The sequence below is a fragment of the Ixodes scapularis genome, unplaced genomic scaffold (genome assembly GCF_016920785.2).
Source record: "Ixodes scapularis isolate PalLabHiFi unplaced genomic scaffold, ASM1692078v2 PGA_scaffold4__175_contigs__length_147842914, whole genome shotgun sequence".
Classification (NCBI taxonomy): Eukaryota; Metazoa; Arthropoda; class Arachnida; order Ixodida; family Ixodidae; genus Ixodes; species Ixodes scapularis.
The window spans coordinates 133210929-133283017 of NW_024609879.1; the positions used below are offsets into that span (position 1 = coordinate 133210929).

Below are 72089 nucleotides of genomic sequence, written 5' to 3' on the forward strand. Positions count from 1 at the left end.
GACACAAAGCGACGGAGAGGCCGTTCGCTTGCGTCAACCGAAAACAACAGACGCGGTTCAAACAACGACGCCATGTTTCCGTTTTTTTTTGTTTTTTTTTTTTGTTAATATTTTTTTTTTATGCTCCAAAAAAAAAAAATCGTAATTAGATCATTTTTCCGGAACATGTAGCGCTGGATGTGACGCCTCGCCGCCTCGGCGGTCCATGCCAGCGAACACCGACGTCGCCTCCTCACTTCCGCCATCCCAAACGACTACACGCCCGCGTGCTCCTCCTAATGTGACAGTGCGCTAGAAGCTACACGTGCCTGCCTGTTCGGGGACCAGTCGCGTTTACGGCCGTCTTTTGTCACGTGACCACGGTGTCGCCCATTACCCACGCGCATAGAGCGGGTCGAGACTCAAGAGGCAGGCGGCCGAGTGGACCGGCGACTGCCACCGCACTGTCAGCTTTGAGGGGTGAGAGGGGGAGGCTCTTTTGGGAACGAGCGAGTCAGGGTTGATGACCGTTCTGTTTATGTTCCGTCACCCCTCCCTCGCCTATCCTTTCTCCTCCCCCACCCAGTGAAATGTAGGGGGCAGGGGAAGGGGAAGTTCGTCGTGAGATTGACTTTCATAAAGTGTCGACCGCGAACGCGCCATCTGCGCGTAGGTGACGCGGTTTTCGGCGCGGCAAGTTGTTCGTGTTTCAAAGCATGCCGCCGCCACCGCCGCGCTATCGCGTCGCGCCCAACTGCTGCGTACGAAAGTGTGGGTGGCAAAAACAAAGAACTAAATATATATATATAACTTTTTTTTTTTTTTTTAGTGCGGTTGTTTTTGTGAATGCAGGTGTATCGCGCAGGGTGACGACGTCTGGGCGATGTTTGGCACCCTATTGTTTTTTCCCGCGCATCAAGTTTCAGCTAATTTGCACCGCACAGTTCTGCGCCTTCGAAATATGAATTTTTTTGTTCTTTCCCATACTTTCTTTGTCTTAGCATTTTTGTCCGTAATTGTCTGTGCATTTCCCCGATAAACGCAGTTGAGAAGTTGATGTCACGTGACACCCGACGTAACGCAGAAGTTCCCGCGTACGTAGAAGTGACATGGTGTTTCGATGCAGACATGACGACAGAATGATCTACGGAAACAGCTCGAGCATGTTCCAATTGCATACGTACGAACGCTTGGAACACGTCTGGACTCTTAATTAAAGTGAATGGACGGATGCCAACGGCTGTACCCTTTCTATCGGGCGGTAGCTTGCGCCACCTAGCCTAGAAAGAAGCACGCGTCAGATTGTGCCCGCAGACTGTCTTTTGTATGATATGTTTGCAGTGTCATCGTGCTTTCAAGAAATTATAAGAACTTAGCGTCGAAGACGGGACGTCAATTTACGCGCAAGAATGGCGGGGAAATTAAACGATGCTCTTCACTGCTGTTTACTGTTTTCTAAATAGATTTAATTAATCGCTCCTTACATACGGGCATTCCTAGCATTTATAGAACCTTAGAAAAGAGGTTCGCGGTATGTGTGTTTTTTTTTTTAAGTAACTCCAGTTTTTTTTTATTATATATATATATATATATATATATATATATATATATATGATTTATGAAACGGATAAAAAAAGTCTAATTAACCTGTTAATTTTTCTGAAGTTACAGAAACGTTCATGCGCAGATTTAGCAACCCCATTTCTCCGATAGTGTGATCATATCTGCAAGGCCCGAGTTTTCAGTTGCCACGCGCTGCAGGCCTGTTTCTGACACAGACGAGCCAATGTCCTAATGCAAACCTCGCTTGCAAAACTCTCACGCGAAACACGAAAAAGAAAGCAACGAAGTGTTCAGGTTTTGCCGAGCTGCAGCACATATGCTTCGAAAATTAAAGATCCCTGTCGCTACACGCGTGCAACGGCCGCCGTGTCACAACTGTTGGGGGAGGTTCACCGTTGAAATAATTGTTGGGTTCGCACTCACAGCTGTTGGGTTCGTCTCACAACTGCTAGTCTCATCGTGTATACTCCGTTCCACCGTACGACGCAACGCATAAGAACGCTACTATAGCCATCGAAGCCAATCCAAAGCCGTGTAAGCGTCACGTGATCATCTGAAGGCGGCGCAGCGCCTGCGCGCGAGGCACGTCACGTGCTATCTTCCGCAACGCTGAACTGACTTGGGATAGCTCGCATGCAGCCTCCGCTGCCATCCATCGTCACGCGATCCGTCATCGTCGAGAGCATTGTACGAAACCCATAAAAATCGTAGCTTTTTCTTTTCTTTTTTGCTTTTGACCAATTAGGCTATCGTAATGCAATTTACGACCATAGCTATATGACCGATAGCGTACCTTTGTGTCTGTGTCTGTGTGTGCGTGTGTGTGTGTGTATGTGTGTGTATGTGTCTAGAATCGTGTAGTACCTTCGATAAAACAATCGCAAAGGAAAGATAAGCAAGTGAAACAAAACGAAAACAAATTTACGACACTACTGTAGTCTTTCATTCTCGAACTTTAAGTGTTATATACTTCGGTGCTCTCGCTTCAGCAACTGCTGGTGCTTCGAAGTAATTATATCGTGTGTTTTAGCGCCACAGGGCGGGGGGGGGGGGGGGGGGGGGAGGGGGGGGGGGGGGTTCTTTGTGAAACTTTATGTTCCGTGGCCAACTCTCCTCGAACACCGAGAGTGAATGAAAGCTCGTGTGATGCTTCTAAAGCACTTTCGAAGGGTAGCGAAGCATCGTCTATATAGTGAAGGGACGTTTTTTTTTTTTTTTTTTTTTTTTTTAATTATTATTATTACACCCGCGATCTTGTCCTGGGAAGGTAGTTTATTGCCAAAATACTACACAACACATAAAAAAAAAATATTTCGTTGAGTTAAGGTTCGATGGTCTTGCCCCCCTTGCAAAATTATACCTTCCTCTGGCCCATAAAAGAAAAATCTAAAAAGAGTGCGAACATGACGAAGGACCAGAGAAAACGTATGTATTCATGGACCCCTGTCCATGTATACCTTCTCCTCTCCGTACGTACGTCCTTTCCGGTCCTTCGTCTCGTTCGCGCGTTGTTTTTTTTTTTTTTTTTTAAGTTTTCATGTTAATTTTGTTTACGTTTATAAGAATCTTCACTTCCTCTGGCCGAGCTGAAAATACCGCGCACAATGTCTGTGAAAAAAAAAAAAAAAAAGAAAGACACTACCGGACAAGAGTAGCTGACAACTTGAGAAACGCAGGGCATGGCGAGTCCCATGCATTTAAATTATCGCTCCTCGGCCATTGGGATTGCAGCATTAGCTGATAAGAGCGCCGAAGGACCAATCATGAAGCAGAAAGCGTGAACACCATGAGCGTGCACGCCCTGCTTTTCTCAAGATATGTCGGTGACTCTTAACCAAACATATCATTAACCTAATGTTCATTTCCCATAGACCAGGGTGAAAGAAAAATCAATATTTGGAAACAAAAGTCGAAGAAACGAGATTTGTTTTATTGAAATCTGAATGATTTGATGTAAAACACTCCAGCTAGAATATACTGACTCCCAATCACCATTTAAACATGGCGAACGTGATTGAACTATCCGTCCAATCACCCGTAATACAAAACAAAGAATGTCTATAAATTCGTAGTACAGTTTAATTGACAACTTTTTTTATTGCTGCAACCTCAGCCATATACTAGAACAAAAAACAGCTTGATTTTTTTATTTATTTTTTTTATTATTAAATAAAAAGCTAGAGAGCTTCCTTTTTTGTGTTCTGATTTGTTTGTAATGCTGAGATCGCTTTTTTTCGCGTTTGTTTCGCGAATGATATGAAACGGTTCAACGATCTGATTTGCTCAAATGAGCATTGCTTTTCGTTCGTGCTCTGCCTGATATAGATCTTACTTTTTCGATGATTATGTGATTTAAGTATAAAACAAATGCACCTAAAAAGCGTCATATGATAAACGAACGGTAAGTAAAAAAACGACTTTTGAAATTATTTTTGCGGAAAAGGTTTAATTTCCGTCGTCATGGTAAAACTGGTTTGATTTCAGTGCACGATTGAAATCATAATTGAAATCGTTGAAATCACCGAGTGAGTGCTACTAACAGATTGACTGGGACCGAGTTAGAAATGAACGCTTACGCAGCTCTTGCGTCCAATTCCTGCTTCACGCCGCGCTAACATCTAAAATGTATAGGCCTCGAATCGTCTGCTTAGGAGCATCTTCAACTTCTTCCTTCATCAGTAAACAGAAGGCCGCCATTAGTATAGCACATATGCCGTTTTCCGATGATGATGATAGTGATCAAAGTGGCCAGACTGAATTCCTGAAAGGGTCTATTTCATTCTCCACTCTGCCAGTCACTCAGAGTATATGGTGCATGTTTCGCGGTGTTAGCGCCATTTATCGCGGTGTTTGTAATTTTTGAAGAGAAGCGCCTAATTTTTGAAAGGGGTCGAAAGGTAACGGAGATGGGTAAAGGCTGGTACGCACTGCCCCGTTTTGTTACGTTAAGTTACGTTACGAAATAGTACGTTGAAGTCACCGGGACCTTTGTGCTTCGTATTAAGCGAGGCTACCAGTTCAAGGAGAAAGCATATGACCCGCGACATTCGAGACGCTAATGTTTTGGGTGACTTATACGTAACGTAACTTAACGTAACAAAATGAGGCACAGTTGATTGGGCCATATAACTCTGCTGAAGATCGCTGAGCGTTGCTTCAGCAAAGGAAAAAGCAGTATACAGCTTGAGACGCAAAAATTTGTAGTGCGTGATGGGCTACTTCTCATTGTGCGTTTTTCGTAAAGGTAGCCTTTGTGTGTCTGTAGTTTTTAAACTGTTACCACAAGCATAAAAAACATCGCGCGAGACTTCAAAAAAGAAAAAGAAAAAAAAGCTTTACGTGATTATTTGTTTGCGAACTACAATGCTGGTGCCCTTGAGGGCCTCTGAAAAGTTGTTTTTTTTTAATGTATTTTTTAACAGTCTGGTAGCGACACGCGTGCCAGAAAAAAAAAATATTTTACTCGAAAAAACTTTTAGAGCAATATTGACGGCGCGAGAGTTTGATTTGAAATTCTGGGCGCAAAGTCCATGACGTCACGGACTGGTGATTTGCTCAACGAGATGGTACTTGGCTCTTTCGGCCTCAACGTGAAGGCGAAGCCGATCCGCCTCTCCTCCACCCAATGTTGCCTCCACGCGCCTGAAATGCGGAGAGAGAAAACAAGTGGAGAGGAGGTGAATGTCGACTAAATGAGTAAATCGCGTTTCGCGCCGTCAGTATAGGGAGTATTCACTGGACGCCATATTTGTGGGTGCTCTTTAGAGCGCATGCTCAGAACGAGCTCACATGAATAGGCTGCTAAGACCGGCACTCTTGATGGTGCGGAATGCACGTTGCAAAAGAACTGTGGAAGCTCGCCGTCAGCTCGCGCTCAGCATTCGCGCACACAGCTATGGCCGCCAGTGAATACTCCCTATTGCTCTATTTTATTTTTTATTTTTTTCGTAAAGTTAATTTTTTAACACGCGTGTCTGTTAAAACAATTCTTTTTTCTTTTCAGGGTTCCTTTAACAATCACGTGTTTCTTGTATTCTTTTAAATTTCCCGCATTTTATTTTTATGAAAAGAAAACAAAGTAGACACACGGAGGCTACTATGATGGGAACGCCACTTGGTGATTTTTATGAACACTATCTACAAATTTTGTATTTAACGGTTTGCGCAGAAAAAAAGAAAAAGAAACAGATGTTAGCGTATTAATCTGCGTTAATTATGCAACTTGGCACGTCGCAAAAAAAAAAAAAAGATCTTTACCCGTAAAGTAGGACTGTGAAGAATCGTGGATTAAAAACGTGTTACGTGCGTTAACTTTCACTTTTTTTTTTTAAGTCTTGACACAGTTAGTTTAAACCGCGCTAAAGCACCCATTATATCATTCTCTCGAGTATACCATAGATTTAGATCGTCTCAATTCGGATGATTTTGTGGGCCATTCGAATGAAGGCCGGTTCCGTCTCACCTGCAGCGAAGCGCTGATGTAGCGCTGCTTATATCATCTCGTTATCTACTTATCGTCAGCCATGAGCAACAGTTTCGACGCTGCGATACAAAGCTGGTGAACGCTCCCCCAACAGCACGCGCTTAGTGCGAGGTCAGCGCTATAGGCTTGTAGCGCTCCGCTGCATCTGTGAACAAGCCTTGAGCGGGAATCGTACCGGCGTGCAGTTGCGCCTCTTGATGCGTGGTGGAGCACGTTAATTTTCGGTTCCAGCGCTAATCCATCGTGCAAAAGACAGTCTTTAAAGGCTGTTTAAGGCATTTTTTTTATTTTCTTTTTTCCCTTTCTGACTGTCCCGTTGCATTGGTCATCTAAAAAAGAAAAAAAAAAAAAAAACTGCCGACAAGACGTGTTTTTAATTATATATATATATAATGAATGAAGCTTCGGGCTTGTCCGCGGATAAATCTGTCCATAATATCTGCGGAGAACTCCGTGCCTTTTCGTATGGCGTACGAGCAGTGTGCGTCTTGAAAGAGACCATAGCAGTGGCAATGAGCTGGATAAATCTATCGTTATCTACAGCAGGAAAAGACCAGATGCCCGTTCGGGCTGATTAACATCCCCTCCATCTAAACACATACACACAACATACCTCCGTTGTCTTCTTTTTTTTTTATTTTCCTTTGTTTTTTCCGAGTAGGATACTATTTGTAAACCCCGGTATTAAGACGGATGTGCGATGTAAAACCCGTATATATGTCAACTGGAATGAAAGTTTGCATTCAGAGGAAAACAGCGCGAGTCTTTTATATGGGCTTGAGGTATATACCAGTGGCATAGCCAGGGTGGAGGCTTAAAACACCTAACACCCCCCCCCCCCCCCCCCCCCCCCCCACACACACACACACACCGAAATCCACAAGGCCGTGGCTATATCTTGAATGTCGTCACTTCTGGTATGCGGTAAAACATCGTTTTGATCTCCACGTCACTTCAAGATCTTTACGAAAAATGCTTGACTGTCCCACATCAACATTGTAAAAACCCGAGACGTTTTTGTCCTGCGTCTCGGGTTTTACAATGTTGAAAGTTGACCAGCTCGCATGCATCTTCTCTGTAATTTCTAGCTTGACTTGCATTTTCGTTTTGCCCCACCTATATTTTCTCGCATATTCCAGGTTGAAAAGTTTTATTATTTTTTTCGTCCCGCATACAAGATACGGAACCCACATGACTAAAAACGACAACGAAAAAAGTATATAATATACACATGCATTTTGCCCTCTCCCCCTTTTTTGTTTTCCGTAAAAAAAATAAAAAAAAAAAAACTTTTGGTCACGTAATTGGTATATAGATATTGTATAGTGTCTATCAGTTTGATGCTGGCGCCCTCATGTTCAGACGCCGTTGAAGGCTCCACTTTCACGCGCCTATAGCGATGGCATAGTGAGTTTTTACTTTTGGTTAATTTCATCTCATCTGCTCTAGCTCTTGCTGGAAGGCTGTCTATTTCTTCCTTTCTTTTTTTAGGCATATTTAATTTTGCTCACAGCACGGAAAGAGAGAAATTAGAAAAAAGGAGGATAAAGCTTTTGCTTTTGGTACGTTTTTATTATAAAGTAAAACGCTATAAACATATAGGTTATTGTTCTCTCCTAGGCCGGAGTCAGACTGATCATTCGACAGATACTGTAAAAGAGTTGTATACTATAAAAACATAGTATATAAAGTGAGGAATATCGCTGTATAGTAGATAAACACAAGGAAAAAAAAAATAGACCGGCATGCTTATACACAACATTACGAAAAATACAAAAAAAAAACTTGGATATTATTTTTGAATGTTGGCGATTTTTGTGCTAAACTCGCGAAATTATCAAAACAAGAAAATGGGTAGCAGAAACAGAAAAGTGTTGCACAAGCATGTGTGGATCTTTCCGGCATTTCGTGAACTCCCTTTAAACAAAGAAAAGTAGAAAAAAATATTGTGTTTCACAGCGAGAGGTTTTTAAGGCCGTCGCCGGCTCAAGCAATACGACGTAGAATTAAGGCAACTGCGCATGACGTTATTATTGGTGAACCCCCACCCTACCGAAATTTCCGACTTTTCGTAAAAATCAAGCACCGAAATATATATATAAAAAAAACTTAATTTTTAGGTCTTTGAGAAGTTAGCCAGATTCGAGTATGTATGGGAATCGACTCTCTAAAGAGCGACATCTCCTAGCGCGTTGCTTCTGTGTCGCCTTCTGGCGGGCGCGTGCGATCAAAACAGGAGATAATTGCGTAAGTCTTCTCGCGGAAAAAAGAAAGAAAATGGCGCAAGGCTGGAGAGTTCCAGCACCCAAGCATGCATTCCTACATCTTTCATGCCGTTTCTTCACGTGAACCGTACGGCAAATCTGCTTTAGCTATTGTTTCCGCTTTGTCCGCTAGACGTGTGGAAACAAACGGCACTAAGCACGTTAAAAAAAAAGGAAGGGGGGGCTTCGGTATTCAGAAAATTTGGTAAGCGGGATCGTGGATCGCCTTTAACATTTAAAAGTCAAAAGTCTTACGTTACAAAAAAAAAAAAAAAAAAAAAAAGTTCCTGTTCCGACACCGGGAATCGAACCCGGGCCTCCTGGGTGAGAGCCAGGTATCCTAACCACTAGACCATGCCGGAGATGGGTTTCCGTGAAACAGAGGTACGTTTTATCCCGGCTTCTAATATACGTAATTTAATCGATCGTTTTCGGTGCGCTTAAATTTGGTTTTGTTTTTTTATTGTACGCTGCCTTTGTCTAATAAGAACGGAATACAGTTTTGTCCCCTGGATAATGAATTTGTTCGCTGCTTGCATTCCCGGAATTATTTTCTGCCTTGAATTCAGGTACAAAGCGACTGAGTTGTTTTGTACTTTAAGAAATGGTACACAGTGCCACGCTGTGAAATGTGCCACAACTGTAATACCACAGGTACAATGGACAATAAACGAATTAAAAGGTGCTTATACAGCTCCACATTACATGTACTTAGTAACCTCTCGCATCTACCTCAAGCAAAAAAAGAGAAAAAGGAATGCGTCGAAAATTGGTTTTATTATTCTATAAAAAAAAAGGACAAAAAAAAAAACAAAAAGAAGAAAACTCTGTAGTTTGTCCGAGGATGTTCGACAATCATTAACACATAAAGCAGAAATCACAATGCAAAAACCGTGAACATATAAAGCCAGGTCCAGCGGTCCCGATTTTTAAAAAGGTACTCAAACATCCATCTTTCCTTGAAAGGTGCCCGATAAGACAAATCGCCGTTAAATAAAGCATGCTTTCATGCTCCGAAAAGAGGTCCTTCAAGGTAACGTTCAAGGGCACACCGAACGTACTCGTAGACGATGTCGAAATTCACAGTCCTCGTTCGTCGAAGTCGAGCCACTTTCCGCGCAACTCAGGGAACGCGGAAAGTGCATCCAGCATTCCGGCTGTCAGTTCTACAACTTACCGGTAGGAAATGAAACTATGTGAGTTACCATTCGTCGAAAGTAGAACGAACCCCTGCGGTCCAGACCGGTTGTATGGCCTTTGCGCAGTGAAGCGAGAGGCGAGACCTAGGAGGAATTTATATACATCAAGAGGCGGGATGTCGGACACCGAGGGAACTACTTGGCTGTGATCCAGGAAAGTTCATGGCTATGGACGCCACAGCTTCTATCGCGCAGTTCACATTCCAAGCGCTCGTTTTCACGCTCAGGCTGGCACTAACAGAGTGCTGCGACGTTTTCAAACTTTGAAGGTTCATTGTTCTGCATCTAGACAAAAGGACGCGGGTATGCACGCCTAGCTGGATTCATAGTCAAGGGCCTGCGCGTAACTCCCAGTAGCTTCCACTTTCTTGCGAGTCGAATTGTCAAAGCGAGCGTAGTTTTCCCATTGCTCCGAGTCTGTCAAAGCAATGTAGGACCGCGGCATTGTGGAAAATACGTTAGCTTTGACCACGACTCAAAGAAAAAATTAGGTCGAGTATTGTACAATGAACCAAAGAGAAATGAAATGTAAATGTACAACATTCAAAATGGTACGTCAGAAGTGACAGGCTGACAGCTTTAAACTCCATAACACAGTCTGGAGAACTCGATGCAACAACAAAGATTTGATTCCGCTTAAGCGGCTGGATGACACGTTCCACGAAACTGGATATTTTTGCTTAGAACGAGTCGTTTGTAAATACTACGTAATGAAGTCGATTCCAACGTTAATTACACGTTTGATTATGCAGATCTGATGAAACGAATAAATAATCTTGACAGAAACAGTTCTTAATTACATTAGAGAAATGTAGAACAGTTTGTGGAATATCGCGTTAATTTTAACTTCGATTCGGTCTATTCGCCTGCTGGCTATATATATATATTATGCGAAGTGACTGCACACTACTTTGATAACCAGTCAATAGGTAGTACAACTCTAATTCTCCAAATTTCCCTAGTAAAGTTGTAGCACCGACTGTCTCATCTGGTCGCATCCACGAATTTATACCGGTAGGTACCAGCAGATCGTTCGTCTAGCAGAAATCTTCCAGCCATGTCAAATTTCAAGATAGTCATGATGTGCACAGTAGTTGATATATTCCTAACCAGCGTGTTGGTAAGGTTCCTGACGCATCACGAAACCTAGAACAAGATGTTCACTGTAATGAATAAGCCGTCTAGAGGTGTCCCATTTTGAAATATTATGTCATGAAAACTTTATGTTGCGGATGATAAAAAATGTAATGGAACTTACTTCGCTCGTTCGCCCATGAACAATTTTCGTTTAGTTAAATTCACCGTTATTCCTACGTTTCGACTAGGAGCATTACAAAAGGAGCATTCACAGCAGTTGGATGAGTATTTTTTTTCTCCACTCTGAGTAATCCAAGATTCATTGCTTTTGTCGATAGTTGCTGTCTTCTCGGGTGTAAATTATGTTAAAATAGTCGATGTCACACTAGTGTGTTTTATGAATGTAGCCTATGTAAGTAAAACAGAAGCGAAACAGAGGTGGTTTAAAAATGTAACTTTCTTTTTTGGCAAAACGAAAAATTGCACAGCAGACAAAAATTATTATGACATAGTTAACGAAAGGACTTGAATGCCGGCTTCAAAAATGGGATACAAGGCAGCGTTTCAAAAAATGTACCAAAACGCACCGCTATTTTTCATGAAACGCCTCATCCACAAAAGAAAAAAGAAAAGTCAAAACGCAGGTAATCGAAAATACAGAGAGAAGAAGAGAGATGCCGAAGGATTTTAAAAAAAAATGCAAACTAAGCACCTGCAATCTCTAGCTTTCTTTCTTTTTTTCTTTTCTTTTTTTTCCCCTTAAATATTGCGTGGTTGGACACCTTTAACTACCGGCACTGTTGGTATATTTGCCTGCCGAGCCACTCGGAGGTGAGAACTGCACGCGGAGCCTGCATGCTCTCATCACTGAGATCAACAGTTCTAGCAAGCACCGTTTCCACGGTACCGTACAACCGACACCCAACTGGATTCAGAACCAGCGAAAGGACCAAACGCGGCGGTATCAAGAAACAACCATAAAAGGTCACTTCGAAAACAACAGTGTCGGTTAGCCGGGCTCAAATTCAAATCCTCCTATCGGAAGGCAAGCGCTTGGCGCCGGGGCGGAGCCCGAACGCCATTGGCCGCGGGCGCTTCCCTCTCTCCTAGGAGCGCGAGGAGGAGCGACTCTTCCTGAAAAAAACTTGCTCGTCTTGTGTGCGCTCTCGGGTCCTCCGCTCAGTGCCTCCTTGTGCGCGGTGGACGTGGTGTTGTGTGTGTGCGGGCCTGTGTCCCACCCTCCCCTATCCCCTCCGAAATAGCTCCATCCGCCGCGGCCAGTGTCCTTATTTATTTATTACTCTCGGGCACCGATGCCAGCCACCATGGCGATTCGCGTCGATCTCGGCAGGATTCCGATGTCGAGGACCCTGCTGCGTGTGGGTGCTCCTCGCTCGCCGCGTTCCGTCAAACGCTGCCTCTTCGACGCGGTCGACCACGGCGACGTGAGACGCCAACTCGCCAAGGAGAGCGACGCACGGTTGGATCGCTTCCGCCGCCAGTACAACTTCGATCTGCGCACCGAGACGCCGCTGCCCGGACGTTACGACTGGAATGATTCACCGGTGTCGACGACGACGACGACGATTCAAGCTCGCGACGCCGTTGCTAGCGACGCCACCCAAGAGGTGCGACCGGCGGCGATAGCGTCGCAAGTGCCCGTCACCTCCGAGCGTCGCGAATCGGAAAGTCGACAAGTTTCTATCACGGGTACGTGCAGGTTCTTTTTACACCACGTATTTCTTGGTTTCTGTCTCGTTTTAGTTGTGCAAAAGACACCCCGGTGCATCTATGCTTAACGCGCTTTTTTCTTTATTTATTTATTTTTTGTTTTGTTTTTATCTTGCGGCGTGTTACGGACCTTTAAAGCGTCCATTGGCCGAGCGTAACTCTGGGAGCGTTAGGCTTAGCGCTCGGCGTCGCACGAGTCGCAATGGCCGTTTTGGTCGTGCGATATCTTTCTCCCGCTGCCTGGTGGCTCTAAAGCGGTGTTCGGCAAGGTGTTCTATTCTCCGCTAGGTACGACGACACCGTTACTGCTTCGTTATTTTTATTGGAGGCATTAGAAACGTTTCGCGTCGTGGGACCTTTAAAACAAAAATTGCCAGTGGGATTTAAATGTCCTCGAGCTTCCCTAGGCTTTTTGGGGCGTGGACGCGTTGCGAAAGACGCTTTGGCGCACGCGGCTGGACGACTAGCGCCATCTCTCGGGCTATCGGTGAACTATACCGTCTCGCCTCCTGAGTTGTTTGGCCATCGATGATCGGGCGGGCGTAGTCAACAGGATAGATAACTTTGCATACGTGCAATACTCACGCCAATCTCTTTCGTTTTTTTCTTTTTTCAATTATTCTTTTATGAAGCAGATTTGGTACGTTCTTTATTTCTGAAGGTCACAATCTTCTACTGACGCTCAATGTTCCATCCCAGAACTAGTAGGATTTTTGTTTTATTATTAATCCGTGACGGTCAATTGCTAAAACACCGGATTTATAAACAAGCTAAAATATGTCACTCTATTTATCTCACTCCCTGCCAGGCGGACTGCAATATGCATGCGCTATTAACGGTGCATATCAAAAGAACAAAAACAAAATGAAACGTAAGATCCCTTTTGCACATGTTTATACTTTTTAAGACATGTCAACCTCAACATGTAACAAGAATAAATTGCTGGTTTTCCAAAATAGCATCGAGAGAAAGAAGAAATGCCATTTTGGTGGTTGCAAACGTTTTAGCAAGATAAAAGTGCATTTTTCATTCAAAAACATATCTACTTTACGGTAATACCACGTCCCTTAAAACACAATAGCCTTCTTTAGATCGGTAAACAGTAGGAAATTGAACATTGAAATTGTCGAGCTTCCGTGCAAGGCAAGGTATGCTTCACATCTGAGCAGCAGTGCACTGCAGGAAAATCAACGCCGCTCCGTTGGGATAATTGTGATGGATAATAAATGTGTCGAAAGCTAGCTAGCCTCTTGTGGAAGTTCACAAGCGGGTGTTTGGGCATGTCGCAATAATGGTGTGGGGCCGGAGAATTACCCCCGATAAATATTTCTCAACCCAATTTCTTTGCTATGCAGAACGTTAGTTGTCTCTCTTCGATAAATGTGAAGCCATCTACTACAAGTAGGTCTTTTTGGTGCAGAGCATCCGACCACTGGTTCACTTTAGTCCCCACGTTGTGAGGATTGCAGTAAATCGAATTTACCTTAATGCGTATCGGCTCGATGTCTCAAGGTGTGCAGCATAATTGCTATGTCTCGAAGTTTATTGCCTGTCGTAAATTCCCATGCTTCGACCTCCGGAGTCTTGAAGTATTTTCCTCACATACTTAAGTAACTCGATCAGGCGACATCAAAATCCTTGCTCATGTTTGCTTGCGAAACTATTACCAAAATGAATCTATCCCTTGTTCGTGGAGCGTTCATAGAGATCTTTGCTCAGCTCAACACTTCGTCCCTGTTCCAAAATTTACTGGATCTTAGTCAGGGATTAAGGTCGTACACCTCGGCGTTCGAAAGCCCATCGGCATCCGGCGTTGTTCTATCTGTGTTGTCACGTGACATGACCCACCCGGAGTAAGGCGGATCCAGGGGTAAGATTTGGGAACATAGCCTTAGGTGTTCACATAATGTCGTCAGCACGAGCTGTAGGTGAAATAACTTATCGTATGCCATGAGCAACGGTTTTAACCGCACGAAAGTAATCTGGCGAACACTCGCTGTCAGCACGCGCTCGACCACAAGGCACACAACCATGGCCACCAATGAATAGATACTCCCTGTACGTGGTTTGCATGTTACGTCATCATGTCATCCTGGTGGCCAGTCCTACTTGTTCTTGCCGAGAAAAACAAACTCGGTGGTGAGAAATGAATGCTGTGGGAAGATATACGCCTAGCAGCAAGGCAACTACAATGGCCGCTGATATTAGGTCAGTGCACGCCATCTATACAAATGCGATGGACGTATACGATTGCACCATTTGAATCGGGAGGAATACTTCACCACCTAGCGAGTATTGAAAAACGGCAACGATAATCGTAAGGATGATGTCTCTACCGTTATTGATGGAACGCTGTCATCTGACGACGTTGTCTTCTTTCGTCTGAGACTGGACGTTTGTGTTTTCCCTCAGCATTCTTCCAGAGTCGCAAGAGGCGGTCGCAAGAGCCGGACAAGATGACGTCACCGGTGCCGTCCAAGGTCCTCCGCCAGCGGGCGCTGCCGCAGTTTCCGATGGGCGGCCAATGAACCACTGCCCCTGTACATAACGGAAGCACATCGTCGCCTTGGGAGAATTACGGTGAGTCACTGCTGTATGTTTCGTCGTGTTTTCGACGTAGGAACAGGTGTCGCTTATAGTTCCACTGAAACGGCCCTGAGAATACCGTTGGTTGGATGGATGTTAGTTGAATTAGTTGCTAAACCCTTAGTATTGGGCGGTAGCTCGTGCCACCTAGCCTAGAATCATTTACACAGACGAGCCCACTGGGCTGTAAGTTCAGTTTTGCCAGCTGGTGTCGGCTGGCGTTGACATGCCGACTGGTAAAACTGTTTGCGCTAATTTTGTGCTAATTGTGTTAACTTTTGGGCAGCATTCTACGTAGTTTTCCGAACAAGAAGTTGTCTAGTCATCTCCTGCCGCACTTTTTTGTTTAGTCAGCAGGTTATAATAAAGTGTTGGCTAAACCGTTTTCTTAGCACGTGGAGCGAAAGCTCGCGCTACAGAACGCAGGGTAGAGTGAAATAGAAAAAATTGGGTGGGGCCACCGGGGTGCTATTTCCGAAGCTCCGCAAGTGAAACAATTACGGCACGACGACGTCTCGGCAACTTCACGACATCGACGTCATGTCGTCCGTCGTCCGTACGACCGTCGAAGACGACGTCATTACACGACGTCGTGACAGCGTCGACGTTGATGTTGGCGAAAGCGACAACGTTCCACGACGTCAAGGCTTCATCATAATGTCGCGTTGACGTCCACGCTGACGATGTTAACGTGATGTCGTAGCGACTTATTTATTCGTATATATAATGCTCGACTCCGGTGATTTCGGCTTCTGTATGATATCTCAAAGCGTCGCCAGCGGGATGGTCCTATTTGGACCACGGATGTCTGGTTCTATGCCCCGCCCTCCCGAAGCGGCTGAAATGCACGAGCTAGACCTTTTCCTCTAGATTATTATCTTAACTCCGTGGTAAATAGACGATGACAAGCGGGACATCCGATTGCCGAGATGTGACTGCTCGTGCTGGCAAAGGCCTACAATAGACCCTTTCCGAAATTTTCTCTGGCCACTTCGGTACTATTATCACTTGGGTAACTGTATATTACCTGCACATGCTAATGGCGGCCTTGTGGTGGTTGGCGAAGAAAGAATTTGAAGACAGGCGATGCGGAGCCTGAAGATACCAGACATTAGTTCGCCGTTGTGCTGTTCGACGCCCCGATGAGGAGACTTAAACGCTTCCGCGCGCTACGCATTTCAGGGTGTCATGAAATTGTAAATCCTCAGAATGCTCCGCTTCGGCCCGCCCGAGAAGCTTAAAAAAGGGGCCATGAAACGATCTTGCTACTTTCGTTTACTACTACTCAGAATCACTCCCTAATCGTCTCCCCTCTGTAATGCCCCTCGGGGCCCTGACGGTGATTGTAAATAAATAAACGTTAATAACCGAATAAACTTTGCTTAGTTGCTCTTCTTAAGCAATGGTAGCCGGCAAATAAATTCGAAAAATGTGAGCATCGTTCATCCCCTCAACTCGGAGCCAAAACAAGCGGTCACGTGGCCTGGTGCCTATCCTATGCCGCCATCATAGCCACGCGCTGGGGTGGGTAAAGTAGAAAACGCGTTAGCATACAAAAATATAGACTGACATTTGAGCCACTAGACGGCACTGCCTTTCTCAAGGGGTCTGTTGCAGTCTTACCAAAGTTAACGTTGAGGCGCACGTTGCACTGGCGTGCACGCATCGAGGGCACCAGTCCGAGCACCCTGCTTGTAATAGTCTGTAGAGTTCCCTTTGTCTTCGTTTTGGAATCGGCGGGCCGCTCTGTGTAGGAGGTCATGGGCCTTTCATTTCATTTGCTCGAAGACGCGCTTTCTTTTGTTTTTTTCCCGCCGAAGTTTTCTTGGAAGCCGTCTGGCTGCAGGTCCCCCCGTGGTCTTTCTTTTATTCGGGTGGGGGCAAGCGGGAGGGGGACACAAGGTGGTTCCGCCGCAGAATCTGCTCTACTTCCACCTGCGGACCTTTTTTTTTCACCTGGTCCGGAACCGGAGAGGACGAGAGTGTGGAGGGAGAGGGGGGCGCCAGCTGTTTTTTGGGGAGTTTGTCCGACCTCCCAAAGGTCCTGCCCGCGCATGCCGAGATGCTGGCTGGCGTTCCTTGTTGCCAGCCACGCTTGTCCATTACTTTTCCTTTTCTACTTCGTGCGTGTTTTTGTCTTTTTTGTGTAAGGTAGGGCATTGTTCGCTTTTGTTCCGTCATTCTTGTTTAACTTGCATTAGTGGGACGTCGTTTTCGGGAGAGGAGAGGTGGTCAGTTTGGCAGCAATGGAGTTTGGACAAAGTTTCTCCCAACAATTACATTCGTGTTACTCTTGCACATACCATATATATTATTTTGTTTTTGTTCTATTTAAAGATCGCAACACATTTCGTGTGGGTGTGAAACTGTCAACGTAGAATCTCGTATTTGTAAAAAAAAAAAAAAAAAAAATGTAAGTTCCGTGGTTGGCGAGGTAGACAGAAATCAGCGTGTGGCGGGCTATATGCGTCTCGGCAAATGAAACTTCGGCATTGCGTTAAACGTAAATTGATATTTTACTGCGGCTAGATCCTGGTCAACGAGAAACTCTGCCTTGGTTTCTCCTGTCTGTTTTCCTTTAGTTTCTGTTTTCCTAACGGCGCGCGTCACGCGGATATCGCACTTTTGTGCGGGGCAAACGTGACCGCTGCGAGATACTGCTGCACCCACGAGGCGGCGATTGGCGTAACTGGGGGTTCCGCATACTTGTGTCGATCTTTTCTTTGGCCACACGTTATCCGCGTATCTGCCCCACATTCGTGCCGACCCAAGTGGGCTGGAGAGCTATATACTTAGTAGGGCTGGCTATCTTTTTAACCAGAGATACGTACTCCCGCGCGAATACTTATATATACAGGGTGTCACAAAAGAAAATTTACACGGTCTTTTTCACCGCAAAAATAAACTAGGCATCGCCCAACGCTCATTCTCCGCCCAAAGGTAGAGCTAGAGGTCACAACCAGTTGCCAAAGTTTCAGCGCGATCCGATAACTTAATCAAAAGTTATAAGTTATTTTCTGAAATTTTCAATGGAAAAATGGAGCCCATTTTTGCCCGTTTTTGGTTTCTGGTGCCGTAGAGCCCCATGTGTTTGAAAACTCCGTCGGCCGCCATTTTATTTCCCATTGAACTTTTCAGAAAATCACTTATAACTTTTGATTAAGTTATCGGATCGGCCTGAAACTTTGGCATCTGGTTGTGACCTCTAGCTCTACCTTTGGGCGGAGAATGAGCGTTCGGCGATGCCTAGTTTATTTTTGCGGTAAAAAAGACCGTGTAAATTTTCTTTTGTGACGCCCTGTATAAAAATATGTATTTGCGCCCGTGTTTCCGGTGCGCTCGTTGGTTTTTGGCTTCGTATATTGGCGCGAGACCAGAGGTCCGTAGGGCCTGAGCAGTGAACGGGGGGGCGCTGCGGTCGGCCGGTGACCGTGACGGGAAACTGCGGGCAGTTGCTGCTATGCGTTCTCAATTCCGCGCAGTGCCCACACCACTGCGCGAGCGAAGGAACCAGATTTGCGTGAGGTGAAGCTTCTGCGCATCCGCCGTGGCGACGATAGCGCCGCCGCAGAGACGTAGCGTCAGACCCGTGTGTTGGTCTATAGACAGGCGGCGCCAGCAGAGTGAGAGCACACTGTTGTACCCTGTCTCGTTGTAACTCTACAAAGGGTGAACGATAAGCCCCACAATGCCTGTCGACGGCTTCGATGGGCACTACGTATACGAGCGCAACGCAAGCATATTAGAGCATGACGCAGCGAAAAGTTTGCTACTTTAAAAACGCACTCCGGTGATACGTGGTCACGTTCCGAGTGACCCGCCAGGGCCGTAGCTTCCGCCGTACTGGCACGTTACGCGATCATGGCTCCTTCGCCTACCCAATATTTCTCGCTTCAGACACTAGGCTAGGCGGCGCCACCAGAGAGACAGCTCACGTCTGAACGATGCAGCCGCCACTCCCAGGCCTACCCAATGTTTCTTGGGTCAGCCGCTGGAGAGCGTCAAACCAAAGAGCATCGCAGGACAAACCGACGCATTCGCCGCAAGGCAGCACAGTTCCTTTTCGTCTCACCAGACTGACTTCCAGGTTCAAAATCCGCTCGATTTCTTCCTCCGCGCCAGCGGCATATTCCCCAGCAAACCAACGCGATCGTTCCTTCCCACGGATATATATATATTTTTGTTTTCTTTTTCGGTGAAACAAGACTTATTTTAGTTGAAAAACACCGGACGTGCTGTGACTGCTTTTCTGTGCTGGCGACTCGCGCGTGTGAAGTGAGTGGTTCGCCCCGGAGTGGGGGCGGACGACGCTCGTTTTTGTTGTGTGCGTTCGCAGTGCGGAGGATGAGGGCAGTGTGTGTCTGTTTGCGCGCGCACGGATTCCGCCCCCGCCACGGCGTTTGAGGCCGCGGCGGAAGCCAGCAGCAAGGGGAGGCCAGCCAGGTGCGACGACGGAACAGACCAGAGCCGTCCCTGCTACCGTGAACAGCCGGAGCAGGGGTGGGGAAATGGACTGCGCGGGGTAGAAGAAAGTGGCGTCGGCAAAGGAGAGGACCACTCCTACGGAAACGCAGACTTCTTCCTTCTTTTTTTGATTTTTCGCGTCGCTTTTGAAACCTTCCTTTCTTGGCGGCGTCTTTTTATTTTTTTATTTTTTTCCCTGGAAGAATCGGGTTTCCGTAAATGGGTGGACGCACGCGCTCGTTCCTTGGCGCGCGTGCGTCGGCGTACAATGAGTCACGCGATATTTCTCCGCTGTCACGAGAGTGTGTGTCAGTGTGGTGCGTGGGTGGATCACGTTGAAGGGCACCGTACTGTCAGTCGGGTTATAAAAAACTCGCATCGGCGTTGCGAACATATGTCAGTGAGTAGGAAGTCATGGAACCCTCATTATTCTTATTGTTTTTATTTAGTTAATTGTAATAGGTCGCGGGCGGCAGTAGGAGACCGTCACTCGGCGACCGCACGGTGTTTGCACCATGCACGTAGCCAGGAAGCCCCCCTCCCCCCCCCCCCCCCAAATCTTCCATTTTGCAGGGGTGACTGCTCCCCCTTTCCCTCATACAGCATTTTGTCACTCCCCGAATCAGAATCCTGGCTACCTGCCTGCTTTGAACGAATACGCACCACCGTCGTGTCATTAGAAGTCCGAGTTTGAGTCAAACAGTTTGGGGGACGCAATGTATCTCGAGCAGGTTTTTGGGGTGCGTGTTTGTGACAGTCAATGCTCGTTCCTTCCCAATCTCGGAACGCGTTCCCGTTACCAGTTCCAGTACAGTTCGAACGGAGCGTGTATAGCCGTTACCTATCTGAGACTGGAACGCGTCATTACTTTAACGTTACATGTGCCCACTTTAAGAAAATGTTGCGCTGGATCACCCGTAGATGAAATAAAGCTAGCGATCACATGTTGTGCAAGTTCTTCGTTTTCGACTATCTCTCGGACGCTTTCCCATCTCTTGAAGTCGGGGATTGAAATAGTCGATAATGAAAAGCCTAAGTGCCTACTAAATTCAAATTAAAATTGCAAATAAATCACAAAAAAAAAACACGCTTTTTTTAACGGGACGAGTTTTCGTTTTAGTTCTACCGATGCAAGTTGCGTACAACACCGGTTTGTGATGGTCCAAACGATTTGGCGTTGGTTTTGCCACCCGAGAGCTGAATTCCAAAGTACCACAAGACCCTCCAACAACGCTCTCTGCTGGCCACGATTTGCGGTTTCTTGATCTCCATTCGCCTCCTCTCCAGCGTTCGCTCTGCCAAAGTGGAAAGGACGGAGGGATTTCTGGGGAGGACCTTATGTCGCTATTCTTAACCCGGAGGGGGGTTATTATAGAGCTTCACCGTCTTTAATATATATTTTTTCCCCGGGGAAGTAACGGCGTTACTGGTTACCGCCGTTAACCCTCGTCGTATTCGCTTAGCCATCGCGGCTAGTAAACCGGCTGATGGAGTGTACGGAAGGGTCATCGAGGGCGTCGGTTCTGTACGCATCTGTATATACGCACCAGATGACGTCGGTTTCTCCGCGTGCGATGTTTTCGACAGGTCACGAGGAGGGGGGGACCGGTTTCTGGTATTCTAATTGGCCGATCGGCCACCAACGACGTTGCTACTCTGCGCATGCGCTAGGTTTTGGGTTCATCCGCGTTCGTTCGCTCCCGTCTGTGGGGACGATGAACGGGTCGGTGTACTCCGCGTTCGGCCCTAGGCTGATAGTGGGTGGGGGGACTACGCGATCGCCTGGCCAATCAGACGCCTCCCTTTCGTCACCTGACCGGGAGGGGGGGCAACGTGATCGTGTGAAGAGATATAGACGCACGACTGATATTCGTCGAGCTCGTAGCTTCCACCGCAGTGCCGGGTTAGGGGTGAACGGAGTTTTGTGGCGGAGTCACAAACCGCCGCCATCGTCGCCTCGCGCGCTCCAGGGTATTTGTTGTTTTTTTCGCTCGGGTTTGGAGAAGTTTTACCGGGTCATCAGACACCCCGGATGGGTGGAGCAGGGACGAAGCTCGTCTCCTTTTTAGATTGGGCGGCGAGTCGCGCCACCTATGACCAGCGTTTCGAATTTTAACCGCGCACGTATTCGCAAGTTGGGGGGGGGGGGGGGGGGGGGGGGTTAAAGCTTGCGGAATACATTGTCAAAAAGTAGGAGATGTAGTACTTTTACACCCCTTGGTCCCATATATAACGCCTGAAACTTACATTTCGTCGTTCGGTCCACCGACGTCGAACTGATGGCAATTTTTACGAGCGGCTTGGTGGCTGTGTCCTATAACCATAATAATAACAACAATAAAAAAAAAAAAAAAGCTCTTCCAGCAGGGTCGACAAAACCTGGAGGGGTTTCTTGCAGTGTTTAATCCGTACATTGGCTGTATCACTCGACTGTCAAGTTGCTCGTGGTAGTTGGTGTTGTCGGTCCCACGTCACTGGACAGAACGTTGAATTGTAGTTTTGGGGGTGTTATATATCGGACAAGGGGTGTAAATACTACACTCCTTATTTCCGAGAGTGCACAGAACCCAGGAACGCTGAACTCAGTGATTCACCCCGGCCCGTTGCGGTCTGTCTGGACGAGCATTGTACCGGCGTGCGGTCGTGTATCACTACTGCGTGATGCACTTTAAAGGCCCTGCAGGCAAGCAGTCGTATACCGCACCGGCTGAATTTATCGTACCGGAGAAATGAGACGCCCATTGCGGCCGATTAATTCCCCCCCCCCCCACACACACACACAGAGACACTGTTTATACATACATGCATCCCAATTACTTCTGGCCTACGAATCAACAGAAAAGGAGTACGAAAAATATTTATCCTTCCTTCGACTTTTGCCACCGTTCAGATAACCTCTCCTGGTGTATCTCAGTCTTTCCAGCGTCCAATTTCTACCAGCTGTCCTTAAACCCCAATGCCGTATACTGAACCGCTGCGGCAACTGCGGGGTGGAGTCCTTTACGATTAGAGTATGAAGCGCTCATTTGTCTGATCCTTTTGTCCACACACACCGTATCTATAGCGTTCATATTTAGCTCTGTACATCTTAGTTCGCACCTCCCTCTTTCGCTCTTCCACTTGCTGCAAAGGAGAGAACGATGCAGCGGAATACACACTGTGACGTCACCAGTATGTAGGACAGACTCGTCCCAGGATTAACTCGTCACCCTGCACTCGTTGTTACCTCAACAAAAAGGAAGCAAGAAGCAAAAGCGAAAAGAAAAGTATGTGCAAGAGCTATTGCAAGAATTAATTTTAACTTAAAAATGAACAAACAATACTTTTGGCGTTTGAAACGTGCACGCTTTGATAACACGACAAATGAATAATCTTAAATGCGCATACAAGTATCTGAAATCATCGCATCAAGGAGGAAAATTAATAACGCGTCCTAACGTGTCGAACCTTTTTCTTTTTTTTTTTCTGTTACGGTTTTTGGCGAATTGTTTTAGGGACTGTATTTTGATTTGAAGAGTAGGGCGCTAAATAGATGAAATACAATGCCCGTTCGAGTACTTTCTGGCTCGTTCGCAATTTTAAACGATTTCCCAATTACGTTACTAAGCGCACAAAAAAAAGTTTATTTTTTATTTTTGTTTTATTGAAGTTGCATTGTGCGTTTATGTTCGTGTAAGTACGTACTTCGACGGCAGCTTAATTAACTCGTCACTCCGGGGGTGTTGAGAAACTTCCCGTTGCACCCAGGTGCAGCAATGCAGCAAAATACAGTTGGAACGCGAAGCTCGGAGCATAAAGCTGGGGCGGATGACGCAGCGTACTTCTTTTTTTCCTTGAAATAGACGCGACCTTTCTTTTATGATATATAATGTTTAAACATAACGTGGTATGTTGATTTATTGACGAATCCATACCATGAATTGACTCAGGTTCCCGACTTGAGGGATAGTTGGCGGGGCAACGCTAGTTGCGTGACGGGTCATATAAGATTGACTGGTTGTAACCCCTGTTTTATACATACCCACACGGTGTTTACAAACGGGTCAGTTTTTGTCCAGACTCGGTGCGTGTGCACTGGCCCCCTGCGCAGGGATCAGAATCGCGCGAAGCGTCCGCGCGGAAAACAGCACCACCGCAGCGGCGGGGACGTCTTGCTGTTATGAGTCATCATGCGCCAAACTGCAGTGCCCCAAACCATAAATAATATGTCGATGTTTTGGTCGCCCCGTTTTACTTCTGCCACGGTGTCTCCCTTGGAGCACATACAAAACTTGAAAGTATAAAACAGAGAGGACGAGGACGGGAACAGGACATCTTTCATGAAAGATGTCCTGTTCCCGTCCTCGTCCTCTCTGTTTTATACTTTCAAGTTTGTATCTATTAACCAACACGCTCGTTTTCAACTGTATCCCTTGGAGCACTTGGTCTACAAGGCGAAAGCTACCGGAAGAATCACGACGACTGCTTGCCTGTTGACTGAGTTTGGAGAAAAACACGTGGCCAGATATTGCAACCAAGCAAGCCAGCCAGGTCGGCGGAGCCGCCGTCGCCTTGTCTACCACGACCAGCAGGACGAAAAAAAAAAAAAAAATGCACCATGCTGGTTTTCGTGTGTTGTTGCTGGGAGGAGGGGGGGGGGGAGCTCTATTTTCTGCTGGCGTCTTCTTTCTTGCCCTTCTCAACCTGCTAACGGGGAGGAGTTGTAAGATGGGGGGATACGAGAAGCAAAAGCTCCCCCCTTGAGTAAAGACCCGGGGTAGGGTGGCTGGCTGCGTCGACTGCGGGGAGATTTTGGCGCCAAAACGGCAGCTGGCGTCTCCTTCGTCCACCTGGTGGCTGGAGCCGGGGAAGACGGTCTCCTTGCCTTTTTGTTTCTTGCTTCTCTTCCTCCTCACCTCCTCTCTACGGGACTACGCATAACAGCACTCTTTCCTCCTCCGTTTCTGAGTCCCCCTTTCTTTAGTGGGGCAAGGTGGGGGAAAGGGGTTTGTTACGTTTAGTATTGGTATACACCAGGGGGAGGGGGCTGCTGGGAGTTGCAGAGACGTCGGAGGGGGAGGGGTAGCTGCTCAAGGCCGTCGTCCTTTCCACTCTGCCTCTCTTTTTTTCCTGTCTCGCTGTGCTTTTGCGAGGCTCTTGTTGTGCCCTCCTTTTCGCTTTCGCTCCTCTCCTCTTCTACTGCACTGCGTTGTTGCGCGCTCGCACCACCTTTTATTGGCAGAGCTTGCGGGCGGCAGGTTGCCTAGGCGACGGTCGGTCTTGTCGCCAGCACCTCCTAGACAGCAAGGCCGAAACGCTGCATTTCTACGTCACCTAGAAGGGGCCAGTGCGGGACACGGATTGAATGCGAGTGCTGCGTTGGTAGGGATTGGTGTACAGTCTCCCCCGAACTTCCCCCTTTGTCGGTGACGTCGAAAATTTAGTACTATGGCTTTGCTGTGTACGAGGGGTTGTTGTCGCGCGCTGGCTCGTGCTGGACGTAATTACCCTGATGCTCAAGTGTTTTTTTTTTCTCTATAATATAGGGAAAAAACAGCAGCAACAACCAGTGATATCACTTGAGCATATTTGTATGAACTGAAGGGCATAGATGTAATGAAACAAAATGTCATTACATGACGTCTGGTTGGAACAGTCGCGTTGGTTGCGTTCACACATTTGCGTTAATTACGTTCGCAGCAACCACAACGACCGGAACACCGGCCAGTGTTGTGCAAAGAGCACCCCCATACCTTTCCAGCTCCATTCCGGTGAATTAGCGTTTCCGATAATTCCACTCCATGTAACACCTATAGGACACTGGCCTATTCCCATTCCTGTAATGATCGAACCGCTGCACCCGGTTCCTCCAATTCCTAAGCGTGAAAAAATGATTATACATCGCGTTGCCGCCAAACGCAGCTCGAAGCCGATGCTGTCAAACAGATTGACAACTGCGAACATATGCAAAACGCGTTTCCTACGCACTGACTCTACACTAAGCCGGGTGGCGGTCGCCCAAAGCACTTGGTGGTACTCGGAGGCACTGCAGACATCGATGTATATCACAGAAACGTGAGCCAGTCAGGACATTTTTGACTCTGCGCGCGCTTCTGGAGTGAGAAGACCTGCATCCGAGAAAGGCGGGCAGAGCGACTTCGTCCCTGCCTCGTGGCCTTTGACTGGCGGTCTAGCGCGTGTGGTCACGACAGTCACGTCTCACGGCGCCAGGAACGACATCTTGTTCGCCTACAACTAATCAGTTTTTGGTTGCTTCACTGAGGGAGCCACTTTCATCCTTCCGCTTTCAACTTTATTGTTTTTCTCCAGGGCAGAGGGGGAGGAAGAAAAACAACAGACTGTTGTCGCTTGACAGAGTTTCTCCTGCCCACCTGGAGCAAGAGAAACTATTTTACATACTATAGTCATCCGTACAACAAAGTTTACGAATATTTTTTACGGGTCGAAGGTCCCATCTAAAATAGCCACAAATAAAACTAGAGAAACAAAGAACGAATATCCTTTCTGCTCAAACTCATCAAATCCGTGCCAAACCTATGTGTACTTTTATAACAATAGGCAACGAGAATTGCAGCATCTGGACTGTAACCTGTTCTTTAGCGTGCTTCGAATGCCTCGTGCGTGCTTCCGTGCTTCGAATGCCACATGGCAATGAGTTCAAGGGTAAACCGCGGTCGCAGACTCTCTTTCGTATGATGTATGAGCAGGCGATTTTTTTTTTTTTTTAGCTACTCCCAACTAATTGTATTTTCAGAATCCCCGGCTTAACCTTCTCCGGTATGCTATTTATATTTAGTATTTCGAAATTCATTATAATTATTGTAAAATTGGCAATTGAAAATGAAGCGAAGACCAGCGTTCAAATATACCCGCCCTTTTCACTGCCGTAACGTCAGTGGCGGCCAAGCTTGCCAGTCGAGCGAGCAGCCTAAACAATTTACTACGCCAATCATTTGTTCCGTGCTGGAGCGCGACCGGGTACGGGAGCGAGCTTCCAAAGCATTCATTTGACGCCATGAAACTGCCTAGAATCACTTGTGAACCATTTCTGCAGTCCACAGAGTGAACCCCTGCTCTTTGCTGGCGTCACCTTTTTTCCTTATTGCCAGTAGAGACTTCCAGTTTGAAAAACACGGTGAGGACTAAATTTGTAAATTAAATAACTTCGCGAAAAAAAAAAGAACATTTTGACTCTATATTTGAAATACATTTTAGCGATGTTCGTTGGTCTGTTTAGCGAATTTTCATGCAAATCGGGGACCGTGAAGAAATCCTTGGAGAGCCACTTTGACCCTGCACTTGCGTTAAAGGGATACTCCACCGATTTTTTGAGCTACCTCAACTAACTATATTTTCTGACTCCCCGGCCTTCAGCCTTTCCGGTATGCTATTTAGCATCGCGAAATTCATAATAGGTATTGTGAAATCGGCAAATGAAAATGGTGCAAAAACCAATATTCAAATATTCGCGCACTTTTCAGTGCCGTGACGTCAGTGGCAGGCAGGCTTGCCAGTCGAGCAAGTACTCTAAAAATAGAATATGCCAATCATTTGTTCCGTGCTGGAGCGCGGATACGGGAGCGAGCTTCCAAAGCACTCATTTGACACCATGAAACTGCTTCAAATCCGTTGGGAACAACTTCTGTAGTCCAAAAAGTTAACCCCTGCCTTCCACTGACGTCACTTTTTCATTGTTGCCAGTAGAGACTTTCAGTTTGAAAAACATGGTGAAGACCAAAACTGTAAATTCAATAACCGCGAAAAAACAATATTTTGACCTAATATTTGGGATACTATTTTAGCAATGTTTGTTGGTTAGTTTAGCAAAATTTCAAGCAAATCGGAGACAATGAAAAAAACGGGGACGAATATGCTTTGAAAGAGCGACGAATTTTGCCCGGCGCCTCTCTTTGCTCTGCACGTGGCGTCAGTAGAGTGGCTGTTCCGTCGCTCGCGAAGCGAGCGTTCAGCCTTTAGGATCTAGCTGACGATCGACGGACAGAACTGGTGTAGGAGCCGAGCCCATTCAATTCTCACTCCATTCCGATCGAAAGGCATATAATTCCAGTCCTCCCTGAGCAGCGCGACCACCATCCCATATTCCATTCCTCGGTCGCGGAAGTGTGGAATGACGATTCCGGAATCATTCCGTACTTCGGAGTGGCAACTCCGCGGAGCGCTGACACGGGCACGGCCGTCACTCATGATTGCTTCACGGAGCTACCTTTTGCGTTACAATGCTTCCTGCCTCGTTGTGTACGGCAAACAGTTGTCCCGCGGAAACTTTGTTGTTGCTGCCCTTTGCGTCGTTCCGAATGTGCAACCGCCCCTCAGCTGTCTGAACAGGGCCTCAGAGCTACACAGAAAGCATGGGAACAGCAGTTACCGGCGCGCAAGTGTTCGCCGTATACACAACGCGACAAGCGGTGCAAGACATCACTTTGTGAGAAGAATCGCTGTTATCCCGGTGTTGATATACCGCTTCTACCCCTTTTGGTTGCTTGCAAACGCAGCTGACGCAAATACCGCCCCCCGACTGTCTTACGGGAGTTGGCAATTGTTGGCCATCTTGATGGACATATTGGCGATGGCCATCTTGATGGCCATTTTGAATCCCGTCACTTCCAGTGGGGACGAAAACATTGCTTTGCCGTCGCCACGCCAATAGAATACATTTAGGATATTAGCGTAACCGTCACCCATTCTCGTTTCTCTCCTATTATTATTAATATTATTATTTTTTTACTATTTGCAGTTCGAAATGGTTTTATTATTATTTTTTCGTCACCCATACCGGATATGTCTGGCTAAGTGAACGGAAAAGGTGTATACGACCGGAAAATTCGAATTTCCGGGTTTTAAACCCGGCACGCGGAGGGTTTTACCATTTCTGGATGACGGAAGAAGCGTTTTCTGAGATTTCAGACAAAGCGTCCAGACAACTCGTCACGTGGAAGCTTATTAGCATATTTTGTGGCTGTGGTCCGCAGAGTCGCTCTGATCACGCTCTATACCAAGTCCTGCCCGGAAAGCCGTTGGAATTTCTAATGCGGGAATCGTTCGACGTCTCGTTAGATGGCCGAAGAGCGCGAGGGTCGGTGGACGCGCCGTGGGAAGCCGTGTGTGTCTTTGGCTAGAGACGCGAAGACCGGTTCGCGTGAAAGAGTCCTGCGGTTTTTTCGGGCCCGTGGTCCGGTCCTAGAGTTGCTCGGACCTGCTTCGGCGGCCCGCTCGCGCCTCGCCTTTACTGCCCGTTGGTCTATGCGTCTCGCTAAACGACCCGTCGAGTCCTTTCTAATAGGTTCTTCCGCGGGTCATTCAAGTCGAGCCCCGTTTCGCTGTCGTCTCACCGTCGACGTTTCTTTGACGACTGAGTTTAGGTGCGTTGCGCCGTCGCGATGAATGGAACGCGACCAGTTGAAAGGAAGCCCGGCAACCTTGTTTCCAGCGATTTTTAAACTCGCGTGGCGGTTGCGTGGGAACTTAACCAACACTTTGGATTGCACTGTGTAGACGTCCGATAATAACGATTTCGATATCTTGAGATCGGGTCGATTTCTTTTTTTTTTTTTTTTGAAGCGAGACAGTGTATCGATACAACTTTCGATGTTTTATACTTATCGCTTTTGTAGTCACGTATATGTGGTGCCCTTTCGGAAGGTCGGGCCCATCCAGCTGCAGATACAGGAGTGTATAGACTTCTCGTTAAATTGCCCAAGCACCAAGTGGCGTGCGGGAGTGCATAGTGGTTCCGTGCGCTGCGCGTGCTGCTTTCTTGAGCAATAGCGGTTCTAAAGCAAAATAAGAAAGAAAAAAGGAACTTAAGACAAATGGCACTTTGCGCGCGCGTTTTTTGACGCTTTATTTTCGTTATTCACTTCGAGTCTTTAGATAAGGTGAGCACGTGCAGCGTTCTTCTTGGCGCTTGGACGATTTGGCCAAGTATCTTTTGGCGTAAGAAGGCGGTGAACTGGGCCAGTTGGTTGCCGTTATACGTTATACATGATGGGGAAAACAGCTAACGAAGAAGAACAAACACGAGTATACGAATTAAGCGGACTACGAAGAACAAACAGCGTTGTCCTGTCGTGTTTGTTCTTCTTCATAGTCGGCATTTTCTGAGCTGTTTCTGCGCTTTGGCTGCGCGCGCACGCTCGAAGATCACGGTATTCCGTCCGAAGCACCATCGAAGGTATAGGCAGGCAGCTCGTGGTGGGAGGCGGTGCAGTTCTCGTCGTGTCAGCGACCGTACAAAAACGTTCGAGCCAAGACATCTTGTTCACAAAATCCAAGACGAGACAGAGGGAACAAGTTCTCTTTTAGCCACGATTTCCGCACACAAGCACAAAAAAGGCCGCCGTATGGTCAAAATGTGACCGGAAGTTGAAAAACGCGAGGCTCTTCCGTCCGCCCCTCTCTTATGGCGCGTTCACACTGGAAGCGGATCCGCGTTCGCGAAGCGGATCCGCGCGTTCTCAACCGCAAAGCGGCTAGGATCGAGCGGTTGGAGCGCGTTTTTGCCAACCGCTTCGGGACCGATTTCTCCCAACCGCTTTGACGAACCGCAAAGCGGCAACCAATCACAACGCGACACTGACGTTGCTGACGTGACGTCAGTGACTTTCGAAACAAGATGGCACCTGTCGCTGGTGAGGCGTCCAAGGCACTCTAGTCCTAGCGCTGTAGTCTTAGCTTTTGACAAATCATCGGAGAAACTTGATGTTCACGTCCGTCACTTGAATCCACCGCGAAAAGAACTGACTCGTAATTTTAACGGGCTTCGCACTGGTGACTTGGTTCGGGTAAGAGTTTTTTTTTATTATTCCTGGTGCACAGCCCACGCTCGCTGCCTTTTCGATAGAACGTCGGAGCCCGCCCCTGATCGACCGAAATGTCAGCTTTTCTACCCTCTAGGATAGTCGCGTGAACTATTGAAAGCTTTCGACACCGTGCATGACCACCACGAAGGCCGATAGAGACGTTGTGAGCTTGATTGCGTAGCCAAGGCACTACCGCGGTGGAGGGCAGGGTACCTGCGCTAGCTCGACCTGTAACATCTACTACTAATAAAACAAATAAAGGGAACCTGCTCAAGGACTAAAGTGTACGTACGAGACAATGCAGAGGTAATCCATAAGGCGTTTATTTGAGCTTAATGTCAAACAAACAGTAGACTCGATCGACGAGCGAGTGACGAAAGGAGAGAACCACCGAAGCCACGACCGGCTAGCACCGAACACATTCCCCCGCACCACGGTCCACCCCACCACTCACAACTTCGAAAATGATAAGAGCGAACAACGACGAGGGGGGGGGGGGGGGGGGGGGGGGGGGTACTGGCCCTCTATCCCGAAAACAAGGTCAGCTATTCATGCGGGAAAGGTCCACTTCGAAGAAAAGGTCGGGGGCATCCTGTTCTGAGTCAGCAAGGCGCGCCTAGCTGGGCTTTGCTTGTGGGCGAAGTCGAGGGAATCACAGGAGAGTTTGGCGGGTCCATGCTTCTTTTTTCGCTGCCTGAACTCGAGATGCGCGCGAACATCCCGGAGAAAATATTCCGAGTGCCAAAATAGCAAGACTTTGGCTTTGGATCTTGAATTAAAGTGGATTTTGGATTGTAAAACAGGGTTGCCAAACGCAAGTCTCAAAAGATCACGCGTGATCGCCGAGAAACCGCCAGCCGCCTCTCGGTGTGTCTGAACGGGGTCGCTAGCGAACCGCTTCCGCGACCGCTTCGCGAACGCGGATCCGCTTCCAGTGTGAATGCGCCATTAGGCACTAGCCGACTTCCTGACCGCCAAACCCGCCGCGGCATATGCGGGCGCGCGCGCACACCTTACATACACCGAGCCAAGACTACTTTCCAACAGCAAACACAGATAGGCGCGTACGCGCAAAAATAAATAAATAAAAAAAAAAGTGATCGAAATATTGTAAAAAGAAAGAGGGGTGGCAGTCAGGTCTGTGCCGAAGATACAACGGAACGCTGCTGGTGGCGATGGTGTGCGTGCGTGCGTGCGTCTGCCAAACAGCGCGGAGGGGTTGAGAAACAACGCGCCCCCTCTCTGCTTTTTAGATGCGGGTTTGTGTTGCGGGCGCGAGCGAGCGGGTGCGTATGCACGGGCGGAAGTCGGGTAGTTCTTTCCTTACTTCCGGTGCGTCGTTTCCGGTTTCCTCCGGCGCCGGTCTAGGCTGGGCCATCGACCGCATGTTCGTCGTTCTTTGCGACGGAGAACTTATTGCGCTGTCTGGGTCTCCTTTATATATATATATATATTTTTTTTTTTTCATTTAATGAACCGTCTACAGTTGTTCCGGCAATATTTTTCGCGCGCCTTTCATTAAAAACTCGTAATGAAAAAAAAAAAAAAAATAAAAAGAAGGGAAGAGAAAGTCGGTTATTGTGTTGGGCAAATGAATGACAGCCGAGGCACGCAGCGCGGTCTTCTGCACGCGGAAAAGACACACATGCTTTTCCGTCCTCGACAAACGTTCTAACAGTTCGCGACAGAGCAAAGCAATATTATACACGAGCTTCCTAACACCCAATCAATGCCGAGGAAGTCGCACTTCGGAATCATGACGATCGGCAGGCAATGGCGTCTGCTCAGCACAAACACCAAGATGGCGGCGTCCACAATGATAGCGGGGAACTGAGTGCCGATACTCTAAGCGTAGCTCCTTTTAGTGGCTCTAGACACAATCACTCTCCAATTACGTAGATTCGGAAATATTTGGAAAACGTGTGAACATTAATTAGGTTGTCGCGTGACGTCCAAATTATGTTACCTTTTAAATTTAGCGGCCAAACTATTCCCGATAAATGTAATGGGGAATTATACTACGTAACTCTAAGGTGTCACGTAACGAGTGTGACGTCACAGGGTCTCGTGACGTCACAATCGCTTGCACGGAAAGAAATACCGTGTGCGGTTCTCATTCTGTACTGAATAATGGCGATATTCGTCCAATCATCTCGTGGCAGGTCCTGGCCAAAGTTGTACCCTCGTTTTGGCCACCAGCCGCGCTATCTGGCAGCCGACCGTAGATCATAATTGTTAACATTAATACAATTATAAAAAGAATTCTGAGACTAGTTGTTTTGGCCTTGTGTTAAATAGAGGTGACGCGAGCCGCGGTGCCATTTAAAGGATCCAGTGCCGTATACAGATCTGTCCATCCATCCCCTTCAGATAACTGGCTTAGATCTGAATAGAGATAAATATTGGGATTACTAAAGGGTAGACAGACGACCCCCTCTCCAGGTAGAGGAGGCCTTACATGGTTGAGTTTGGGCTCTCTAGGTTAGCCCCGTATAGACCAACACGCGGCCCTGACGTCACGCAGCTGCGGTGGCGCTGTCGACGGCACTGCGCATGCGCAGACGCTTCGCGTTTTGCGAATTCCGTTTCTGCGCACGCGCAGTGCCCACACCCGGTGTGGGCAAAAGCGGGCTTGTTTGTAAACAGCGCGTCGGTCTATAACGTCACGCCGCGAGTCGCTCTATTAAAGTTCTTAGCCTCCCTGTTTCGAGGTTTTAAGTTGAAATTGATATTAAGAACATCAGCTTGGTGGTTCGAGGCAATTAAAAGTTATCAGCCGAATGCATATCCCTCCGCCTATCCGTGACGACGCCTCCTGTTCGCTGCCCTGAACCTGGAGGAAAGTTTGGGCTGACGAAGGGCGTCTCTCGCCACATGTAGTGGGGTTCTTTCGTGGTTCAGTTTTTTTTTAGGATGCCGAAGTTATCTCCCCAGTTGACATGAGGCCGCTTGTCGCTCTCTATTTGTGCATGTGTGTCAAAAATCTTTTTATTTTTTTTGGTTGGCGTGGTATATGGGCGACGGTGGCGCCACATGTGGTGCAACGATGAACTGACGCGGTGTATCTACTTTTACGACCAACATCACCGGTGCCACCCCCGCTAAAAATAGGCACAACTCGCGGATGAAGCGACGGGAACCGGGACAGCAGAGCGCATACCCTGCATGTGCACGTTGCACACGTGCGCACGCACGCGCGCGCACATATGCACATTTGGGTGCACTGACGGCTCTATATCCAGTCGTCAGCTGCGTCCTTCTTTGAGTAAGCGGCTTTGAGAGAAGTCATCTTTTTCCTCTTTTTTTTTTTTTTTAATTCCTTTTTGCTTTTGTTTGTGACGCATATCCTTGGACTGGTCTTGGTGGGGTCACATGACTGTCACATGTATGTCTCTCTCTGTAAGGAATCGTGGGTGCGTGATCTTAAAAACCTTCCTCTCGTTATTTTTTTTTTTCTTCGTAGAGATACGTGCGCGTAACTCTTAAAAAAATGAATGCTTTTATTTTATTTTTTTTTTTTTTCTGTGCTTTGCGATTTTGCGTTGTGTATGTATGACAGCCTTCCGACTCATCTGGATGTCGAAAATATTCGCTTTGTAAGTTTTTTTTTTTTTTTTATTTCTTTAGATACGTGGCATTTCCGTTTCCGGTGCCGAGAGAGTTTGTTTGACGCACTCGATCGCTAGTTCCGACCGACATTCTTAGAATGCTCGCCGAACTTCAGCAAAATTCTTCGGCGTCTTTTGTTGTTGTTGTTTTTTTCATTTCGGTTAACATTTGGTCGGCGTTTTTACTGTGTTGTTTTGCAAGCGCTCGTGTCTGTGTCTGCCTGTACGCGGTTGCGTATGTGTTTTCAGTGGTTTCGTTTGTTTGTCTCTACGTACTTCTTTGACGGAAAACAAATGACCTCTATTGCGTCCGCTGGATCGTGTACACATCGCGACACCGTTAGCGCGAACACGACATCGGCGCATTTTCGCGTTTTACTTCTAAATAGTATTAGCGAGCACGAAATTTTATCGCTTACATTATAGAAGAAAATTAGTTCTTTCCGTAGCAATAATAACCTGGATGATATCCCTTGGTTTCAAAGAGAAAAACTGAAAAAACCGGCGATCGCTTGTTCGCGCTAACAGTGTCGCGCTCTGTACACGCTGTGCAGCTGCAGCCTTTATCTCCATTGCACTGGACGAGTGCAGTGGAGACAAAGGCAGCTAGCCTCAGGTCTACCCACTAATCCTTCCAATCAGAGCACGGCGTTCTGATGTCCACTCGCGCTCTCGTCTTCTCCTCCCCCTCAGTTCCGCCATCTTGCTTTTGGTGTGGGTAGATCGTCTGCTAGTCAAGCATTGCTGAGGCCGTGGGTACGCTTCTGCATTGCTTGGCAAGCAGACGAACTATCCACACCGGTAGCAAGATGGCGGCGCCCTGCGGAGGCCACACTTTGCAAAACCTGTGTGCGCCGCCAATGTTCGAAACTCTGACCATGTTATTAGAAACGAATGCCGTGTCAGCGTTCGGCGTGTATTCGGGGTCCGGTTGGACGCTTCGAAGTGATGCCCAAAACGAGGCGACTGCCATTGTTGCTTGATGAGGTTTTTGACCGTGGGTGCTGCCTACATCGCCTTTAACCTGCGTTTTTTTTTTTTTTTTTTTCGTTTTTGTTTTGCAGTGTGCAGAAAGAACAAGGAAGCAACGCTTAGCGGGGAGAATTGCTGCGGAGTCGTCGTCTTGCTTGCGGATGGATGCCTCGCTTCTTCGGTCACCCGGTTCTCGTGTTTCAAGATGGCGGCGAAGAGAAGACCACTCCCCCCTCCAGGTCCAAGCGGCGTCCGCGAATCTACTAGTCTGTCTGTCTGTGGGGACACCACTCTATATGGATTTCGGACGAGAGAGAAAGTACGCGAGAGAGTAGAATTGAGATGAACAGAACGTTTTGAAAAATGTGAAAAATATTATACTCCGATATGTTTATATCAAATGGTATCTGTTTCAATAGACCCTTTTCCGAGAGTGCGCGCCATCTACTAGCGACTGGGCCGGTTACCCGGGAAACGAGACAAAAGAGGAAGAGAGAGAGAAAAAAAAGCCTGAAGGTGAGAGAAGCAGGAGAAATAAAAGGGCACAGGGAAAGCGGAAGATGACAACTGAACGCGTAGCACTCGCCCAGCGAGAGAAAGAGGGGGAGAAAAGAAAGGATGTTTTCCGTTATTTAATTACTATAAATTAATTATATTCTTCTTATGATCTCAGGGCTCCCTAACGGTAGGTGTATGTTCAGTGGGAGGGAGTCCGCACACATTTATTATGCTAATATTATGTATTGTCGTCTTCTAGCTGGCGATTTGTTTTTTTCCCTTTGTGTACCTGAAGTAAAGTAGGTATCGCTTGTTTCTTTTTTTTTTTTTTTCGTTTCGGGGAGATGTAAGCGAATTCACGAGTTCCTACGTAATAAGCAAAACACTTTCTAAGATCTCAAATAACACCTGGAAGGGCGGTTGAACCACCGGAATGATAGTGGATATATACATATATAAATATATACTGTGTATAAAAAAGTACTACTGTGGTGGCACCGGTTTTTGTTGGTTGGTGAAGGAAAAACAAAATGTAACAAGAGAAGTGCTGATCAGTGATGATCTCGATTGTTTTTTTTTTTTTTTTTTTTTGCTTTGCTTTGGCGCCAATTTTCGAGAAGTGACCTCGTTTTGGGGAAACGTACATACTGTCTGTGGATTGTTGGCGATCCTTGAGCATTTTGTTCAGGAAGAACAATTACATGGGTTGGTTTCGTTGTTTTTTTGTTTTTTTTTCGCTCAATTTCTGAGGTTAGTACGAGTCGTGCTGTTTTATCGTCTTTAAGTGGCGTCACCTTATGCCCCCCTTCCCTTTCCACCCACTTTTTTCGTTTAAATTTGTGAATCACACCCGTCTATTGGTTGTCTACAGAATCGCTATAAAACTTGTCACATCAAAAAATACAGTTTTTACGGTGTTTGACGTTGCCCTTACAATGCTTGGTTGTCTTAAGAATGCCCTTTGCCTTTGAAATCTGTACATTTTGCTACCGTTACGAATAACTGATACTAAAATCACCCGCGGGCGTCTTAATTCTCCTCATAGAGGTGGAACTGTGTAATGCTACGCGATAAGGCGAACTTTTTATTTAGTTTTTTTTTTTTTTTGAGGTGATAACGTTTGTAGTAAATGATATTACGCGCTCTGTAAAAGCCCAGAATGTACCTTTTTGTTTATCTTTTTATAAAGACGGCAATATGCGGTGGAAGCTCAAACTGCGTTTGGCATCTGGAAAGAGGAGGCACGCTACATTTTTTTTGCCTTCTCCGGGACTCATTTAGAGTCGCGGAGCAGGCGGCTGTTGAGGTAGCGCAGCTCTTCTTCTGTACGCCAACGGTAGTTCGAGATTTCGCCGCTGCATCAGGGGGCCTGGGCATGCGCAGAACTCTTCCTGGGAAGAAGGTCCGTTGTGAAGCCGTTCCGCCAGACACTTGACCTCAGTGCTGGACGACATGTGACATCACCTGGAAGGCAAAATTGTGAAACAGGACTAGTAGACAGTCACCTAATGACGCAGCAGTCTTGACTCTGAGCCACCACTTCCTTGTAAGGAATAGCCCGTCGCACTTTTCTTTTCAGACTTGTTAATTTTTTTTTTTTGCGATGTCATGCGGTTTAGCACAGGGCTCATCCATTAAATCGTTTTTCTTTTACACTTTGGGTTTGCTCGGAGCTAGTATACTGGGAAAGTTTGGCAGTGCCTTTTTTGAAATCCTACACGGTCTGTCCGGCAACGGAAAAAATCTAACCGCACCTGTCCGCCATTTTGTTTCACTGGCCGGGTTGGGAAGCTGAGGTTTCTCGGTGGAACAGTACGAAACATTGAAGGCATCTTGTGCTCTTTCGAAGGTCATACATACACTGAGGTCTCCCGGTATAACTGAATCTGGGTTCGCTCGGAAGAAAAATCAGTTTGCTTATAAATATATGGATGTCGGGAACCTTTGTCACAACCTGGAGTGCGACTGGTGTCGGCGACCCTTCGAAGTTTTGAAAGAAAAATTCGACGAAGCCTGACTTTTTTAAGCAGTGTTGCCCGATTGCCGCACAGTTGTCTTCTCAATCGAAGGAAACTATATATGCGATAATTTGTTGGACATATAAAAGCATGATTACCAGTGCTTACACAATATTACAACAAACATAAAAAAATTATGATAGAGTTCATTCGTCCAAATGCTGCACCGCTCTTTCGCCAGGCGGCGCTAGCTTGTTCTTAATGTACACATATGCGCATAACTGTCGAGCTCCTATCGAAATTCTACCGAACTTGGAGTTGAAAGTTCGAAGAAGTTAAACCTGGTCGAAACTCTAGCCTGGCAGGGGTTCCAGACATCACTAATTGACAATTCTGCGAAGAATTGGTACGTTGTGCGGTCGCAGTCATGTTTAAGTGGAGCAAGTGCTAAGCCTAACCCTGGAATAGCTTTGGTACTTTTTTTTTTGTTCTATGTGCTCGTGCATGATTCTGCACAAATATAAACGTATTTATCTCTGTCACATCACCTTTGTTCGTTCACATGAATTTGCCCCAGTGTTATTGTGCTTTCGTTTTTATTTTCCAAATCAAAAGTCCTTCCCCGGTGCTCCTGTTAAATGTGAATGTGACTGTACATATATCTCTTCTTCTCAGTCTGTGAAGACATGGGTAAAGAAGTAACCACCAAATTGTTGAAATTTACTTCGTCTGTCGCCTCAATGGGTCAAAACATTTTCGTGTTACTCGGCGTAAGAAAATGGCGTCTATTTTTATTTTTTTTTTGGTTTAGGTGATGGGTACAGTGAGAGGAAACAAGGAAAACCTCGCAAAATGATCTCGAACATTCTGTTTCTTTTACTTGTACAGTTCTTGTTTTCACCTTTTTTTTTTTTTAATTTAAAAACCTTCCTCACATTTGCCACTGGTTTCTCGAACCCTCACGTGATCGCACGGTTTTTGGGGGCCAGTTCCTCTGTTTCACCCGCCAACCGGCGCAAGTTTTCGCCGCAACACTGGGACAGGTGGCGCAAGACGCCGCCCGATTGAAAGCTAGGTTTCGGCCGTATTCATCCATCCATTTGTGTGAATGGATGGATGCGTGATTACGTCTTCCCCAGCTCACGTTTTCTCCACTCAGTGGCGTCGCCTTCCTCAAGAGTAGCGTAGAGAGCCCAGATTGAAAGAGTGGGTCAATCTACGCGAACCATGGGGGGAGCGGTTGCAGTTTAATGGCGGACGACGCCTGCGGAGATCGGTCGCGACTGCGCATGCTCTTCGTTTTTTGCGTGGAAAGGAGGAAAGCAGGCGGGAAGGCGGCAACGTTCGCAGACGACCAACGCTTTTTGGCACCTCCTTGCAGACGCGGCCCATAAATCACGTGACCGCTCCCCCCCCCCCCCCCCCCCCCTCTCCCGGATCGAGCAGCTGTTATGAGTTTCGGATGCATTACACAGAATGAAAAGCAGGTATGACAACGGATAGAGCTTCAAGTATATGTGGAGCCTGGAAAACCTACCCTTTCAAAATGGCCACCCGACAGCGAGTTGTCACAGCCCCCCCAAAACCGTTGCGGCATAGGAAAAAAAGGTGGCGAACCATTTTTTTGTTTGTTTGTTTCTTCTGTAGACTGTTCGGTATGTAGGTCAATGCCAAATATTCAGAACATAGAGGTGACATGTCAAGATTTTTATATAAAAAAGAAGTATAGTGAATCATCCTTCGATTTTTGGCATGTCTTCATTCATGAGAACATTGTCGTGCATTACCTGTATCTCGAGTGGGTTTTTACAGTGATTAAATGCGTAATTTTTTTAGACGGCATTGCTGGAACGTATGGACGACGTGATTTTTGGCACCATGCATCGTTTTGTAATGTAGCAGTAAATACGCAGACTAAAAATGTTTTCGGTGATCAGATTGAGTTGTATACTAATATAAAGGGAGAAAAAAAAAACGTAGCTTTATTTACGCTTGGAAAGAAATTGTTTCTTTTCGGCTGCCGATTTCGTCGAAATGTCTTTTTTTTTTTTTTTTCTCATATAAAACAGAAGTTGTTTCCCGCGTGATTTTATTAATAAAGGAGGTAAAATAATAAATTTATGAATTTTCGAGATCGTTTACGAGGTTCTAACGCCAATAAATTAAAGAAAATTTAATCGACATTTGCGGTTTTAATTTTCTGAAACAAAATCCCGTTTTTTTTTTTTAGATACTGCTGGTTTTTTTTTTTTTTGTTTTTTTTTTAACGCGCTATTACATTGTGGTGCCGCCACCGCCTGTGGAGAGTGCAATAATTAACTGATAATGAAAACATAGATGACGGAAAGTGCTATATCGCAGTAACCTTGTTTCGTAGGACAATGTTTTCTTTTTTTTTTTTTTTTTGGTTTTCGAAAGTTTTGTTAACCAAGTGGACATGGTATCTTCCTTCTGCAGTGTGTGTTCTTTTACAATTGTTTATGATTTTTTAAATTTGATTTGCCGTTTAAAGTGATGCAACAAAATGCGTTCAAAACCAAAATTGCATTAATCGTTTTCACGGCAGCTAAAATCATTACGACAACAAAAAGAACCTTTAATTTTTTTAGTCAATTTCCATTATACATCTCACATTTCATAATTCGTTTCCTTTTCTCAATGGCCATCAGATGTTATTTCTCTGTTCACACCAAATTCGTGTGAAATAGTGAATTACCTACGTTTGTTCCGATTTCGATTTGTTTCATGACTCTTTTGTGAAATTATGCATTACGTTCTGGTGAACGTGAAGGTAAAACATGTATAGAAAGTTTTTACGAATAAAAATCTTCAAAAAACAATTCCCCTTTTTCTTTTTTTAAGTGCGGTTGGGATCCTGCGGATATCACTGGCCAAAAATGCACCGCAGCTAAGAACGTTTAGCGAAAACCTGCGTTGCAGAATTCGGGGATCCTGGTCTATATCCATTCTAGAAGCCGGGAGTTGACAGGCAGCTTTCGTACATTTACCCACAACCACAGTCGAGCAACTAAGCTCTTTGTACGCAAAAGAAAAACCCGAATTATTTTACTTTGTGAAGGTGCATAACCAGCGAAGCTATTTAGCACATTTAGCATTTCGAGCAAAGGTACGAACACATTTATTGTCTTCATCGGTGGTCATCGTGACCAAAGGTACGCACACGCATGTCGAGAACTATCGCCGCCCCGAGGAGCTCGAGGAAACCAGACACGCGCGACGGGACCGCCACCCGGCGGAAGGAAAGGAAACTAGGCACGCAAGCGCTTGGAACGACGACAAAGAGAGCGCGGTGCGAGCCCTCTTGAGTTTTTGTTGACGCACACGAAAAATCCACGGAACCCCAGCCATAAACAACTTCGCTGTAAAAAAAAACACACACACAAAAAAAAACGGCGTTTTGACGTGTAGGGGAGTATTTTGATAAACTGACACTTTCGTGCTTGTCAGATTTTTCATTTGCTCTGTACGAAAAAAAGTACAGTTCAACCTACTCGCTGTTTACAAACAAGTCGGCGTTTTCCCGCACCACCTGTGCGCACAAACCACATTCGCTTGAAGCGTGTGTGCATGCGTCGCGCCGACAGCAGCACCACCTAAGCGGCGTATAACGTCAGAACCGCGCGTTACCTGTACACGCTCAAAATGGCTGCGGCCTGAAACTCTTTATTCCAACGGTCTACCGGAATTCCCCCGTCCCGGTGACGGCAGGGGTTCGACTGTTTTTACTCCCAATAAATCGCGAACCGACGAAGAGGCCGGAATCCGCTCGCACGAAGCGGTATTTCCGTTCGCCACACCCCAAAGTGTTCCTCCCTCCGAAGACCACGCGGCGAGAGATCCGGCGACGACCTCCGCCGAGAAAGGTTAGTCAAGGTGCGGCCTGCTGACTACATGTCGTTGCAGCTGCGAGGAGTCAGAGGTCAGCTGCAGTTGGCGGACCACTTAATACAGGGGTGGGGGGATATGAGGACAGGGACGTTTGTGAAGATTTCAACCCAGTCCCGGCACGGTTTTTGGGTGAATTTTTAATTTTGAACAAAACATATTCTGGAAGCATTCTAGAAATAAAAGACAGCAAACGGCACAAGTTGACGGATTTTCTCATTTCTCAAAATAAAGCACTAAGACTCTCGTGACAATCTAGAAGTAGATTTCATTAAGCTTAAGAAGTGGAAAGAAAGAAAAATCCTATTTTAGAATAATTTAAAAAAAAAAATCGAACTTGGGTCTTGTGATGATTTTCAGCAAAATTTGGCAAGTTTTACGTGTGATCCATTTAGGGTATTGGCAGCAGAAAGCTCAAATCTAGCTTGGTTCACTAAATACGAATTCAATATTATACAAAGGGGACCAATAGGGTTTTCCTCACTACATTTTTTTATTCGGTGATGAAACTGAAAGATGTTAGATTCGAGTGAAAGTTTGGAATCTCCTCTCTCCCAGGACCACGTGACTTTTCAATATAGCCCCACCGACGGCGGTACACTTCCGCTACGGGTGCACTACTTTTTTTCTTTTTTTTCTTTCTTATGCCGTCGTACATTATTAAGGGCAGTTGTTGACGACACAAACGGCGTACTGCATCGGTAACCTCGTCGTCGGACGCAAACCGTGTACCCTTCAGATGTTCCTTTATCTTGGAAAGCAGCCGGAAGTCTGAAGGCGCAACGTCCGGGCTGGAAGGTAAACGAGGCAGAACGTCTTTTTGGAGCTGCATGCCCTCCAGCGCGGCGTCGGTCTGGTCAACAGCCGCCCTCAGTCGCTTATGACGGCATGCGGATCGCCGCCGGTTGGGTCTATATTGAAAAGTGGCAAAGAGGAGATTCCAAACCTTCATTGGAATGTAACATTTCAATTCCATCACTGGATGAAAAGCGTACAGCCTAGGAGGGGTTATTGATCATCCTATGTACGAAATAAAATTTGTTACGTACATCTGAAAGTAAGAACGTTTCGTAAATCTAAAAAAATTCTAAATCAGTTTTCTCAATGGTCCCATTTTTTATTTGATTATATACCTTTTATTAGTAGCAAGTTACAATAGTGGTTTATTATAAATTATAAATATAGTATTTTGTTTATATGAGCGCCAGGCATGTAGCCATGATTTTGTTTGGGGGGGGGGGGGGGGGCCGCCCATGACAAATTGCTGTATGAGTAGGAGGGGGCAGAGGAGGTCCCAGCAAAATGGAAGATTTTGGAGGGGGGGGGGAAGGCGAACTTCATACCCTTACCTCTTCCCCCCCCCCCCCCCCCCCCCCCCTGGCTACTTGCCTCATGAGCGCAATTACAGCTTGAACCTTGTCAGATATCCGCTGTAAAACAGAAAGCTTTGTTGCTGAGTAAAATATTTTTTACCCCGCATTACGCACAATTTCGCTATTTCTCAAGGTTACGTGTTGATTAAAGTATTACTATTTGGCCGTTACGTAGTTTCAGAATAATGTACGCAATTTTAGCGCGCGCCAGCGCTAACTTCAGCGCTTGCGTTAGCGCACGGTATACGCTCGAGAGTTTTAGAATAGACTCTCCGCCACGACGCAAAAGCCCAGGCATCACTAGGCATCACTAGAGTTCCTGTATAGGCTCCCTACGGGAGAGCTATACAGGAACTCTAGGCATCACGCGCTTGCAGCGCCACCGAGGTACAGTAAAAAATTTTATTTCACGCACAAAGTGCTGTAACATAAAAAAAATATTATTTTTTATCTTTTTTTTTTATTTAGAGTGACATTTTGGATTGGTTCAAATACGCGAATGCGAAATGTTCGCGCGTCGCAAGCGTCAAGTTACCGGCGATCGTTGGCCACCCTGCTGGGTCTTCCAAACCGTTTGTGACGTGCACCTCCAACACGCGGCCGTGACGTCACGCAGCAGCTGCGGTGGCGTTGTCGACGGCACTGCGCGTGCGCAGACGCTTCACTTTACGCGAATACGGCTTCTGCGCTTGCGCAGTGCCCACACCTGGTGTGGGCAAACGCGGACTTGTTTGTAAACAGCGTGTCGGTCTATAGGAGTTCGATGTCGTCCTGTCTTGACAATCGTAGTCGCGACGTTCTTCTCATGAGTCACGACGACCACCAAAGCTGTCGCAGCCGCTGTCCAAGGGAAGTACAAGATACAAATACTACCAAATGTACTTGGTCTCCTCCAAATACTTTTCCAAATACATTCCTCAAAATTTATGTCAGCGACTTTAGGGCACCTGCAACGGGTTTCTGGGTATCTCATTTAAATTTTGCATCGCACACTCGGGAGTTAGTGTGCGAGGCTCTAGTAGCGTAATAAATATAATCACAAAAAAATGTAATCAGCTTGGACGTAATAGGTGAAAAAAGTACATAGCTTCAAGCAGCTTTTTTTGTCGATTACATTTTGGTATAGACCAACATTGAACCGAGACGACCAAGACGCGCAGCACTAGCTAGAGAATTTTTTTATTGTTGCAACTCGCACCAGTTACGAAAATCTGGGCGACCGCGCATTTAGAATGTTCCAGGCAAAAATATGGATGGAAATCAGGCTGGAAAGCATCACAAGTTGTCACAGGCACTTATTTAGCCAGTCTGCCTGTGAACGTCGATTTCGTCACTATTCTTGCCCTGGACTAGCGCCGTAATCACAGTCGCTAAAACCTTGTGCTTGATTGAGAGACACTGCATTCGGTGCAGAACGTAGTTTCATCCTGCTCTGGACAGTGACACTAGATTTGAGGGATCTATTTTCGCCCACAAAATTGTATTTAATTACAATTGTATTTGAAATACCCACGTTCTAGTATTTAAATACACACATCAAATACATTGCCCAATTTGTAATTAAATACCGATGCAAAATACACAAAGTATTTGAAATACTGCCCATCCCTGGCGAATATAAAAGACACTTGGCGAATACGTCACAGGAAATGACGGGAATGGCAACAAATTCCAATCTCTATCTGTACGAACAAAAAATTATGATTGGCCGGATGACACAGTTTCTAATTTGAAGGATGGTCTAATCTCTGGGACAGGTAGTACGGACACGTTAAGTATTTGTCCTTTTGGATGCTGGTCTGGTCATGAAAAAAAAAAGTGTAGACGAATTTTAACCTGAGGCTTTTTCGTCGGGTAGCTAACAATGACCAGTTTAGCTCGACTTTCATTTTAGAAACACTTTGACGGGATTGGTAGTTATTTAAAACAAATCTAGCGCTCCGGTTTTGAATTGCTTCTATTTTATCTATTAGCTTGTTTGTAGTGGGGTCCCAGACAATACACGCATAATCAAGCATTGATCGAATAAACGTAAAGTAAAGGGTAGTTTTTAGTTTTTTTCCTACAATACTTGAAATTTCTTTCAAGGAAACTTAACATTCTGTTATCCTTTTTAGTTAGATAATCAACATGTAAGTTTCATATTAAATTTTCGGAAAAAATGACACCCGGGTAGCGAGAACTTGGCACGCTTTCTAATGCGCAGTTGTCGATTCTATGCACGTGACCTGGACCCTGGTGTTGACTGAACTTTTCTAGGGAATCGCATATGTTTGCATTTTCTTACGTTCAGTTCCACTTTACACTCTGTACACCATTGCATTGCAATGGTGTACAGATCGATCAAGCTGCAATGGTATGCATTGCAGCTTGATCGATCTGTAGACAGCTCGATCAAGCTGCAATGCATATTGGTCATTGGGATGACATATTGTTCTATAAAGTATACAATCATCGGCAAACAGCCTAACATGCGAGTATATATTTTCAACTATATTATTAACATAAATCTGAAAAAGCAACCTCCCAACACCGACCCCTGTGGAACCCCTGATGTCACAGATACAGGGTTTGATTTGCATCCATTCAAAACTACAGATTGTGTTCGGTCACTTAGAAATGCCTCCAGCCACAATGTAACATCAAGATCAAGTTTCAGTTGCCATAACTGATTTACCAAGAGTTGGTGGCTTACCTTATCGAATGTTTTGATTAAATCCAAGAAAATACAATCTACAACATTACCAGACTCAACGCTCACACACATATCATGTTAAAATTCTGTTAGTAACGTCGAGCATGATGCTGTGGCCCTTAATCCGTGTTGATGTTTAGTAATGTAGTTGTGTTGATCTAGGCGCCGATTTGCATTGGTGTATATAATATGTTCCAGCAGTTTACAAGCTAAGCAACTCAAAGATATGGGTCTGTAGTTTGCTACATTGGTTTTAACTCCTTCTTTGTAAATGGGAACAACATGAGCCGTTTTCCAATCCAAGGGAAGCTTGTGATCGGAGAAACTCTTCGAGAATATGAGGTTTAGGTAACAGGCCATAATCCGGGAACAATTTTTCAGTACGTGTGCCGAGAGGTTATCAGGGCCGGTTGCTTTCGAAGTTTTTATTTCTTGAAGAAGTTTTCGAATTCCATTCACATGTAGGTCAGTTCGAGGCATCTCGTCACGAATTAGTTTGATAGAAGAGGTGCACTTACGGGAGGTGTCGAGTCACTAAAAACTGATTTAAAGTGGTTGTTAAAAATGTTTGCCTTGTTTAAGTTTTCGTTAACCAAAAGATCACCATGAAACAATGTCGGGATAGAGGTGTCAGTTTTCTTGTTGCTTTTAACGAACCTTCAAAACTCCTTATGTTTATCCGAAAGGCTGTCATTCAGTCTGTTCAAATATGACTCCTTGCACTCTTTAATTCCAGTTTTATAGCGTGCTGCCACACTTTGTTGGAGGTGGTTCTATTCTTGCAATAGCGCTCATTAACTCTTCTCCGAGCGGCGATTGCTTTTAAAACATTAAGGTTGACCCGGCCTTTATTTTGCATTTTCCCATCTTTTATTATCTTACTTGGTATATATTTTTCAACGAGTTGCTCTATTTTTGTTTTAAAAATAACCCACAGGGAGTGAATATCGACAAAGCTTGATTTGTGATTAAAGATTGCAAGTTAACGTTCGAGGTCACCGGAGATAGCATTGTAGTTTCCCTTACTATACAAATATATTTTTCTTGTTCTTTGTTTTTCTTTATTGTTTGGTTAAGAACTGAGAGCTGTGCTGTTACACAGTCATGGCCACTTATACCAGGAACGACTACCGTTTCTTCGAACAGGCCTGTCATATGTTGCATAATAGCAAATCAAGAATATTTTGTTCCCGTGTAGGTGATATTACACGTTGTTGAAATTTATTAGTTGTTACAAATTCTCAGAACTTCCGGTACTCGATGCCATTCGAAACAATGATATCATAATCTAACATCGAAAGACTAGGCAAATTAAAATCTCGACCTAATATTAAACACTCATTCGGGATAATGTCGATTACATCCTGTAACAAACTGAAACATTCATAGCGAGAGCTCGGAGGCCTGTAATATACACCGATCGCAAAGGACATTCCATTGGAATTTATTCTGCACCATAGTGTTCCAATTTCTTCAGAAGTAGTATCTATGCGCATACTTTGAAGCTTATCGGAAATGAGCAAGAACACACCGCCATTTCGATCTTGGCGATATGCTGAATAACCACTCGTAAATACTCCGAGTCATCAATAGAGCTATCAAGCCAAGACTCGGTGCCGAGTATAGTGGACGGTTTAATCACACCAAGTAAACCACCAAAATCGTCAATTTCGTTCATGATGCTACCTTTGTTATGACAGTTTACGATAAGGACTGTTAAGATTTCTTTTTTGTTTGTCCCTTGGATGTGTGTTGTCGAAACGTGCGGTAAGCTACAAGAAGACCCATGACCTTCCTGCCTGTTAAATATATATCTGACATATTTTATTTCAAACATATCAGATTGAATTTGAATTTGATAAAAATAAATAAGTTTGAGGTTTCCAGTGAAATCAGTCGTTAAAATATATTGAATAGGTCACACAAAAAAAAATTTACAAACTTCGCCAAAAATCATCAATGAAGGACACGTGTTTTCTGCCACCTGTCGGGAATCGCATGTTTGACCACTCGCTATTTTGTTACTTCCCAAAATACTGCACTAAGATTGTTCTGCGACACTCTCAAGATGTATTTATAACGTTCAATGAATTACAAAAATACTGTTATTTTTAAAGTAATTTTTGAAAATGTGGGTTTGTCTTTCTTTGATGATTTTTTGGCATCGTTTGGCAATAGTTTAAGTGTGACCTATTTTAATATGTAATGATTTTGACATCACCGGAAAGCTAAAAGTTATCCCTTTAGTGAATACAAGTTCAATATATATTTAGGGTGGTTTCATTTGAAATCGAACAGGCTTGTCGAAGTGAGTCTTTCGATTTTTTTTTTAATTTTTATGTAATTGCCCTATTTCTGGAAAAAAACAAAACCGCTTTTCAAAATAAAAAAAAAATACTTTGTGTCACAAAAAAATATTGAGTGGAGCAGGGTGAAAATATGTTTTTTACTCCGTGATTTCTCTACCCAGTTCTGTACGCTGGTATGAATACGGAAAGCATACGAAACTCACAGTAATTTTTGTACTCTTGTATGTTAGTTCGACTTTTTTTTAGTTAAAAGGAAAATACTTTCATATTTTTGTTTATTGAGGTAAAAAATGCCAAACATTGTCTCTTTGACAATCTGGTGACATCTTCAGAGCGTTGTAACTTATATAAGTTATTATATTTGTCGCTTACCAAATACTGTGCGGGTGTAATCCTATACATGGGCTACCGACGGGCATAAGTTTAGTTTATATTATTTGCACGGAATTTTTTTTATATAAAATTTGAAATGTCGTCGAAAATTAGATTAACCGATATTTTGAACTGACTTTATCGAAAAAGGCGATTTTTCATTTCGTTCAATTTTTTTATTATTGCTGCCGATCATATGAACTTTCAATTGGCTTGATGCGATTTCCCCCTTTTTCTGTGGTATCTTCTCTAGGAGTGATCAAAATCGCTTTCACTTTCTCGGAACGGCCCCAAACGCAGTCACTGCAAAACCTATATTGCTTATGAGCATCGTACCGGCGTGCGGTCGTGTATCACTACTGCGTGATGCACGTTAAAGACCCCAGGCTAGCGGCTGTACCGCACTGGCTAAATTGCTCATCTACAGCTGGGAGACTCGTCGCCCCCGTGAGGCAGACCAAGTTCTAGGCTGTATAAACACACACACAACCCAATTTTTATATTGCTTATTTTTGTGTTCAAATGCAGCTGGTAAATTCACTTTGATTGAGAACACTCGTGCTTGACTACATATTTATTTTCTTAATTTTGTTATGATGGCAACTGACATTCCTTAGTCCGATCGTTAGCGGTGCTGCGGACGTTTCATTATCCGATGTCTAAAGGCAGGGCACAAAGGGCGGAGAAAACTGAGCCGTGCACCAAACATGTGAGGAGCATATCCCTTTGCGAGCACCTACGGAAGCCCATCCTTCGTTTTTGTGCTTCCTGAATGTATCGATTTCTTTTTCCGGTAAATCGAAAAGCACGACGCTTCTTGCCATTGTTTTAATTTTTAATGCGAAAGCATTAAATGGGCCCTGCATTCATATTTAAGTGTCTACATTTTTTTGCGGTTTCCACGTGTCTTGTGGTTCGGGCAAGCCAGCGGGCAGGGAGAGAGTAACTAAATATCAGTGCGTCATATTTTAACCGGACGACGCGAAAACCTTCTCCACCTACGGGGGCGACCTGCGGTGCCGAAAGCGCGCGAAATGTGAGCTCTTTGGTCCTGGGCTTGCTACCGGTCAGAGCCGCTAAAAGCTTCTTTTTAGTCGAAATACAAAATAAAAGGGCGCGAACCGTCTCCATTATTTATAAAAGCAGTTTTTGTTCAGTATTTTAGATCAGAGAAGAAACAAATGCTGTTTATAAAGTACGGAAATAAGAAATGACCCGTCGACATACCCGCCACCAAGCTGTGGAAAAGGCGGCGCATACTACAAGGGTCAAGTGGGATCGGGCACCGACGAACTGCGAGCGTAGAAAGGTCCCGGATGTACGCGCCGGCGCTGCGCTCGAGAATCCGACCGGTTCCGAGCGTTCCCAATGCCTTCGGCGAGCAGCTCGGCTTGCGGTTTGGCCTTTTGGCGGTATGGCAGCGCGAAGTGGCTCCCGTTCTGAACTGATCTTTAGCCCGTGTTTGCTGTCGTTTGAGGCCAATAAAGTGTCGCGCCGAATTAGTGTTTAATCGCGCAGCAAGTGCAATGCGAGTCGCCCTAGCTGCCTGCCTAGCCAGAACACGCTTTAGTGGCGCCCTCTCGAGCCGTCGACACAGGGTGCGGCAGCCGTGAGCGCTCGCTGAGCTCACTAACCCTCCTCTAGCTCGCGGCTACTCAAGCGACCAAGGACGTTATTAAAGTCACTGGATCCTGGGAAAGTAACGCCAAGCTCCGCGTGCGGTCGCCATCTTGGTCCATGAAATGAGCAATTTCTCCTTGACCCCTCCGTTCTTGGTGAGCCTATCTAGATTCGCTGGTGACGGGTAGCTTCATTGAGTCGTTTTTTGTATACCGAGATTTTGCTAACCACACACCGGCGAAACAGGCGTGCACGTTCGTCCCACCACCAGATGCTGTGTCGGTGCTTGGAGGCACTGAAAAATAAGTTTACTGTCTTGAAATGTGCAAGAAGAACAATATAATTGTAAGAGATCCATGGAGATGGGCCTGATTAATAAGTTGGTCGCATACGAAGTGCCAAAGACTCTTATATTGAAAAGAACCGCTTCCAGTACGATGATGCTCCATGGTGATCTTGGCGCGACTGGTTTAGAACGACCCCCTGGAAGCTTCGAAGATTTAAATGGACTAAGATGGCGATTTCCATGGCAACGTAGCCAATCGCCTTGCGAGGTTTGGGTCGTCTGTATGTTAGTATCTGTTTGTGTCCGGCTAGCAGGTAGGGATGGCAATGGCGCTACTTTCCCAGGATCCAGTGACCTTAGACGTTAAGAAGGAGGTTATTTTTTGCTTGTTTTTGTAATTTTAATTTGCCTATAACTTTTAAAATAAAGCGAATTTCGAGAAAAGAAAGGTTTCACTACAAGTTACTACGTTCAGTGCGCTCAGGTTGGGTGAAAATTAAGAACCAGTAAAAACGTTTTTACAAGGCCCCTTTAACTGCCCCATGGAGCGAGCCGACCTCATCAGCTTTGAAGCCACGCCAAACGGCAGCTAAACTCCCCTCTCCCAATGAAGCAAAGCGAAGCCGCGATCTGAAGTCTCCCAGCTTCGAAACCGCACCAAAAGCCGTGAGTAAAAGCTGCTAAATTCTCCTCTCCCAATGGAGCGAAGTGAAGCCGCGATCTGAAGGCTCCCAGCTTTGAAACCGCACCAAAGCCGCGCCAAAAGGTTGCTAAATTCTCCTCTCCCAATGGAGCGAAGTGAAGCAACACCACCTATAGACAGAAGGCCTCCGCACGCGGCATCGCAGTCAGATCGATCGAGGCTTAAGATTACTAGCACGAGTGCTGTGTCAGTGTTCGGCTGGGGCTCGTGTCCAATCAGCGCGTCGAAGGTCGGGCTCGGGCCCAATAGCCGAGTTAGCGCGATCCGACTCTGATGACGTTTCATAGAGGGAGAGGAGACCATGCGGAGGCCTTCTATCTGGGTGGTGCTGAGTGAAGCCGCGATCTGAAGCCTCCCAGCTTAGGAGCCGCGCAAAGAGCCACATCACCGGTAAAACGTTTGCTCAATTCACCTCTCCAAAATAATTGAATGAAGCCGGTTTCTGATGGATAGGCTTAAATTGATTGGCGCGCGTCATCAAGGAACGAGGCTTCCATTGCCTCTCGTGCGGCGTAGTCCCAAAAACCGTCACCAGAGAAGCCCTCTCCATGGCGGCGTAGCGCACGTAGCGGCCCGGCGAGGTGCGGCGGTGCGGGCCTGGTCAGCCTGGTCCCAGAGCCTGCCCGGGCAAACTCCGCAGAGGTTGTACGGCCGAGCTCAGCGAGGCGCGGTTTCACGAGAGCGCGCGCTCGAGCGTCGGAAGCTGTCTCGGCAGTGCCGAAATGTGGCCGTTCGCGCCTCTACGCCGCAGACGAGCTAAGGGAGCGGAAGAACGAAATTCATGCTTTCGCATTCCCAACTCATAAGAAGTGCTTAGATGTCCTAGGACTTTTTAGCGAAGTCCTTTGACGTTCGTATCAAGCACCCGTCCCGCGAACGGAGATTGTGTACGGCGAGGTTCTACAATAAGCCGCACACTCCGTCACACGAGTTCTTGCCGTGACCGGATGCCGAGATTAGCCATCTTGCTTTGTCAGAGGCACCTTGCGCAAATTCGAAGAGCTGATAGCGGTTCTTAAACTGGGCTTGCTCCGTCAGGCACCTAGGTGATACTTGAATAAACAGGAATGTTGTTTTCTAACCAGTCTTCAATCAATCGGATTGCCAGCAGAGCGTGTGGTGTGTCATGACAGGGATCTCCAGACACGACGCCAAAGCTCTGGGGAAGCTCAGCAGTTGATGTAACGTACGGGAAAATTGAGATCTGGTGCTGGTGCCAATGGTAATCTTGGAATTTCGTTCGTTAGCGCAACTTTCCAATTTTTAGCGAAATCAAACTGAAGCACAACGCGTTTCTGAGCTGCTTTGGTTTTGGCTACTCGGATTGCATCTCTCTGGAGGTTCCGAATGTGTAGTCATGCCAAATGTACCTAAAGGTCCGAGTCTGTAGTTCCTTGAGGAAGACATGTGGTTCGGTCATTTTTTTTTTTTAATTATTAAATCTACTTTTTTCCACATGCAAAGTGTAACCATTTCCTCTTCCAAATTTTCCAAAATTTGAGATATGAGATCAGGGCCATTCGGACATTCCTTGCATTCGCATGTCAAATAACTAGGTGTCGGTTCTGAACAAAGACATGGATATCAGCGCCTGCTTTATGATCATCATCTTCACGCAAACGGGTAAAAAGAGAAAAACGAAGTTCGAAATTCGTGCAGTACACGCACGCACATACTGTTTGCTTTGGGTTGATCTTCCCCTATTTTGGGCGGAGTGAGTAAAATTTAGTAATCCCCAATTTATCGTCCGAGTTGGCTTTTCGAAACAGCAAGTATGTCTCCCCTTGTCATGTATCTTTTCACTATATATACGTCCTTCTTGCAATCCTTATGACTTTCACAGCATACTTTGTGTTGGGAGTTTGAACTGAACAGTCAAGGTCGTCATTCGTGTAGTATACTCAGTGGCCAACTGCAATAATTCGTCGCTAACCTACTGCCCAATGTACAGATCTGGAAATTTCCATGGACCAGAATTTGTCGGCAGTTTTCATGACTTCGCAGCAGGTGTTTTGATGCTTCGGGAATTATTATTTTATTTTGCTTCGACGACCGTTTAATGCTGGAAGGAATAAGCGTCAAGAGCTGACATCTTTCCCGGTTGGACACCGCCTTCGCAAAAGCTTGACGCATATTAAGCCCCCACTCGTCCGATCCCAAGCAGGAGCGATCAGCTGGGAGGGTTGAGCTGCTCGGTTCTGTTCCGTAGGCAACAGCTATTTTCTTAGCCACCTTTCGAGTGAAGGCAGCTTCTAGTTTGCCTGGCTTTCTCTTCAAATAGGACCTTCGAGATTTCGGATTAATTGCCTACGGCACTTTCAGCGATTCCTTCATTCAAATCTTTGAGCACCTCGTGCTCGGAAAGAACTCTGGGGCGCGGATTACACACGGCGACTTCAGACTACGGGTTGTCAGTACGTTTGTTCCCGTAGTGGCAACAGAGAAGACGACGTCAGCTAGACTCGGACCCCCCACGTGAATCGGCCGGCCCTTGCGTTCTCATGCCAGAGATATCGACAACGTCCTCGAGCGGCGGACTTGAAAGGACCACTTCCTGGGAGCAGGGCTTCAAGGCCGGACACGTGCATGAAGCGAACTTGGCGGCCAGCTCGGTCACACGAAGGCCGGTGGCGCCCGACTCAGTGGCAAGTCGTGGGGACACTTGAGAGGCTAGATAGAAAAAAGGGGGATATCTACCGGCACGCGTTCGTGTGATCACTACTGCGTGATGCACGTTAAAAACCCCCAGGTTAGCGGTTGTACTGCACTGGCTAAATTTCTCATCTACAGCTAAGAGATTGATTACCCGTTGAGGCGCATCTCCATCAAGGCTGCATAAACATAAAGAGCAAACCAATTTTTTTAGATTGGAACTCTTGCGTGCAGACCGATTGACATTCGGTCTTTTCCGCTCTTTGTGGATTTTCACACTGGATAATGGAACATCCGCTCAACCGCTAGCGATTGAACTAAGGAATGTCAGTTGCCATCATTACCAAAACATTATAAGACACAATATGTAGCCAAGCACGAGTGTTCTCAACGAAAATAAATTTACCCGTTGCATTTCAACACAAAAACATGCAGTATATTATTTACAGCGAAGCCGACCTGAGGAAACTGCGTTTGGTCGTTCCGGGAGCATGTGTGCGATTTCGGTCCCTTCTAAACAAAATACAAAAAAGGGGGAATCGCATTAAGCCAATTGAACGTTAATATGATCGGCAGCAATATTAACAAAAATGAACGAAATAAATTTTGTTTTTAATAAAGCGGGTTCAAAATACTGGTAAATCTAATTTCTGACGATATTTTAGAGTTTATGTAAACTATTCCGGTGAAAATTAAATAAACTTATGCCCGTCGATAGCCCATGCATAGGACTACACCCGCATAGTATTTGGTATGCGACAAATATAATAACTCAAGTCTCTGAATATGCCACCGGATTGTCAAAGAGACGATGTTTGGCATTGTTTACATCAGTAAAACAAAGTACTAAAGTATTTTAGTTAAAAAATAGTCAGCAACACAAAAACTACTGTCAGTTTTGTATGCTTTCCGTATCCATACCAGCGTACAGAAAGGGGTACAAAAATCACGAAGTAAAAAACAGATTTTCACCCTGCTCCACTTAATATTTTTTTGTGAAGCAATTTTTTTTTTTTTTTTTAAGTTTGAAAAGCAGTTTTGTTTTTTTACAAACATGGGACAATTACATAAATATCGATATTTCTTTAGGGGCCAAGCTCCTTAGAATCTAGCGTTTTCCGGCGTCCGTGCTCACATCGATTGCCATCCCATCTGTCTTCTTAAAAAAAGAAGAAAAAAAATTTTGCGCAGTCGACAGGATTCGAACCTGTGCAGGGAGACCCCAATGGATTTCTAGTCCATCGCCTTAACTGCGGGACGAGTAGGGGGCTCTGAGATGTGGTAGTAACTCAAGAGCTGGGGATGTCATGGATGAAACGTTGCATGTAGCCGCTCAACGTCTATACAGGAGAGGGCGCTGCGGTCAAATTCGTATATACTCGCGTTAAACTTAGCATGTAATGGCTCAACGTTTATAGACGAGAGGGCGCTGCGATCAAATGCTCAACTGCGTATATAACCACGATCCATACCACACATTCTCTTTCTGACATGGATGCGTTCCCACGGCTTCTACCGTATCCAAGCTGATCCGCTGGAAGAACCACTGGCTCTGCATTTCACCGACTATAAAGCAGTAATAATGAAGTCGAAACGCAACCCGGAAGTCAGCACTACCTATGAGCAATAGAACAATCGGCACCATCAGCACTACCTATGAACAATATAATAAGTATCATCAGCACCACCAGAGCTTCGCCCCAATCAACATCATACACCACGTGGAGATGCGGTCATTTTTTTTAATCGAAAGACCCACCCCGAAAAGCGTGTTCGAATTCAAATGAAAAAAAAAAAAAAAGCAGAACTTGAATCTCGCAAAATGTGCGTTGTGAATCCGCCTCCGCATGGGTGCTGTTATGGCCGATATTGTGGCATGGATATGAATAGTGAACGCTTTAAAGGGACCATGAAACGACCTTTTTACTTTTGCCAAATATCTTTTAGATTAACCCGTCAATGTTCACTGAACACCGAACCGACATCCGTTTTCGTTTCGGTTTATTAACTTCTACACAAAAAATTAATGCAACATCGACTTTTTCTTCTTTTCCAACTCACCGCAAAACAAGCTGCGGCGTAATTTTGACGGTCGTTACATCCGCCAGCACCGGATGCGGAAGTTCCCTCGGCAGTAGGAGAATGGGAGCGTTAGGGGCGGCGAGTTGGCGGTTCGCCGGTAGGTTTTACAGCGCTGATGGCGCTGATATGCCACCGACATAAGTTATCAATCGGCGCCTCTCATCGCCGCGACAGCCATGAACACATCGCAGCTGAGCGAAATTCAATTAGATATGTTTCGCTACAGCGACAGCATGGGACTAGTCCTATAGGCCGGTATGCCTGTTGGGAAGCAGTGCGGTGAGTCTTCCGACGAAATCTCCGGATTTTCATCGGAATCGACGGAGGGCTTTTGGAAGCTGCCCACATTCGCGGAGAACACTGGGAATGTGGCTGTAATCACGCTTTTCCCGAGCTTACACGAATGACCTTAGACCCGGGGTCCCTCAATATGATGAGCCTGCATCAAGTGCTTCAACGTGGTTCATCGAATGGCAAGCGGTGAAACTGTTTCTTTTTAACCACCGGACTGCTGAAATGTAATTCGGGTACTTCGGTACACTGCAGCCTTTCGGCACAGCGACCGAGCGATCGATCACAAACAATGTAAACACTGCTCGAGCAGCCAGAAAACGAAAGTCTGCTCTGTGAAGAAAGCGCGACCAGGGGGCCTAAACTCGTCGAACACAAAGTTGGAGTCGGAAGTTCGCGAAGCGCGTCGATTGAACGCTGGCGACAAAAGCGCCAAGTCATCGTCGTGATAGGTCAATCGGTGCGCTCCGTCAACTTCGGCCCCAACTTTGTGCTTGACGAGTTTAGAGCCCCAGGAGCACTTTCAGCGGACGACGCTTGTGGGATGACTGCGCAGGTGCAGTCGGGTCTTGCTTCGTTTACCGCACGATAGATGGCGTTTGGCTCCGGACATTACCAAATTTGACAATTTTCGTCACATCTTTAATTGTGCTACAAAATGTGGATCTGAATATTATTTAACTAAACTTTTAGGAAACATTCGCAGGCTATTTATTGCTTATGATCGCGGTGCTGGTGAGGTAGGTTCTTACCCAATACCAATAGGCGACGTGGATTTGGCTGACGCGCACGGTTCCGCGGATGCATCGCAGTGAAAAGGCAGATATAGCTTTCGAAGGAAAGAAGGTGTAAAAGAGTCCGGTTTGCTTTTAAAAGTTCTACAGCGAAACTTTTTTTTTTTTTTCTATTTTTGTGTTGTGGGGTTTCTTTTCGCACCTTTTACGGCGTGCGTTGGATGAAGTTCGATTTCAAAATCGTTTCATGGTCACTTTAACATGTAGCGTATAAATAAGGGGAATTGTGTATAATATAAAGTAAAAAAATGCGGTATTTGCAAATTTGTTCGCGCTGCACCGAACCTCATGGATAATTGGTGGCGCATATTTGCTTCGAAGTAGACAGCACTTCCATTCAGTCTTTCATTTCCTGCTTTGAGTTACAGCGGGTATAAGCTAAACTGTCGCCTAGTGCGTCATGCCATCAAACCTGCGCCCGTCTGCCGTTCCATCCAGCGGGCTTCAAAGTGCTCTTCGGGAAACGGCAAACACGGATTATCATTAAACCGGGAATTTGGAGGTCAGCTCTGACGTCGGTAATCCTCCTTTCCCCTTCCTCCTCCTCCCGTGCACCCTATCTATTTTACATGTTCTACATAAAAGGGGTTAGTGGAGACCTAAGTTGGTTCCCGTCTGGCTCAAGCAATCTCGACCTGCTGGCGTTTACTCTATATCTCCGTTCTAAGCTTGGTGTACTTGAAAAGTGCACTTTCTCGTTTCCGGAGAGCCAAGAGCGTTCGTTTGTGCTATGGCTTGCAAGTTCAGCACAGACGGCGGCTAGCGTGCGCTGATTACCCAAGAAAGCACAAGTCAACCGTTTATTACGGTCGCCATTTCCGTAAAGTTTCAGAACTTGCCCTCAGTTTCCTTAAGCATGGTTCTACCGGCCGAGGACGCCGAGCACATAAACCCCAATGATGCGTAGCGTGCAAGAACGTCTACACACAATGTTCTGCAGTCAGATCGAAGAACATCAGCGAGGGCAGAAAGCATCGTCATCGAGCTCATCGTCACCATCCCTGGCCCCAGAGGACAGATCATTCGTTGGCGAGAAAAATCTGCTTCGAGGGATGGCGGAAGCCAGGCATGTAGCCAGGATTTTGTTTCGGGGGAGGCCCGCCCATGACAAAATATTGTATGAGGGGGAGGGGGGGAGGAAGCCCCAGCATAATTGAAGATTTCGGAGGGGGCCCGGACCCCATGGGCCACCCCCCTGGCTACGTGCCTGGCGGAAGCAATCGACTCTGTCGAAGTATGTGCGACACCGCTGAAAGTCCCTCCGCGAAGACGTGCCGGCTATATTCAACGGAAATGATCCGAAGTGGCCAAGGACTTCCGGAAGAATATTGGCCGTAAACTGGGACATCCTGTGGATCGTGACAATAGAGGATTATGTTCCTCATGCTCAGGGTGGGTCAGCAATTTGCGTGTGGCGGCCTATGTTAAAAACCATGTCGGAGAACGCTACCGCCTGTAAACTTTGTTGCCCTCTGATCTCAAAAAGAAAGATAATTTGAAAGCAATGCCTGAAGCCGCAAAGCACAGGTCGAGAGAACTTAGAAGAAACATGGAGATCCGGGCGATAGATGACCCATGCGAAGGGCATCCAATTGACAAAAATGACTCTGTATCTCGCTCGATAGCCTATTACACGTCAGACGCAACGAACTGCTCAAGCAAAGCCCGAATAAGAAAGATGTCGCGCTGCTTTACGTTGACTGAAAGGAAGTCTACGTCACAAAGTGGTTCATGAGAAGAATAATTACGGAAGCGTACAAAAAAATTCAAAGCGGCCCATCCCGTATCAGATATAGGCCTCACGAAATTTTACTCTCTTCGATCTAATATACACTTACCGAAATTCAGTCTGGTCTCTTTGATCACTATCATCACCATCGTCTGAAAAATGGCATATGTGCCGTAGTAATTGCGGCCTTCTGTTTACTGATGAAGGAACGAGCTGAAGATACTACTAAGCTGATAATTCGAGGCCTATGCATTCGAGACGTTAGTACGTTGTGAAGGAGGAATTGAACGCAAGAGCTGCGTAAACGTTAATTTCTAAATTCTAACTCAAACCCAGTCAATTTTTAGCAGCACACACTCGACTTCAAAGCCGCTTGATGCATGAGACTTGATCAAGGCGTCTATCTGTTTAGGCACTTCATTCTGACTGTTTGCATCTTTGTGGCCATCGACACCGAAAGAGATGATCGAGAAAGAACATTGTATGCAGTGAAAAGCACATTCTCGTTTGCCGTTGACTTGGGTAAGTTCATTCATTCATTATTCATTGCGACGGTGCCCGAGAAGATACTGCAGACTACAGGTTCACTGCGGCCATTAATACGGCAAAAGTTAAACCACGATTTCAGCCACCAGATAGCACTGCATTTCGGAAAGGGTCTATTGGTTAAGAAAACGCCCACATCATGAAGAATGTGTGTGCGTGTATTGTGCCACCCTCTCAATTTCCCTCACATCTCTGTCAAATGCCACAGGGAAGGCTTGGGGCCAACACATCCATCGTGCCATTGCATCCATCGAGCAAATACGTCCAATTTCGTGCCATAACATCCATCGTGCCCGTACATCCATAGTACCAGCACATCCATCGTGCCATTACATCCATTTTTGGTCAGTTCATCCAACGTGCCATTACATCCATCATGCCGTTACATCCATCGTGCCATTACATCCACCGCGCCATCACATCCATCGAACCACTTCTTCCAAAAGCATGTTATTACATCCATCGTGCCGTTACATCCATCGTGTCATCACATCCATCTTGTCATCACATCCAACGAGCAGCTTCTTCCAAAAACGTGCCCTTACATCCATCAATCACGCAGGTTTATTTCTTTGTTTAACTATGCTGTATAATAGTTCACAATATTTTGAAGAGTTATACGCTAAATTGAGTGTACTAAAGCGAGTGAAAGGACCCCCTGTGCGTCACGCACTTTCTGCGGCCCTTGGCGTCTCCAAAGTCGAACATGCATCGTCGGCTCGTTGTTCGTTGTTTCCACAGTGATCACACTTTAGTTGCTGCTTTTTTCACCCTCAAATATAAATAAAGAAAATTTATTATATAATTTGGACAGTACACACAACCACACCTTTTATTTTGCTTTGAAAAAAAAATCAGAATGTCTTATCGAATTTAGTTGAGATATACTAACGTTCTGGGGCTTGCCGTTTGTTATGTCCCTCTGGCTCCCGAACAAATGCGGAGAGCAAGTCCGTTTGCTTCTTGCGCAGGGGTGCACGGTGACGTGATAAAGACGCCGAGCTTTGGCATGGCTCTGAATGAAGGATGGATAGACCTCAAAGCAAGCTGCCTTGAGCTCTAACCACTATCGTTCAATCAGAGCTCCATTCAGAGCTCGGCGTCTTTATCACGTCACCGTGCACCCCTGCGCAAGAAGCAAACGGACTTGCTCTCCGTATAAGAATTCGAATAACACAAAAAGCCCAATGGCGGCCACCTTGGCTTCTACGGATGCGCTAGCACGATAGATGTAATGGCACGCTAGGCGGCGTAACATAGGATGAGCAATTACATCCTTCGAGCAACTACGTCCATCGAGCAATTACATTCAACGAGCAACTACAGCCATCGAGCAGCTACATCCATGCATACACATGTCAACACATCCAACGAGGTAGTATATCCACCGTGCCATTACATCCATCGATGGATGTAATGGCTCGGTGGGTGTACTGGCTCGATGGATGTGTTAACAAGTAATCCACAGGGAAGACCACGATATTTAAAGATGTCCAGGATTTTTTTTAACAATCCTTCAGAAAATTGTTTCCTGTTAAGATGTGAACCCTATTCGAAGAAAAAATGGATCCCTCTTAAGAAATTAGGCATTGAACTTGAAGATGAGCTGGAGTTGGCATTGTGGGAGCCTTAAGGGGAGTTATTTTGAAAACATTTGGAGCAACAGCTTTATAGTTAACGAGTTCCCCCTCACAAGGGATGACGACAAAAAATACACCCCACTCTTACATCAGACGCGGTGAACGAAGTGTATACATTGGGAAAGCGGATGTACAGTCACGTGCCGTGTTCTTGCACTTCGATTTTGCCGGAAAGAGGAGTGTTGCCTTATCCAATGTGCCATGCATGCAAGGTTACCAGTGGAAGAACAAGATAGTGGCGTTCGTCACTTGCGTAGCCACGACCACAAAGGTCACGCTAAGCTCTAGAGTGGTGAGTGATGATATTTGCCACGACTCTGCACACGCGCTCTTTGTACACTCGCATTGGTCGAAGAACGACTTAAGGAGCTGCTGCCCCTGTTTTCTGATGTAATTCATATTTCTGACGGGGCTCCACGGCGACTTAAAGTGTTGTTTTCACTATACGAATTCAAGAAGACAAATGCCACTAGGTGGATCTACTCAGCGTGAGGGCATGGAAAAAGCGCGTGCGAAGGAGTTGGGAATGCTCTCAAGCATCATACATCAATGCATAATTTGAAAACGGAGTTGAATTCTATAACCGACCCGCGAATCTTTTTTTGAGAAAGTGAGGCATAATATATTGGGATAGTGCTTCTTGAGAAGCTAAGCCATAAAATCAAGGGGACAGTGCTTGTTTCGATCGCCCGGGAGATAACCCGCTTCCGGGAGTCGAAGAAGAGCTGCAGGTAGAAAGAAGGTTAGTGCGTCGAAGAGTGTTCAGCCCTCTCACGTGTGGAGCAAAGCAACGAGGGGACAATACCGTCCTATTAGGAAGAGTTCATAAATCTCCAGAGTAGCAGGACACATATGCGGGGACTATGAGGCGGACAGACAAGCCTGTTTCAACAATGAATTCACTTCGGCCACCTGGAGAGTGGTCTCGGCAGTGGCTGCGTTCAAGTCTTCGACAGTTAATGGCCTGAATTCTGACCTGTGCAAACGTCAACTCAGTATCGCAGTGAACTAGCATCTAAAAACGTGCTTCCTTCTAATAATCTCTGTGGATATTTTTTTTTAATAGCCAGTCTCGTGCTGTGTACCGCTTGCGTTCTTTCCCATGATTGGTCTATCAAAAACGCACTTGAACACAAACTTGGGTAGAGCCCCGAGAACTTAAAGGCGGGGAGTAAAATATGTTTTGTGGCGATGAAACCACAGTGCGTGCTTTAAAAACATTTTGACCCTGTTGTACAATTCTGTATTATTTCTACGATATTTGTCTAGATTCCATATTCATTCGTTGAAGATTCACCGGCTTTATTTTGGGCAGGACAATCTTAACACTATTTTCTGTCTACTAAAGACAAATAGGTTTGCCATAATCTCTTCCAACCGATGACTTCTTCAGCTTAACTTTTTTATTTTTACTTTTGGGCTTCTTGTGTTTATTCGGTGTGTGCGAAACCATCTCTGATGTCCGTTATATGCACTGAATAAGCAATATTGCCTCATTTCTTTGGTAACGAGTCGACCATAAGTTCTGAATATCGAACTTGGTAGCTAAATGTACCTGCATGTAAATAGAATTCAATACCTTGATCATCTAAACGGCAGTCCCCAGAGTGCAAACGATTACTTAGTAATTGTAAGTTTTGGGAACTTTCGTAAAGTGTGAGTTACAAAAATATTTGTCTTGCCTATTATAGTTGTGTTTTATTGTAATTTCTTTCTGCAGGTTGTTTGATTTTACCCTTTTATATGTCATTTTATTTATCGAGCATTTTATGTTTTGCCTTTCTTGTGTGTTTACATTTTGTAGTGTGTAGCCACCGAATACAAAAACTGTTTTTACGCAATACGCATTATTCCAGTCACATTTGTGATTAAATTTGATGACAAGTATTATTATTAGGTCACTAATCATATCCTTGCCCTAATATTGGCCATATTAGCACGAGAAGGCGCATTCGCAACGGCATTTTACGAGATTCAAGCTTTAATTGCGGACATACAAACAATACACTTAACTTTTTATTTATATTTTATATTAAAACAAGTCATACTTTACTACTTCTAAAAAAAAAAATTAAGGAAATTACATATAGAGTTTTTGAGAATATCGATGCCGAATTCGCGAGATTTTTAAAACATTGGTTAATTCAAATGTATGTAGAAAATGTTTCCTTTTACATAAAATATTTAACTTATAATGTAGGAAAATACCTAAGTTCAAGATATTTTATGATATCAAATATATTAAAATATCTTTAAACGTAACGCTAAAAAATTACCAAACTTTCGAAAAATTATTAAAAAGACACAGTTGGACATTTGCTTTAAAGATATTCCAAAGTATTTTTTTTTATTTCAATAGGCACAATGAGAACTATTTTGAAATTGTCACCACAGAGTCCGAGTGAAATAATTTGATAGGTGACATTATAGCGAGCGGTCAAACATGCCTTCTCCGACATGCTGAAGGAACGTCAGTTTTTGCCTCGGCCGCTTCAATAGACCGATTTCACCAGCCAGTTTGACTACGCCACCGCTGCCGCAATGCATCGAGGGAGCTTAAAGGGACCATGAAATGACCGTTTACTTTTTAAAGATAACTTTGACATTAAACCGTCAATGTTCACTGAATGCCGAACAGACATCCGTTTTCGTCTCGGTTTATTAACTTCTACACAAAAAATTAATGAAATATCGACTTTTTCTTTCTCTCCAACTGACCGCAAAACAAGCCGTGACGTACGCTGTTTCCGGAACCGGAAGTTATCTCGGCAGTAGGAGAATGGGAGCTTTAGCGGCGACGAGTTGGGGTGCGCCGGTAGGTTTTACTGCGCTGATGTCACCGACGTATTTTCTGACGAAAATAATCTCTGGAGAAGGGGAACAAGAGGGACAAAGGACAAACACGAATCTCCAATTGCATTTAATGCAATTAAATGCACCTTTGCATTTAATTGCATTATATCGTATTTTCTGAATCGGCGCCTCTCATCGCCGCATCGCAGCTGAGCGAAATTCAATTAGATATGTTGCGCTACAGCGACAGCATAGGACTAGTCCCATACGCCGGTATGCCTGTTGGGAAGTGCAGCGAGTCTTTCGGTGAAGACTCCAGAAGTCAACCCAACTGTCATCGTTGGTAAAAGGCGGCCCGTGTCAGTCGTTTGCAAAGCGACGTAGATGCGTTTTTCGCGGCCTCGGAGATGCAGGAGCGAGCCGACGTTAAAAAAGATACGTTTGAACTGCGAGTGTCAGCAAGAGCCACGTAAATACCTATTCACACTCGGAGCGGACGCGCGCGTTTGATGGAAGTGCTGTATTCGCGCTGTTGGTAAGCGCTTCGGGACCGATCTTTTACGATTGCAACTCGATACTGACGCGACACTCGGCAAAGAAAGGTTGGACCGGCATTGCACGTATACCTCCCACGAACTGTTATAGCTCGACAGTGACGTGCAATCTGTCAGAATAAAAATGGCATACCAATAACAAAGTTTACATACCGCGTTACGAAGGTAATCCATACGGCGTTCATTTCAGCTCTATATCACACAAAACAAGAAGACGGAATCGACGAGGGTCCCTTTTCGACGAGTGTTTGTCAACACTGCCTCGGAAAACAAGGGGAAGAGATTGACCTCACCTCTTAATCTAAAATTGAGGTCAGCGATCAAACTATAATACGGGAAGGGTCCACAAGGGTAGCGCGGGCATATTCCATTCAGCCCCCCAGCCGGTCGTAGGCAGACGGTCTTGCGACGAAGCAACGCTGCGCCGAGTCGGAGTGCCTGCTAGGCCTATATCCTGAGCAGCTCGCTTCGTTGGAGTCGGTGGATTCGTCGTCGTTGTCGCTTTTCTCGGGTGTTTGTGGATCCAGCGTTCTTCTTCGTCGTGGTCTGTTTTAAGTCCTTTTTTCTTGCTGCTTGAAGTCGGCACGCGCGAGAAGAACACGTAGAAAAATAAACGTTCAGTCAGTCAGAGTTTTGGGAGGAAGGAAAACAAAGAAAATAACCGTTCGTCGGTCGTCGCGACCCAAGCGACCCAAGTAACTGAAGTTGGCCCTGCCCTACTGCGCACGCGCAGTAGTTGCTTCGTTTTCCACACGATAGATGGCGCTTGGCTCTCAGCATTATCAAATTTGGCAATTTTCGCCACACATCTCTAATTATGCTACAAAATGTGGATCTGAATATTATTTAACAAAACTTTTAGGAAACATTCGCCGGCTATTTATTGTTTACGATCGCGGTGCTGGTGAGGTAGGCCTCTTACCCAATAGGCGACGTGGATTCGGCTGACGTGCTCCGTTTCCGCGGATGCATCGCAGTGAAAAGGCAGCGAGCTTTCGAAGGAAAGAAGGCGCAAAAGAGTCCAGTTTGCTTTTAAAAGTTCTATAGAAAATATTTTTTTTTGGCTCCCTATTTTTGTGTTTTTGTGTTTCTTTTCACACCTTTTACGACGAGCGGTGGATGAAATTCGATCTTAAAGGACCCATGAAACGAATTTTGGGCTGGAGTAAATCAATTTATATTGGGGTCTTACTAATAGCGTACCTCCTTCCCTTCGTAAACTCCCCGCCTTTTCACTGCGATACATCCGCGGACCCCGCAGCGCGTCACCGGGCTACTAGCCACCATAACCGGGCCCCCGCAGCGCGTCACCAGGGCCCAAGCGCACGTCACACGACACCGGACCTCACTTAATCCCTTTACCTCTAAGCTGACATTGCGGTGGAAGCTACGCGCTTGCCGGACCAATCAGCCGCCTCCCTTTCATCACCTGACCTCATTCTCTGCGGGTCGGTATGCGCGAGAGAGCATGAGCACGTGGAAAATGTGTGGCTGGCCCAACGAGCACCTAGCTTCCACAGCACTGTCAGCTTCGGGGTGAACGGGGTGGGGAAAGCAACTAGTCGGAATTTTGAGCGACGGGCTAATCTTCTAGGGGGACAATGGCTGCGTCCGGGCTACACAAGGGAGATTCCGAGCAAGAAGGGACTCAGGGGAGGAACTTGGAAGTGGCCGAGTGGGCTAACGCGTCTCAGCTCGGAGCGTGGAGCGAAAGCTTGCGCTGGGAACCTCCTGGGTTCGATCCCCGCCGCCCCCGCCCGTTTCGATCTGGATGAGTTTCGTACCGGCACGCGTTCGTGTGATCACTACTGCGTGATGCACGTTAAAACTCCCAGGTTAGCGGTTGTACTAAATTTCTCATCTACAGCTAAGAGACCGATTACCCGTTGAGGCGCATCTCCATCAAGGCTGTATAAACATAAAGAGCAAGCCAATTTTAAGAGGGGACTCCCCCCTTTCCGACTTCTTGAACTGTTCGGTACAATGCGCGATTTATGAGTTGAGGAGGAAAGCTAAACAGAAAAAAGTTGAAAAAGCGTTTCATGTCTCTACAACTCCTTTAAAATCTTTCATGTCTCTACAACTCCTTTAAAATCATTTCATGGTCCCTTTAAAGCGCGAAACACATGTACGACGAAACCTTCCGATCCGACGTGCGGACTGCGGGAAGGACCTTGGGGGGCGAGGGTTTTCGTAGAGCGTTGAAGAGCGTTGAAAACCCTCGCCTCCGACCGTCGTATCGCGTGGTCGGACGTCGAATCGAACGGTTTCGTCGTACATGTGTTTCGCGCTTTAGTCTTTCTGCACTTGCGACTGCATCGCTGGAGCTCTGCGCGTGTGGAGCACGAGGCGGCACGAGCCGTCTTGTGCACTGCTGCCTGCCTCCTGTGAACTAAAGTTATGGCGGTGTCACGCATGCGCCGAACGCTTGGTGAGATCGGTCCTAGCTTGCCGTTTACGCTCTCTTTCATTTCAAGAATGCTCCCAAAACATAACGTGTTTTACTAAAAATAAAGATTCGACGTTAAAACCGTTCCAGAGTTGAGATGAAAATACCCATAATTTAAGGTGTGATTGTTTAAATTTGTTTACAAGACATTACAAAGTCGTTTCGGGGCGTAAAGAAGGATGCATACATCGTTTATACAAATTTCCCTCATCTTCATGTGCAACATCACCTAGCACCACGGAGGGTATCGGCATGGGGTAGTTGGAGACGCAGGTCATCATGCCAGTGCACGTAGTAAGTTATCCAGCCGGCACAGAGAGAGATAAGAATAGCGAGTTGCGAACTTATAGTGTGATTCCTGGTACTGAGAATTAGTTTATATTGGTTCAATTCTGAATAAGTCACTGTTTTCTTTAGGTTGTCGGGGTAATTACCAAACCGGTTCTCCTGACATAATCCTACTCTGGAGTATGCGCAGACGTACGCACCGACTGACGAACGAAAAACGTTTCTAAGAATATCGCGAAAAAAAAAAAAATCGATCTAAACACATCGTTCAAGGAAGCCAAGAGACTAAAGCACAAATCGACAAGAATCATCACAACCGCTTGTTGGTGAACTCTAATCCTCAAGAAGCCAACTAGGCTGCAAACACCCCCGACACAACACGTCCCCGACCACGCCAAAAGATCAGACATGGGCTGGACGGCACCAACCATACACAGACACACAAAAAAAGTTCCAACCGCCCCTACCGCCCCCATCCGTGTGACAAACAGCGGAAGAATGAAAAAAAAAAGACAAACAGAAGAGCTCCAACACCAACACTCTGGTCTGCGAGTGTATGCAAAAGAAGAAAACGAAAAGGCGAGGGATACACTGACTGACTCAACCATGTTCGTGGATCATCCTAAACTTGTCCCATGGCCCCATCTGCTCTTCCTCCCACCCGATACGCAAGGAGTAGTAGACGCACCGCACGCTCGACTTTCCAGCAAGGCACGAACTTGCGAATACTCCGTTGTTTCACCTCGCGATGGACCGCCACGGACGCTACGAGCCATCGAGCGTTCACAAGACCAATGCGCGTCTCTGCGTCCCTCCACGAGGTCACGTGACTCAATCGCAGCATTGGATTGGCTCGGATGGCTCGTAGAGCCCGCTGCGCTCCATCCTAAGGTGGAAAGGAGTACAGAAGAAGGGAGCAAATTGCAGGGCCGCATGGAGGAGTACCCCTGAAACGTATCGCGTGGCCAGACCACCCAGGTCGTCGCGGCCGGCGGGGGCAACGCGTCGCGGAGCCTGCAACCAAATACACGCCGCTCTCTTGTTGTGTGTCGATCCACTAGTACTACTGCACCACCCACTTTGGGCGCTGCGGGGCCTCCCACCCTCCTCCCCTAGCTTGCCCCGAGGCTCTGTAGCTCTGCTTTCCCTTCTGGTCCTCTTTCCTTTCCGAAGTCATTTCTTTATGGTTTATTTTGGTTTTCTTGACCTCTTCCGTTTTCACTATTTTTTCTTTCTCTTTTTCTCTTTCTCTCTTTCTTTCCACTCTTGCGATTTTGGAACCCAGGCAACCGACATATGGGTGTTCGAGATTGGGTTGCTTCAGTTGTATCTAGGCCGTACTCGTGTCAGCTTAGCGAAAGTATATTGGCAACATCATCGCCGTCATATTCATCATTACGGCAACGTGTTCTTTGTCCAAATTTTCAACTCTCTAAAGCTCATTTCCATAATAGGTCAGAGTTTGAAACACGCATTTCATCCGTCCTATTCTTGACCATGAGGTCTTGCTACATATTTTGTTTTAAGTCATAAAATGTGTGATAGGTAGTTTGAGCTGATTGATACCCCTGAACTCTTAAAGAAAAAGAAGTTTGTAGTATTTAGGAGGTAAAACCTAGTGACCGCTTGTCACATGGTACCTAGTAACCGTAGGTAGTAACGGTTCAAGCTAGAAACGGTTACTAGGTCAAGAAGCTAGTAACGGTTACAAACCAACCTAGCATATTTTACTACCTTAAGCTAGTAATTTTCACTAACTGTCGGAATACCCAGGTGGCGCTAGTCAACGTCAAATACAAAATTGGGAAAAAATTACTGTCGCTGGGATTTTTTTTTTCCACATCGCTTACATTCACATTTGAACAGGATTTATTTCACATTTGCTAACGTATTATACATTTAAACAGACAAGGAATTTGAACACAGAAGACCCCCACACAGACAAAAAATAGGCAACGACACGCTAACCTAATCGCTGTTCCCAATGGCTACCCATAATCTTTTTTTTTTATACTGATCATTCGAAAAAAGTCGGTTGGTCAGTGACGACATCGTCCGTAAACAATGTTACAAATATAGTGCTGCTTTCGCACCAGTATTGTTCTCCAATATTGTTGCTAATCATTCCAAGGTATGTATCTCTTACTAAGAAGTAACAGTACAGACAGTAATTATTTGTTGCAGTCTATAAAACAGCGTTCCCATACGAGTAGGTTCCCAGCAGCCATGTTCTCGCTTCCCCGCATAGAGTGACACATTTTGCGCAAGCACGTCTCCGTGGCAACCGCATCGCCTTTATAGATAAACACCGTATTTCCGCTTCCTAGTCGGGACTTTACGCTTTTACGATCATTGTCACGACCAAAGAGAGCTCCATGAGAATAATGCAAGCCCCGAGCACACAGAGACCATAAAGACGTTTTCCGACTCAAGTAGGATGGAAACAGCGAAGCTTCTTGGATGGCGAAACCCGTGCCACTGAAGCTTGCCGAACGATCGCCGTCGACCGGCACATCCGGTGACGAACGGACGAACGGACGCGTCCGCGCACACACTCGCCCAGTCGAGCGCACGAACGTTAACTATGCACACCATTATGGGAACACGAGAACAGCACACGACACATGGCAAAAACGGCAGGTTCAGATCGCAGAAATAAGTGCTTCGCAAATTCCAATTAGTCTCAACTGTTTCAACCTGCCTGTCGTCGTACAATGCTCAAAAAAAGAAAAGCGCCTTTGTGAGAGAAAGATCGTTTAAAGAACACAAGAATACAAAAAAAAAAAAAAAGAACCCGAATGAATCCTTCTTGTTTTTGGAAACGTTCTTAGCACGTGCTACGTGGCTATTTTCATCTTATTTAGATCCAAAATATAAATATAAACACTTCCGAAAGGGTGAAAACGGAAAGGAATGTCAGAAGCCGCATGGCCATTGCATCAATGATGGCTGCGCTCGCAGCAGCGCCGGCTTCCACGACGTACTGGAACAAAGGTTGCGACCGTTGTAAAGTCAGCTCCAACCAACGTTACTAAAACACTTAGGTGGGAAACTCGCCCTTGATATCTGCAGTGGGTGGCGGGTGTCCACCGAGACTAAGCTAAATTAAAGCCTCTTCATGCTTCAAAAGTAGCGCAAGGTGCGTCGATGCATGAGGCACGTGCAACGTGGAGCCCTTGGGAAGATCAGGGCGGCACAGCCAGCGCAGCACTGAGCTAGATTTCAGACGCCATCTTCTACCAGAAGTGGCGCGCGGCACGTGTCTTGATCATTTCCATAACAATGAATGGCGCCACTTTTCTCAGGACAGAGTTTAGTGACGAGTGGAAACGTGAAAGTTGCTTTGTATGGCTGCGTTCGCAGGCTACCGACACCCGCCGGGCGAAGAGGTGCCAAGATGGCGGCTCAATATTTTTTCTTTGCTGTGGTCATCATGGACGAAGTATGTTTTTCGCCGGCGACAGTTCTGAAGTAGAGGTCCAGCGCCCGTCGTCCGCTGCCATCCGCTAGTCGCACGATACGCGAAACGACGCCATGTTGAGAATTATGCAGTGAACGCACAAAATGCTTCCGGTTGTCGGTGCTGCCTTTTTTCCTTTTTTTTTTTTCAATCAACGTATTTGCAGCTTTTTGGAAGCCAAAAAAAAAAAAAGATGGGTTTCAGATATTTTTTTTTTCTATTTTTAATATTGACTGTGTGCCTCCAATGGCCCACGACTTTGATTAAATTTGGTAGTCGTGTCTAAACCTTAGAAAACGGCCCGTGACCACGGGAAAGAGAGTGAGCGCGACTCAAACCGGCCAGTTTCTGGTCGGCGGTTTTCGGGCGAAAAAAAAAACCGAATTTCAAGCCGGAAATTCTGTTCTGGGTACTTGGGCTCTCATATGTCACGTACAACTAAAAACCTCGGCGAGCGTAAATACCCTGTCAGTGTCCCTTTAAAGGGGCACGGAAGCTAAATGACGTGAGCGCAACCTCTCTATCTCTAACTCGCTTCAGAGTCGGCCATTGAGACGCGCAATGGGTACCGCGCTCGCGACCTCAATAGTTCTCGCACGGTCAGGGGTACTGTATAGTTGCGAGCGTCACCGCTTGGTGGTGTCAACGCGTGACAATCTCGCCTCTAGATAGTAATATCCGAGGACTGTACGCCCTACGGCCTATACGTAGCTTGTAAGTCATTTGCGGCATGCCGGTATTTGATGCCTCGAGCGTTCGCTTCACCATACGGTTCACCATACGGAACCAGTAAGTAGAAATATCCGTCAGTACCCAGCAATGACGTTTGGTTGGCCTGGCAGATCAAGCTCCCTAACGTCTGCGAAGAACGGCAATCTCGATGGTGTGGAATGCACGTTGCAGAAGCACCGTAGCTGAGATTGCAGCCAATGCCACAACCATGGGAGCTCGAGGTCGCTGCTTTGAAGCGTTCTTCCGCAGAACGATCGAGCGCTCGCGCTAGAAATGTATCTCTCAATGCGCTCGAGGAGCGCGGGCTCGCTCGCGCTTGTATACCTTTAACTGCAGTCTCAAAATAATAAATTGGGTTGTGTGTCTGTTTATACAGCCTAGAACTTGGTCTGCCTCACAGGGGCGACGAGTCTCCCAGCTGTAGATGAGAAATTTAGCCAGTGCGGTACAGCCGCTAGCCTGGGGTCTTTAACGTGCATCACGCAGTAGTGATACACGACCGCACGCCGGTACGATGCTCATCCAGATCGAAACGGGCAGGGGTGGGGCTCGATGCAGTCTCAGCTTATAAGCGTTCTGTGCCAAGTCACATTCAGGAATAAGAAACTCCACGATAGAGTCATACTGCCACGAACTGGCGCTGCTTCTTACGAACTCATGACGTGACGGCATTCCAATAACGGAGCTTCACAGACCGCCACCAGAAGCAATTCTGAAATGTGTTCATTCGTTTTGAAATTAGTTTTCTTAAATTCTAAACACTAGTCTAGATTAGTGTTGCTGGGCGGTCGTCACAACATGAACCACATTTAAACAAAGAAATAAAAGTGCAAACATTGTGTTTCCGTGTGTCTTTATAAACATGCCCCTTCCGACAATATTTGAATATTTGATATATACGATTGTGGATACCTCCCACTGCATGCACTACGAAACAGTAGGTGCGTCGCTAACGCTGGCCACCGGCGATGCAACAGACGCCGCCATCTTGTCCGCGCCTTTGGGGTTAGTAAATAGCTAGTAAACAAAGTAGTATCGGTCAGAGAAAAGTAGTAAGTTACTACCTTTCTCTGACCGATACTACTTTGGTAACTGCTCCATGTAACTGGCTTTTTACTAGCTTTTCTTGAAGAGGATCCTACACAATAAAATGTATTGTCATTTCCGTCGGATGACATTATCTGGTAAGCTAATCATCGCGCGCCACTTTTTGGCGCAGCTCGTAGTCAGGATCGCGAACTGATTCGACGATCACCGAATTTCATTCGATGGAAATCACTTTAAATTTTGCTATGTGGTGAGTGTATCCATTTGCGTACTGCACACTCTCGTGGCTTTATCAGCTGCAATAGAACCTTTTCCAAAGTCAGAGTCCTCTTGTGGCAATCCAAAAAGCTCCAATATTGCCGCTCTAATGGCGGTGATAGGTCATGCGCGGATAAATCAAGCGCCCTCGATTTCGTGCATCGAAGGTGATGTGAAACGACCAACATCTTTTCCTTTTTCTGCCCTATGCTTTCGAAGACGTTCGATTTTTCTGGTGAGGAGAAACAGCGTAGATCCGCCATTAGAGCGTCGGGTCTGGCTCTGCACAAGGTGGGTAGACTGAGTTT

At 46.0% G+C, this 72089-nt stretch overlaps 1 protein-coding gene and 1 non-coding gene across 2 annotated transcripts; one reads left to right on the plus strand and one right to left on the minus strand.

Moving 5' to 3' along the window:
• Positions 1 to 8579: 8579 nt before the first annotated feature.
• On the minus strand, positions 8580 to 8651 carry Trnae-cuc. Its single transcript has one exon. It is a non-coding gene; the product is annotated as a tRNA-Glu (tRNA).
• Positions 8652 to 11759: 3108 nt separating this feature from the next.
• On the plus strand, positions 11760 to 39786 carry LOC115316462 (cyclin-dependent kinase inhibitor 1B). Its single transcript, XM_029975822.4, has 3 exons — positions 11760 to 12275; positions 14709 to 14876; positions 34839 to 39786. Exons 1-2 carry the CDS (start codon positions 11879 to 11881, stop codon positions 14822 to 14824), a joined length of 513 nt encoding a protein of 170 aa, XP_029831682.2. The 5' UTR covers positions 11760 to 11878; the 3' UTR covers positions 14825 to 14876; positions 34839 to 39786.
• Positions 39787 to 72089: the final 32303 nt, after the last annotated feature.

Excerpts from the sequence above, each read along its gene's own strand:
- LOC115316462 (XM_029975822.4), top strand. The coding sequence starts at position 11,879 with ATGCCAGCCACCATGGCGATTCGCGTCGATCTCGGCAGGATTCCGATG. Across the intron at positions 12,276-14,708 it reads TCGACAAGTTTCTATCACGG|CATTCTTCCAGAGTCGCAAG; the intron begins GTACGTGCAGGT and ends GTTTTCCCTCAG.